Here is a 70209-nt window from a genome sequence, read left to right as displayed (position 1 = left end):
TGACGTACTGAGGTCGGTGGTCGCTTGGCGGTGTCAAAGTTTTAAGATTTGAAGTGAAGGCATCGAGGAGTTACGGACGTTTATGCAGCGTATTTTGAGACGGTGAGAAGAGACGCGCCGCGCCGCGCCGCGCCGCCTGGCCCAGTAAGTGTAGTTTGCTTTGATATAGGACCGTTTGGCGACGTAAAAAATACTAGTTTCCACAGTGGAATGAAAGGAGAGTAACGGAAAGTGTTTAATTTGCAAGTACATCAGACGAAAAAGTAGCTTTTGCGCGAGTTTGTGTAATCCGTTTTTCGGTTTGTATTTGCGTCTTTGAGTGCGTTTTTCTCAGGGACAGTAAGGTCGTATCGAGGTGAAATTTGTATGACGTACTGAGGTCGGTGGTCGCTTGGCGGTGTCAAAGTTTTAAGATTTGAAGTGAAGGCATCGAGGAGTTACGGACGTTTATGCAGCGTATTTTGAGACGGTGAGAAGAGACGCGCCGCGCCGCGCCGCGCCGCCTGGCCCAGTAAGTGTAGTTTGCTTTGATATAGGACCGTTTGGCGACGTAAAAAATACTAGTTTCCACAGTGGAATGAAAGGAGAGTAACGGAAAGTGTTTAATTTGCAAGTACATCAGACGAAAAAGTAGCTTTTGCGCGAGTTTGTGTAATCCGTTTTTCGGTTTGTATTTGCGTCTTTGAGTGCGTTTTTCTCAGGGACAGTAAGGTCGTATCGAGGTGAAATTTGTATGACGTACTGAGGTCGGTGGTCGCTTGGCGGTGTCAAAGTTTTAAGATTTGAAGTGAAGGCATCGAGGAGTTACGGACGTTTATGCAGCGTATTTTGAGACGGTGAGAAGAGACGCGCCGCGCCGCGCCGCGCCGCCTGGCCCAGTAAGTGTAGTTTGCTTTGATATAGGACCGTTTGGCGACGTAAAAAATACTAGTTTCCACAGTGGAATGAAAGGAGAGTAACGGAAAGTGTTTAATTTGCAAGTACATCAGACGAAAAAGTAGCTTTTGCGCGAGTTTGTGTAATCCGTTTTTCGGTTTGTATTTGCGTCTTTGAGTGCGTTTTTCTCAGGGACAGTAAGGTCGTATCGAGGTGAAATTTGTATGACGTACTGAGGTCGGTGGTCGCTTGGCGGTGTCAAAGTTTTAAGATTTGAAGTGAAGGCATCGAGGAGTTACGGACGTTTATGCAGCGTATTTTGAGACGGTGAGAAGAGACGCGCCGCGCCGCGCCGCGCCGCCTGGCCCAGTAAGTGTAGTTTGCTTTGATATAGGACCGTTTGGCGACGTAAAAAATACTAGTTTCCACAGTGGAATGAAAGGAGAGTAACGGAAAGTGTTTAATTTGCAAGTACATCAGACGAAAAAGTAGCTTTTGCGCGAGTTTGTGTAATCCGTTTTTTCGGTTTGTATTTGCGTCTTTGAGTGCGTTTTTCTCAGGGACAGTAAGGTCGTATCGAGGTGAAATTTGTATGACGTACTGAGGTCGGTGGTCGCTTGGCGGTGTCAAAGTTTTAAGATTTGAAGTGAAGGCATCGAGGAGTTACGGACGTTTATGCAGCGTATTTTGAGACGGTGAGAAGAGACGCGCCGCGCCGCGCCGCGCCGCCTGGCCCAGTAAGTGTAGTTTGCTTTGATATAGGACCGTTTGGCGACGTAAAAAATACTAGTTTCCACAGTGGAATGAAAGGAGAGTAACGGAAAGTGTTTAATTTGCAAGTACATCAGACGAAAAAGTAGCTTTTGCGCGAGTTTGTGTAATCCGTTTTTCGGTTTGTATTTGCGTCTTTGAGTGCGTTTTTCTCAGGGACAGTAAGGTCGTATCGAGGTGAAATTTGTATGACGTACTGAGGTCGGTGGTCGCTTGGCGGTGTCAAAGTTTTAAGATTTGAAGTGAAGGCATCGAGGAGTTACGGACGTTTATGCAGCGTATTTTGAGACGGTGAGAAGAGACGCGCCGCGCCGCGCCGCGCCGCCTGGCCCAGTAAGTGTAGTTTGCTTTGATATAGGACCGTTTGGCGACGTAAAAAATACTAGTTTCCACAGTGGAATGAAAGGAGAGTAACGGAAAGTGTTTAATTTGCAAGTACATCAGACGAAAAAGTAGCTTTTGCGCGAGTTTGTGTAATCCGTTTTTCGGTTTGTATTTGCGTCTTTGAGTGCGTTTTTCTCAGGGACAGTAAGGTCGTATCGAGGTGAAATTTGTATGACGTACTGAGGTCGGTGGTCGCTTGGCGGTGTCAAAGTTTTAAGATTTGAAGTGAAGGCATCGAGGAGTTACGGACGTTTATGCAGCGTATTTTGAGACGGTGAGAAGAGACGCGCCGCGCCGCGCCGCGCCGCCTGGCCCAGTAAGTGTAGTTTGCTTTGATATAGGACCGTTTGGCGACGTAAAAAATACTAGTTTCCACAGTGGAATGAAAGGAGAGTAACGGAAAGTGTTTAATTTGCAAGTACATCAGACGAAAAAGTAGCTTTTGCGCGAGTTTGTGTAATCCGTTTTTCGGTTTGTATTTGCGTCTTTGAGTGCGTTTTTCTCAGGGACAGTAAGGTCGTATCGAGGTGAAATTTGTATGACGTACTGAGGTCGGTGGTCGCTTGGCGGTGTCAAAGTTTTAAGATTTGAAGTGAAGGCATCGAGGAGTTACGGACGTTTATGCAGCGTATTTTGAGACGGTGAGAAGAGACGCGCCGCGCCGCGCCGCGCCGCCTGGCCCAGTAAGTGTAGTTTGCTTTGATATAGGACCGTTTGGCGACGTAAAAAATACTAGTTTCCACAGTGGAATGAAAGGAGAGTAACGGAAAGTGTTTAATTTGCAAGTACATCAGACGAAAAAGTAGCTTTTGCGCGAGTTTGTGTAATCCGTTTTTCGGTTTGTATTTGCGTCTTTGAGTGCGTTTTTCTCAGGGACAGTAAGGTCGTATCGAGGTGAAATTTGTATGACGTACTGAGGTCGGTGGTCGCTTGGCGGTGTCAAAGTTTTAAGATTTGAAGTGAAGGCATCGAGGAGTTACGGACGTTTATGCAGCGTATTTTGAGACGGTGAGAAGAGACGCGCCGCGCCGCGCCGCGCCGCCTGGCCCAGTAAGTGTAGTTTGCTTTGATATAGGACCGTTTGGCGACGTAAAAAATACTAGTTTCCACAGTGGAATGAAAGGAGAGTAACGGAAAGTGTTTAATTTGCAAGTACATCAGACGAAAAAGTAGCTTTTGCGCGAGTTTGTGTAATCCGTTTTTCGGTTTGTATTTGCGTCTTTGAGTGCGTTTTTCTCAGGGACAGTAAGGTCGTATCGAGGTGAAATTTGTATGACGTACTGAGGTCGGTGGTCGCTTGGCGGTGTCAAAGTTTTAAGATTTGAAGTGAAGGCATCGAGGAGTTACGGACGTTTATGCAGCGTATTTTGAGACGGTGAGAAGAGACGCGCCGCGCCGCGCCGCGCCGCCTGGCCCAGTAAGTGTAGTTTGCTTTGATATAGGACCGTTTGGCGACGTAAAAAATACTAGTTTCCACAGTGGAATGAAAGGAGAGTAACGGAAAGTGTTTAATTTGCAAGTACATCAGACGAAAAAGTAGCTTTTGCGCGAGTTTGTGTAATCCGTTTTTCGGTTTGTATTTGCGTCTTTGAGTGCGTTTTTCTCAGGGACAGTAAGGTCGTATCGAGGTGAAATTTGTATGACGTACTGAGGTCGGTGGTCGCTTGGCGGTGTCAAAGTTTTAAGATTTGAAGTGAAGGCATCGAGGAGTTACGGACGTTTATGCAGCGTATTTTGAGACGGTGAGAAGAGACGCGCCGCGCCGCGCCGCGCCGCCTGGCCCAGTAAGTGTAGTTTGCTTTGATATAGGACCGTTTGGCGACGTAAAAAATACTAGTTTCCACAGTGGAATGAAAGGAGAGTAACGGAAAGTGTTTAATTTGCAAGTACATCAGACGAAAAAGTAGCTTTTGCGCGAGTTTGTGTAATCCGTTTTTCGGTTTGTATTTGCGTCTTTGAGTGCGTTTTTCTCAGGGACAGTAAGGTCGTATCGAGGTGAAATTTGTATGACGTACTGAGGTCGGTGGTCGCTTGGCGGTGTCAAAGTTTTAAGATTTGAAGTGAAGGCATCGAGGAGTTACGGACGTTTATGCAGCGTATTTTGAGACGGTGAGAAGAGACGCGCCGCGCCGCGCCGCGCCGCCTGGCCCAGTAAGTGTAGTTTGCTTTGATATAGGACCGTTTGGCGACGTAAAAAATACTAGTTTCCACAGTGGAATGAAAGGAGAGTAACGGAAAGTGTTTAATTTGCAAGTACATCAGACGAAAAAGTAGCTTTTGCGCGAGTTTGTGTAATCCGTTTTTCGGTTTGTATTTGCGTCTTTGAGTGCGTTTTTCTCAGGGACAGTAAGGTCGTATCGAGGTGAAATTTGTATGACGTACTGAGGTCGGTGGTCGCTTGGCGGTGTCAAAGTTTTAAGATTTGAAGTGAAGGCATCGAGGAGTTACGGACGTTTATGCAGCGTATTTTGAGACGGTGAGAAGAGACGCGCCGCGCCGCGCCGCGCCGCCTGGCCCAGTAAGTGTAGTTTGCTTTGATATAGGACCGTTTGGCGACGTAAAAAATACTAGTTTCCACAGTGGAATGAAAGGAGAGTAACGGAAAGTGTTTAATTTGCAAGTACATCAGACGAAAAAGTAGCTTTTGCGCGAGTTTGTGTAATCCGTTTTTCGGTTTGTATTTGCGTCTTTGAGTGCGTTTTTCTCAGGGACAGTAAGGTCGTATCGAGGTGAAATTTGTATGACGTACTGAGGTCGGTGGTCGCTTGGCGGTGTCAAAGTTTTAAGATTTGAAGTGAAGGCATCGAGGAGTTACGGACGTTTATGCAGCGTATTTTGAGACGGTGAGAAGAGACGCGCCGCGCCGCGCCGCGCCGCCTGGCCCAGTAAGTGTAGTTTGCTTTGATATAGGACCGTTTGGCGACGTAAAAAATACTAGTTTCCACAGTGGAATGAAAGGAGAGTAACGGAAAGTGTTTAATTTGCAAGTACATCAGACGAAAAAGTAGCTTTTGCGCGAGTTTGTGTAATCCGTTTTTCGGTTTGTATTTGCGTCTTTGAGTGCGTTTTTCTCAGGGACAGTAAGGTCGTATCGAGGTGAAATTTGTATGACGTACTGAGGTCGGTGGTCGCTTGGCGGTGTCAAAGTTTTAAGATTTGAAGTGAAGGCATCGAGGAGTTACGGACGTTTATGCAGCGTATTTTGAGACGGTGAGAAGAGACGCGCCGCGCCGCGCCGCGCCGCCTGGCCCAGTAAGTGTAGTTTGCTTTGATATAGGACCGTTTGGCGACGTAAAAAATACTAGTTTCCACAGTGGAATGAAAGGAGAGTAACGGAAAGTGTTTAATTTGCAAGTACATCAGACGAAAAAGTAGCTTTTGCGCGAGTTTGTGTAATCCGTTTTTCGGTTTGTATTTGCGTCTTTGAGTGCGTTTTTCTCAGGGACAGTAAGGTCGTATCGAGGTGAAATTTGTATGACGTACTGAGGTCGGTGGTCGCTTGGCGGTGTCAAAGTTTTAAGATTTGAAGTGAAGGCATCGAGGAGTTACGGACGTTTATGCAGCGTATTTTGAGACGGTGAGAAGAGACGCGCCGCGCCGCGCCGCGCCGCCTGGCCCAGTAAGTGTAGTTTGCTTTGATATAGGACCGTTTGGCGACGTAAAAAATACTAGTTTCCACAGTGGAATGAAAGGAGAGTAACGGAAAGTGTTTAATTTGCAAGTACATCAGACGAAAAAGTAGCTTTTGCGCGAGTTTGTGTAATCCGTTTTTCGGTTTGTATTTGCGTCTTTGAGTGCGTTTTTCTCAGGGACAGTAAGGTCGTATCGAGGTGAAATTTGTATGACGTACTGAGGTCGGTGGTCGCTTGGCGGTGTCAAAGTTTTAAGATTTGAAGTGAAGGCATCGAGGAGTTACGGACGTTTATGCAGCGTATTTTGAGACGGTGAGAAGAGACGCGCCGCGCCGCGCCGCGCCGCCTGGCCCAGTAAGTGTAGTTTGCTTTGATATAGGACCGTTTGGCGACGTAAAAAATACTAGTTTCCACAGTGGAATGAAAGGAGAGTAACGGAAAGTGTTTAATTTGCAAGTACATCAGACGAAAAAGTAGCTTTTGCGCGAGTTTGTGTAATCCGTTTTTCGGTTTGTATTTGCGTCTTTGAGTGCGTTTTTCTCAGGGACAGTAAGGTCGTATCGAGGTGAAATTTGTATGACGTACTGAGGTCGGTGGTCGCTTGGCGGTGTCAAAGTTTTAAGATTTGAAGTGAAGGCATCGAGGAGTTACGGACGTTTATGCAGCGTATTTTGAGACGGTGAGAAGAGACGCGCCGCGCCGCGCCGCGCCGCCTGGCCCAGTAAGTGTAGTTTGCTTTGATATAGGACCGTTTGGCGACGTAAAAAATACTAGTTTCCACAGTGGAATGAAAGGAGAGTAACGGAAAGTGTTTAATTTGCAAGTACATCAGACGAAAAAGTAGCTTTTGCGCGAGTTTGTGTAATCCGTTTTTCGGTTTGTATTTGCGTCTTTGAGTGCGTTTTTCTCAGGGACAGTAAGGTCGTATCGAGGTGAAATTTGTATGACGTACTGAGGTCGGTGGTCGCTTGGCGGTGTCAAAGTTTTAAGATTTGAAGTGAAGGCATCGAGGAGTTACGGACGTTTATGCAGCGTATTTTGAGACGGTGAGAAGAGACGCGCCGCGCCGCGCCGCGCCGCCTGGCCCAGTAAGTGTAGTTTGCTTTGATATAGGACCGTTTGGCGACGTAAAAAATACTAGTTTCCACAGTGGAATGAAAGGAGAGTAACGGAAAGTGTTTAATTTGCAAGTACATCAGACGAAAAAGTAGCTTTTGCGCGAGTTTGTGTAATCCGTTTTTCGGTTTGTATTTGCGTCTTTGAGTGCGTTTTTCTCAGGGACAGTAAGGTCGTATCGAGGTGAAATTTGTATGACGTACTGAGGTCGGTGGTCGCTTGGCGGTGTCAAAGTTTTAAGATTTGAAGTGAAGGCATCGAGGAGTTACGGACGTTTATGCAGCGTATTTTGAGACGGTGAGAAGAGACGCGCCGCGCCGCGCCGCGCCGCCTGGCCCAGTAAGTGTAGTTTGCTTTGATATAGGACCGTTTGGCGACGTAAAAAATACTAGTTTCCACAGTGGAATGAAAGGAGAGTAACGGAAAGTGTTTAATTTGCAAGTACATCAGACGAAAAAGTAGCTTTTGCGCGAGTTTGTGTAATCCGTTTTTCGGTTTGTATTTGCGTCTTTGAGTGCGTTTTTCTCAGGGACAGTAAGGTCGTATCGAGGTGAAATTTGTATGACGTACTGAGGTCGGTGGTCGCTTGGCGGTGTCAAAGTTTTAAGATTTGAAGTGAAGGCATCGAGGAGTTACGGACGTTTATGCAGCGTATTTTGAGACGGTGAGAAGAGACGCGCCGCGCCGCGCCGCGCCGCCTGGCCCAGTAAGTGTAGTTTGCTTTGATATAGGACCGTTTGGCGACGTAAAAAATACTAGTTTCCACAGTGGAATGAAAGGAGAGTAACGGAAAGTGTTTAATTTGCAAGTACATCAGACGAAAAAGTAGCTTTTGCGCGAGTTTGTGTAATCCGTTTTTCGGTTTGTATTTGCGTCTTTGAGTGCGTTTTTCTCAGGGACAGTAAGGTCGTATCGAGGTGAAATTTGTATGACGTACTGAGGTCGGTGGTCGCTTGGCGGTGTCAAAGTTTTAAGATTTGAAGTGAAGGCATCGAGGAGTTACGGACGTTTATGCAGCGTATTTTGAGACGGTGAGAAGAGACGCGCCGCGCCGCGCCGCGCCGCCTGGCCCAGTAAGTGTAGTTTGCTTTGATATAGGACCGTTTGGCGACGTAAAAAATACTAGTTTCCACAGTGGAATGAAAGGAGAGTAACGGAAAGTGTTTAATTTGCAAGTACATCAGACGAAAAAGTAGCTTTTGCGCGAGTTTGTGTAATCCGTTTTTCGGTTTGTATTTGCGTCTTTGAGTGCGTTTTTCTCAGGGACAGTAAGGTCGTATCGAGGTGAAATTTGTATGACGTACTGAGGTCGGTGGTCGCTTGGCGGTGTCAAAGTTTTAAGATTTGAAGTGAAGGCATCGAGGAGTTACGGACGTTTATGCAGCGTATTTTGAGACGGTGAGAAGAGACGCGCCGCGCCGCGCCGCGCCGCCTGGCCCAGTAAGTGTAGTTTGCTTTGATATAGGACCGTTTGGCGACGTAAAAAATACTAGTTTCCACAGTGGAATGAAAGGAGAGTAACGGAAAGTGTTTAATTTGCAAGTACATCAGACGAAAAAGTAGCTTTTGCGCGAGTTTGTGTAATCCGTTTTTCGGTTTGTATTTGCGTCTTTGAGTGCGTTTTTCTCAGGGACAGTAAGGTCGTATCGAGGTGAAATTTGTATGACGTACTGAGGTCGGTGGTCGCTTGGCGGTGTCAAAGTTTTAAGATTTGAAGTGAAGGCATCGAGGAGTTACGGACGTTTATGCAGCGTATTTTGAGACGGTGAGAAGAGACGCGCCGCGCCGCGCCGCGCCGCCTGGCCCAGTAAGTGTAGTTTGCTTTGATATAGGACCGTTTGGCGACGTAAAAAATACTAGTTTCCACAGTGGAATGAAAGGAGAGTAACGGAAAGTGTTTAATTTGCAAGTACATCAGACGAAAAAGTAGCTTTTGCGCGAGTTTGTGTAATCCGTTTTTCGGTTTGTATTTGCGTCTTTGAGTGCGTTTTTCTCAGGGACAGTAAGGTCGTATCGAGGTGAAATTTGTATGACGTACTGAGGTCGGTGGTCGCTTGGCGGTGTCAAAGTTTTAAGATTTGAAGTGAAGGCATCGAGGAGTTACGGACGTTTATGCAGCGTATTTTGAGACGGTGAGAAGAGACGCGCCGCGCCGCGCCGCGCCGCCTGGCCCAGTAAGTGTAGTTTGCTTTGATATAGGACCGTTTGGCGACGTAAAAAATACTAGTTTCCACAGTGGAATGAAAGGAGAGTAACGGAAAGTGTTTAATTTGCAAGTACATCAGACGAAAAAGTAGCTTTTGCGCGAGTTTGTGTAATCCGTTTTTCGGTTTGTATTTGCGTCTTTGAGTGCGTTTTTCTCAGGGACAGTAAGGTCGTATCGAGGTGAAATTTGTATGACGTACTGAGGTCGGTGGTCGCTTGGCGGTGTCAAAGTTTTAAGATTTGAAGTGAAGGCATCGAGGAGTTACGGACGTTAATGCAGCGTATTTTGAAAGAGACGCGCCGCGCACAGCTTAGTGTACGCGGACCTCTCGCTGTCACTTGGTCGGAGTGGCCGCCTTATAACGCAACTGGGACCTAGCGGAGCGCAGCGGAGTCGCATTGCAAAGTCGGTTGCTAAGTCGGGCAGCTAGGAGGGGGACATAATGCATGCTGCCAAGCCAACAGGCTGCGCACTACACCCACCCTGCCCCCTCCCCCCCCACACACACAAACGAAAACGGCCACAAACCACACCAGCGATACAAATGTGACTGTTGCTAAGTCGGGCAGCTAGGAGCGGGACATAATGCATGCTGCGAAGCCAACAGGCTGCGCACTACACTCACCCTGCCCCCTCCCCCCCCACACACACAAACGAAAACGGCCACAAACCACACCAGCGATACAAATGTGTCTGTTGCTAAGTCGGGCAGCTAGGAGCGGGACATAATGCATGCTGCGAAGCCAACAGGCTGCGCACTACACTCACCCTCCCCCCCCCCCACACACACAATCCAAAACGGCCACAAACCACACCGGCGATACAAATGTGACTGTTGAAATAATTTGGTTGCGACATCGCTTGTTAAGTTCATCGCTTGTAACTGTGACTGTTGAAATAATTTGGTTGCGACATCGGTTGTTAAGTTCATCGCTTGTTAAGTTGGGAAGCAAGTAAGCAAGCAGTTCGTGCGCTGCCAAGCCATCAGACACACCAGCCCCCAAGCAGCAATTAACATAGTCGCCGTTAATTGTATTAGCAGGCGTGACACCCCCGCCTCTGATGGCGTGTATTACAGCGGATTTTTTTTTCCCCTGGATTTCCTTCTGGACACCCTTTCACTGCTGTCACACAGCACTGCTTGTGGTTTAATTATTATGTAATACTCCAATTATTTTAATACAGCCCAATTGCGACGATTTGTGTGTGTGTGTGATCTGTAAATTTCTGTTTTGCTTTCTCAGTCGGGAAGCTGCTGTTGCAACAATATTACATTGAAGCCTGCTAACTCAGGAAGTGCAGCCTGGAAGCAAAAAGCTGAACATGAATGTTCGCCATGTCGATATGAAAGTGCTGAGTGTGAACAGTCAAAATTTTATGGCGCCTCCAGGCGGCTGTGAGAGGCTGTGCTCATCGCTGGAATCGCACCACGGGATATCGGCCGCGAGCTGCGAATTCCGACGAATGACAGGCCGCATTTTGTGCCCCTTAACCCCCCCCCCACCACCGCTCCCCCTATCGCAATACTGGACCGCGCTTTCCTACGTATTCCGTCCTTGGCGTACAACGTATCGGCTGCCCTGTGTCCCACGCTCTTCACACTTTCCTTTCTTTTATTGTTACAGTCTATAGAAATCCCTCCGCGTTTTCGGCAGGCACTTCATTTGTAACACTACGTTATGTGAATGGGCGGCACAAGTGGCAGCGTGGATTTATGCGGCATTACGCATGTCTAGCAGTTCTGATAAGTCTGTCTCTCATCTATTGTATTACAGTGGATTTATTGCCTTTGATTCTCATCTGACAACTTGTTATTTGGCACCACACAGCACAGCTTATGGTACTGATTATTGTAATGCTCCAGTCGTTGCAGCACACACTATTACTGTTCTATTAGCGAAAACTGCTGAAAGTGAAATTCTTCCTATTCATATCAATATATCTGTACATGCAAGTGTTACTGTATACAGAAAGGTTGCTGCAAATGAAACAGTTACTGAATGTACAATAGTTATGGCACTACAAGGTTAATCACAAGGTCTACTACCCTTGCAAGTTGTGCTGTCCTCTCAAGTTGTGCTGTCCTCTTGAGCTGTCCTCTCTAGTTGAGCTATCCTCTCAAGTTGAGCTGTCCTCTCCAGTTGAGCAGTCCTCTCAAGTTGAGCTGTCCTCCCAAGTTGAGCTGTCCTCTCATGTTGAGCTGTCCTCGCAAGCTGTGCTGCCTCGCAAGCTGTGCTGTCCTCGCAAGCTGTGCTGTCCTTGCAAGCTGTGCTGTCCTCACAAGCAGTGATGTCCTCGCAAGCTGTGCTGTCCTCGCAAGCTGTGCTGTCCTCACAACCTGTGCTGTCCTCGCAACCCGTGCTGTCCTCGCAAGCCGTGCTGTCCTCGCCAGCCGACCTGTCCTCGCAAATCGTACTGTCCTCGCTAGCCGTGCTGTCCTCACAAGCTGTGCTGTCCTTGCAAGCTTTGCTATCATCGCAACTTGTGCTGTCCTCTCAAGTAGTGCTGTCCTCTCAAGTTGAGCTGTCCTCACAAGTTGAGCTCCCCTTGCTAGCTGCGCTGTCCTCGCAAGCTGTGCTGTCCTCGCAAGCTGTGCCGTCCTCGCAAGCTGTGCTGTCCTCCCAAGTTGTGCTGTTAGTGCAAGTTGTGCTGTCCTCGCAAGTTGTACTGTCCTCTCAAGTTGTGCTGCCCTCTCAAGTTGTGCTGTCCTCCCAAGTTGTGCTGTCCTCTCAAGTGTAGCTGTCCTCTCAAGTTGAGCTGACCTCTCAATATGAGCTGTCCTCTCAAGTTGAGCTGTCCTCTCAAATCGAGCTGTCCTCTCAAGTTGAGCTGTCCTCTCAAATTGAGCTGTCCTCTCAAGTTGAGGTATCTTCTCAAGTTGAGGTGTCCTTTCAAGTTGAGGTGTCCTCTCAGGTTGAGGTGTCCTCTCAAAATGAGGTGTCCTCTCAAGTTGAGCTGTCCTCTCAAGTTGAGGTGTCCTCTCAAGTTGAGCTGTCCTCTCAAGTAGAGCTGTCCTCTCAAGTAGAGCTGTCCTCTCAAGTTGAGCTATCCGCTCTAGTGGAGCTGTCCTCTCAAGTTGAGCTGTCCTCTCAAGTTGTGCTGTTGTCTCAAACTGAGCTGTCGTCTCAAGTTGAGCCGTACTCTCAAGTTGAGCTGTCTTCTCAAGTTGTGCTCTCCTCTCAAGTTGAGCTGTCCTGGCAGGTTGAGCTGTTCTCGTAAGTCTAGCTGTCCTAGCAAGTTGAGCTGTCCTCGCAAGTTGAGCTGTCCTCTCAAGTTGATCTGTCCTCTCTAGTTGATCTGTCCTCTCTAGTTGAGCACTCCTCTCAAGTTTAGCTGTCCCCGCAAGCTGTGCTGTCCCCACAAGGTGTGCTGTTCTCGCAAGCTATGCTGTCCTCGCAAGCTGTGCTGTCCTCGCAAGCTGTGCAGTTCTCGCAAGCTATGCTGTCCTCACAAGCTGTGCTGTCCTCGCAATCTGTGCTGTCCTCGCAAGCTGTGCTGTCCTCGCAAGCTGTGCTGTCCTCACAAGATGTGCTCTCCTCGCAAGCTGTGCAGTCCTTGCAAGCTGTGCTGTCTTCGCAAGCTGTGCTGTCCACGCAAGCTGTGCTGTCCTCGCAAGCTGTGCTGTCATCGGAAGCTTTGCTGTCCTCGGAAGCTGTGCTGTCCTCGGAAGCTGTGCTGTCCTTGGAAGCTTTGCTGTCCTCGCAATCTGTGCTGTCCTCACAACCTGTGCTGTCCTCGCAAGCCATGCTGTCCTCGCTTGCCGTGCTGTCCTCGAAACCCGTGCTGTCCTCGCAACCCGTGCTGTCCTCACACGCCGTGCTGTCCTCGCAAGCCGTGCTGTCCTTGCAAGCCGTGCTGTCCTGGAAGCGTGCTGTCCTCGCAAGCCGTGCTGTCATCACAAACTTTGCTGTCCTCTCAAGCTTTGCTGTCCTCGCAAGCTTTGCTGTCCTCGCAAGTTGTGCTGTCCTCGCAAGTTGTGCTGTCCTCTCAAGTTGAGCTGTCCTCTCAAGTTGAGCTGTCCTCTCTAGTTGAGCTGTTCTCTCACGTTGAGCTGTCCTCACAAGTTGAGCTGTTCTCTCAAGTTGAGCCGTCCTATCAAGCAGTGCTGTCCTCGCAAGCTGTGCTGTCCTCGCAAACTGTGCTGTCCTCGCAAGCTGTGCTGTCCTCACAAGCTGTGCTGTCCTCGCAAGCTGTGCTGTCCTCACAAGCTGTGCTGTCCTTGCAAGCTGTGCTGTCCTCGCAAGCTGTGCTGTCCTCGCAAGCTGTGCTGTCCTCGCAAGCTGTGCTGTCCTCACAAGCTGTGCTGTCCTCGCAAGCTGTGCTGTCCTCACAAGCTGTGCTGTCCTTGCAAGCTGTGCTGTCCTCGCAAGCTGTGCTGTCCTCGCAAGCTGTGCTGTCCTCACAAGCTGTGCTGTCCTCGCAAGCTGTGCTGTCCTAGAAAGCCGTGCTGTCCCGGCAAGCTGTGCTGTCCTCACAAGTTTTGCTGTCCTCGCAAGTTGTGCTTTCCTCTCAAGTAGTGCTGTCCTCTCAAGTTGAGCTGTCCTCTCAAGTTAAGCTGTCCTCTCAGGTTGAGCTGTCCTCTCAAGTTGAGCTGTCCTGTCAAGTTGAGCTGTCCTCTCAAGTTGTGCTGTCCTTTCATGTTGTGCCGTCCTCTCAAGTTGAGCTGTCTTCTCAAGTTGAGCTGTCCTCTCAAGTTGAGCTGTCCTCTCAACTTGAGCTGTCCTCTCAAGTTGAGCTGTCCTCTCAAGTTGAGCTGTCCTCTCAACTTGAGCTGTCCTCTCAACTTGAGCTGACCTCTCAAGTTGCGCTGTCTTCTCTAGTTGAGCTGTCCTCTCAACTTGAGCTGTCCTCTGAAGTTGAGCTGTCCTCTGAAGTTGAGCTGTCCTCTCAAGTTAAGCTGTCCTCTCAAGTTGAGCTGTCCTCTCAAGTTGAGATGTCCTCTTAAGTTGACCTCTCCTTCAAGTTGAGCTGTCCTCTGATGTTGAGCTGTCCTCTCTAGATGAGCTGTCCTCTCCAGATGAGCTGTCCTCTCTAGATGAGCTGTCCTCTCAAGTTGAGCTGTCCTCTCAAGTTGAGCTGTCCTCTCAAGTTAAGCTGTCCACTCAAGTTGAGCTGTCCTCTCAAGTTGAGCTGTCCTCTCAACTTGAGCTGTCCTCTCAACTTGAGCTGACCTCTCAAGTTGCGCTGTCTTCTCTAGTTGAGCTGTCCTCTCAACTTGAGCTGTCCTCTGAAGTTGAGCTGTCCTCTGAAGTTGAGCTGTCCTCTCAAGTTAAGCTGTCCTCTCAAGTTGAGCTGTCCTCTCAAGTTGAGATGTCCTCTTAAGTTGACCTCTCCTTCAAGTTGAGCTGTCCTCTGATGTTGAGCTGTCCTCTCTAGATGAGCTGTCCTCTCCAGATGAGCTGTCCTCTCTAGATGAGCTGTCCTCTCAAGTTGAGCTGTCCTCTCAAGTTGAGCTGTCCTCTCAAGTTAAGCTGTCCACTCAAGTTGAGCTGTCCTCTCAAGTTGAGCTGTCCTCTCAAGTTGAGCTGTCCTCTCAAAATGAGCTGTCCTTGCAAGCCGTGCTGTCCTCGCAAGCTGTGCTGTCCTCGCAAGCCGTGCTGTCCTCGCAAGCCGTACTGTCCTCGGAAGACGTGCTGTCCACGCAAGCGTTGCTGTCCTCGCAAGCCATGCTGTCATCACAAACTTTGCTGTCCTCTCAAGCTTTGCTGTCCTCGCAAGCTTTGCTGTCCTCGCAAGTTGTGAGGTCCTCGCAAGTTGTGCTGTCCTCTCAAGTTGAGCTGTCCTCTCAAGTTGAGCTGTCCTCTACAGTTGAGCTGTCCTCTACAGTTGGACTGTCCTCTCAAGTTGAGCTGTCCTCTCAGGTTGAGGTGTCCTCTCAGGTTGAGATTTCCTCTCAAGTTGAGCTGTAGACTCAAGTTGAGCTGCCCTCTCAAGTTGAGCTGCCCTCTCAAGTTGAGCTGCCCTCTCAAGTTGAGCTGCCCTCTCAAGTTGAGCTGCCCTCCCAAGTTGAGCTGTCCTCTCAAGTTGAGCTGTCCTCTCAAGTTGAGCTGTCCTCTCAAGATGAGCTGCCCTCTCTAGTTGAGCTGTCCTCTCAAGTTGAGCTGTCCTCTCAAGTTGAGCTGTCCTCTCAAGTTGAGATGTCCTCTCAAGTTGACCTCTCCTTCAAGTTGATCTGTCCTCTGATGTTGAGCTGTCCTCTCTAGATGAGCTGTCCTCTGTAGATGAGCTGTCCTCTCAAGTTGAGCTGTCCTCTCAAGTTGAGCTGCCTTCTCAAGTTGAGCTGTCCTCTCAAGTTAAGCTGTCCTCTCAAGTTGAGCTGTCCTCTCAGGTTGAGCTGTCCTGTCAAGTTGAGCTGTCCTCTCAAGTTGAGCTGTCCTCTCAAGTTGAGCTGTCCTCGCAAGCCGTGCTGTCCTCGCAAGTTGTGCTGCCATCGCAAGCTGTGCTGTCCTCGCAAGCTGTGCTGTCCTCGCAAGCTGTGCTGTCCTCGCAAGCTGTGCTGTCCTAGCAAGCCGTGCTGTCCTCGCAAGCCGTGCTGTCCTCGCAACCCATGCTGTCCTCACAAGCCGTGCTGTCCTCGCAAGCCGTGCTGTCCTCGGAAGCCATGCTGTCCACGCAAGCCTTGCTGTCCTCGCAAGCCGTGCTGTCCTCACAAGTTTTGCTGTCCACACAAGCTTTGCTGTCCTCGCAAGCTTTGCTGTCCTCGCAAGTTGTGCTGTCCTCGCAAGTTGTGCTGTCCTCTCAAGTTGTGCTGTCCTCTCAAGTTGAGCTGTCCTCTCAAGTTGAGCTGTCCTCTCAAGTTGAGCTGTCCTCTCAAGTTGAGCTGTCCTCTCAAGTTGAGGTGCCCTCTCAAGTTGAGCTGTCCTCTACAGTTCTGCTGTCCTCTACAGTTCTGCTGTCCTCTACAGTTGGACTGTCCTCTCAAGTTGAGCTGTCCTCTCAGGTTGAGGTGTCCTCTCAGCTTGAGATTTCCTCTCAAGTTGAGCTGTACACTCAAGTTGAGCTACCCTCTCAAGTTGAGCTGCCCTATCAAGTTGAGCTGCCCTCTCAAGTTGAGCTGCCCTCTGAAGTTGAGCTGCCCTTTTAAGTTGAGCTCTCCTCTTAAGTTGAGCTGTCCTCTCAAGTTGAGCTATCCTCTCAAGATGAGCTGTCCTCTCTAGTTGAGCTGTCCTCTCAAGTTGAGCTGTCCTCTCAAGTTGAGCTGTCCTCTCAATTTGAGCTGTCCTCTCAAGTTGAGCTGTCCTCTCAAGTTGAGCTGTCCTCTCAAGTTGAGCTGTCCTCGAAAGCCGTGCTGTCCTCGCAAGATGTGCTGTCATCGCAAGCTGTGCTGTCCTCGAAAGCTGTGCTGTCCTCCCAAGCTGTGCTGTCCTCGCAAGCTGTGCTCTCCTCGGAAGCTGTGCAGTCCTCGCAAGCTGTGCTGTCCTTGCAAGCCGTGCTGTCCCCGCAAGGTGTGCTGTCCTCATAAGCCGTGCTGTCCTCGCAAGCCGTGCTGTCCTCGGAAGCCGTGCTGTCCACGCAAGCCTTGCTGTCCTCGCAAGCCGTGCTGTCCTCACAAGCTTTGCTGTCCTCACAAGCTTTGCTGTCCTCTTAAGCTTTCCTGTCCTCGTAATTTGTGCTGTCCTCTCAAGTTGAGCTGTCCTCTCAGGTTGAGGTGTCCTCTCAGGTTGAGATTTCCTCTCAAGTAGAGCTGTACACTCAAGTTGAGCTGCCCTCTCAAGTTGAGCTACCCTCTCAAGTTGAGCTGCCCTCTCAAGTTGAGCTGCCCTCTGAAGCTGAGCAGCCTTCTCAAGTTGAGCTGTACTCTCAAGTTGAGCTGTCCTCTGAAGTTGAGCTGTCCTCTCAAGATAAGCTGTCCTCTCAATTTGAGCTGTCCTCTCAAGTTGAGCTGTCCTCGCAAGCTGTGATGTCCTTGCAAGCTGTGCCGTTCTCGCAAGCTGTGCCGTCCTCGCAAGCTGAGCCGTCCTCACAAGCTGTGCTGTCCTCGCAAGCTGTCCTGTCTTCGCAAGCTATGCTGTCCTCGCAAGCTGTGCTGTCCTCGCAAGCTGTGCTGTCCTCGCAAGCCGTGCTGTCCTCGCAAGCTGTGCTGTCCTCGCAACCTGTGCTGTCCTCACAAGCTGTGCTGTCCCCGCAACCTCTGCTGTCCTCGCAAGCTGTGCTGTCCTCGCAAGCTGTGCTGTCCTCGCTAGCTGTGCTGTATTCGCAAGCTGTGCTGTCCTCGCAAGCTGCGCTGTCCTCAAAAGCTGTACTGTCCTCGCAAGCTGTGCTGTCATCGCAAGCCTTGCTGTCCTCGCAACCCGTGCTGTTCTCGCCAGCCGTGCTGTCGTCGCAAGCTTTGCTGTCCTCGCAAGCTGTGCTGTCCTCGCAAGCTGTGCTGTCCTCGCAAGCTGTGCTGTCCTCGCTAGCTGTGCTGTATTCGCAAGCTGTGCTGACCTCGCAAGCTGCGCTGTCCTCGCAAGCTGTACTGTCCCCGCAAGCTGTGCTGTCATCGCAAGCCTTGCTGTCCTCGCAGGCCGTGCTGTTCTCGCCAGATGTGCTGTCTTCGCAAGCTTTGCTGTCCTCGCATGTTGTGCTTTCCTCTCAAGTAGTGCTGTCCTCTCAAGTTGGGCTGTCCTCTCAAGTTGAGGTGTCCTCTCAAGTTGAGCTGCCCTCTCAAGTTGAGCTGTCCTCTCAAGTTGTGCTGTCCTCTCAGGTTGTGCTGTCCTCTCAAGTTGAGCTGTCCTCTCAATTTGAGCTGTCCTCTCAAGTTGAGCTGTCCTCTCAAGTTGAGCTGTCCCCTCAAGTTGGGCTGTCCTCTCAAGTTGAGCTGACCTCTCAAGTTGAGCTTTCCTCTCTAGTTGAGCTGTCCTCTCAAGTTGAGCTGTCCTCTCAAGTTGAGCTGTCCTATCATGTTGAGCTGTCCTCTCTAGTTGAGCTGTCATCTCTAGTTGAGATGTCCTCTCAAGTTGAGCTGTCCTCTCAAGTTGAGCTGTCCTCTCAAGTTTAGCTGTCCTCGCAAGCCGTGCTCTCCTCGCAAGTTGTGCTGTCATCGCAAACTGTGCTGTCCTCGAAAGCTGTGCTGTTCTCCCAATTTGTGCTGTCCTCGCAAGCTGTGCTCTCCTCGCAAGCTGTGCTGTCCTCGCAAGCCGTGCTGTCCTTGCAAGACGTGCTGTCCTCGCGAGCTGTGCTGTCCTCGCAAGCCGTGCTGTCCTCGCAAGCCGTGCTGTCCTCGGAAGCCGTGCTGTCCACGCAAGCTTTGCTGTCCTCGCAAGCCATGCTGTCCTCACAAGCTTTGCTGTCCTCACAAGCTTTGCTGTCCTCGCAAGCTTTGCTGTCCTCGCAAGTTGTGCTGTCCTCTCAAGTTGAGCTGTCCTCTCAAGTTGAGCTGTCCTCTACAGTTGAGCTGTCCTCTACAGTTGGACTGTCCTCTCAAGTTGAGCTGTCCTCTCAGGTTGAGGTGTCCTATCAGGTTGAGATTTCCTCTCAAAGTGAGCTGTACACTCAAGTTGAGCTGCCCTCTCAAGTTGAGCTGCCATCTCAAGTTGAGCTGCCATCTCAAGTTGAGCTGCCCTCTCAAGTTGAGCTGCCCTCTCAAGTTAAGCTGTCCTCTCAAGTTGAACTGTCCTCTCAAGTTGAGATGTCCTCTCAAGTTGACCTCTCCTTCAAGTTTAGCTGTGCTCTGATGTTGAGCTGTCCTCTCTAGATGAGCTGTCCTCTCTAGATGAGCTGTCCTCTCAAGTTGAGCTGCCCTCTCAAGTTGAGCTGTCCTCTCAATTTAAGCTGTCCTGTCAAGTTGAGCTGTCGTCTCCAGTTGAGCTGTCCTCTCAAGTTGAGCTGTCCTCTCAAGTTGAGCTGTCCTCTCAAGTTGAGCTGTCCTCGAAAGCCGTGCTGTCCTCGCAAGTTGTGCTGTCCTCGCAAGCTGTGCTGTCCTCGCAAGCTGTGCTGTCCTCGCAAGCTGTGCTGACCTTGCAATCTGTGCTGTCCTCGCAAGCTGTGCTGTCCTCGCAAGCTGTGCTGTCCTCGCAAGCTGTGCTGTCCTCGCAAGCTGTGCTGTCCTCGCAAGCTGTGCTGTCCTCGCAAGCTGTGCTGTCCTCGCAAGCTGTGCTGTCCTCGCAAGCTGTGCTGTCCTCGCAAGCTGTGCTGCCCTCGCAAGCTGTGCTGTCCTCGCAAGCTGTGCTGTCCTCGCAAGCTGTGCTGTCCTCGCAAGCTGTGCTGTCCTCGCAAGCTGTGCTGTCCTCGCAAGCTGTGCTGTTCTCGCAAGCTGTGCTGTCCTTGCAAGCTGTGCTGTCCTCACAAGCTTTGCTGGCCTCACAAGCTTTGCTGTCCTCGCAAGCCTTGCTGTCCTCGCAAGTTGTGCTGCCTTCGCAAGTTGTGCTGTCCTCTCAAGTTGAGCTGTCCTCTCAAGTTGAGCAGTCCTCTACAGTTGAGCTGTCCTCTACAGATGGACTGTCCTCTCAAGTTGAGCTGTCCTCTCAAGGATGAGGTGTCCTCTCAGGTTGAGATTTCCGCGCAAGTTGAGCTGTACACTCAAGTTGAGCTGCCTTCTCAAGTTGAGCTGCCCTCTCAAGTTGAGCTGCCCTCTCAAGTTGAGCTGCCCTCTCAAGTTGAGCTGCCCTCTCAAGTAGAGCTGCCCTCTCAAGTTGAGCTGTCCTCTCAAGTTGATCTGTCCTCTCAAGTTGAGCTGTCCTCTCAAGATGAGCTGCCCTCTCTAGTTGAGCTGTCCTCTCAAGTTGAGCTGTCCTCTCAAGTTGAGTTGTCCTCTCAAGTTAAGTTGTCCTCTCAAGTTGAGCTGTCCTCTCAAGTTGAGATGTCCTCTCAAGTTGACCTCTCCTTCAAGTTGAGCTGTCCTCTGATGTTGAGCTGTCCTCTGATGTTGAGCTGTCCTCTCTAGATGAGCTGTCCACTCTAGATGAGCTGTCCTCTCAAGTTGAGCTGCCCTCTCAAGTTGAGCTGTCCTCTCAAGTTAAGCTGTCCTCTCATGTTGAGCTGTCCTCTCTCGTTGAGCTGTCCTCTCAAGTTGAGCTGTCCTCTCAAGTTGAGCTGTCCTCTCAAGTTGAACTGTCCTCGCAAGCCGTGCTGTCCTCGCAAGTTGTGCTGTTATCGCAAGCTGTGCTGTCCTCGAAAGCTGTGCTGTCCTCGCAAGCTGTGCTGTCCTCGCAAGCTGTGCTCTCCTCGCAAGCCGTGCCGTCCTCGCAAGCCGTGCTGTCCTCGGAAGCCGTGCTGTACACGCAAGCCTTGCTGTCCTCGCAAGCTGCGCTGTCCTCACAAGCTTTGCTGTCCTCACAAGCTTTGCTGTCCTCGCAAGCTTTGCTGTCCTCGCAAGTTGTGCTGTCCTCGCAAGATGTGCTGTCCTCGCAAGTTGTGCTGTCCTCTCAAGTTGAGCCGTCCTCTCAAGTTGAGCTGTCCTCTCAGGTCGAGGTGTCCTCTCAGGTTGAGATTTCCTCTCAAGTTGAGCTGTACACTCAAGTTGAGCTGCCCTCTGAAGTTGAGCTGCCCTCTCAAGTTGAGCTGCCCTCTCAAATTGAGCTGCCCTCTGAAGTTGAGCTGCCCTCTCAAGTTGAGCTGCCCTCTCAAGTTGAGCTGTCCTCTCAAGTTGAGCTGTCCTCTCAAGTTGAGCTGTCCTCTTAAGTTGAGCTGTCCTCTAAAGTTAAGCTATCCTCTCTAGTTGAGCTGTCCTCTCTAGTTGAGCTGTCCTCTCTAGTTGAGCTGTTCTCTCACGTTGAGCTGTCCTCACAAGTTGAGCTGTCCTCTCAAGTTGAGCAGTCCTCGCAAGCAGTGCTGTCCTCACAAGCTGTGCTGTCCTTGCCAGCTGTGCTGTCCTCGCAAGCTGTGCTGTCCTCGCAAGCTGTGCTGACCTCGCAAGCTGAGCTGTCCTCGCAAGCTGTGCCCTCCTCGCAAGCTTTGCTGTCCTCGCAAGCTGTGCTGTCCTCGCAAGGTGTGCTGTCCTCGCAAGCTGTGCTGACCTCGCAAGCTGTATTGTCCTCGCAAGCTGTGCTGTCCTCGCAAGCTGTGCTGTCCTCGCAAGCTGTGCTGTCCTCGCAAGCTGTGCTGTCCTCGCAAGCTGTGCTGTCCTCGCAAGCTGTGCTGTCCTCGCAAGCTGTGCTGTCCTCGTAAGCTGTGCTGTCCTCGCAAGCTGTGCTGTCCTCGCAAGCTGTGCTGAGCTCGCAAGCTGTGCTGTCCTCGCAAGCTGTGCTGTCCTCGCAAGCTGAGCTGTCCTCGCAAGCTGTGCTGTCCTCGCAAGCTGTGCTGTCCTCGCAAGCTGTGCTGTCCTCACAAGCTTTGCTGTCCTCACAAGCTTTGCTGTCCTCGCAAGCTTTGTTGTCCTCGCAAGTTGTGCTGCCTTCGCAAGTTGTGCTGTCCTCTCAAGTTGAGCTGTCCTCTCAAGTTGAGCTGTCCTCTACAGTTGAGCTGTCCTCTACAGATGGACTGTCCTCTCAAGTTGAGCTGTCCTCTCAGGTTGAGGTGTCCTCTCAGGTTGAGATTTCCGCGCAAGTTGAGCTGTACACTCAAGTTGAGCTGCCCTCTCAAGTTGAGCTGCCCTCTCAAGTTGAGCTGCCCTCTCAAGTTGAGCTGCCCTCTCAAGTTGAGCTGCCCTCTCAAGTTGAGCTGCCCTCTCAAGTTGATCTGTCCTCTCAAGTTGATCTGTCCTCTCAAGTTGAGCTGTACTCTCAAGATGAGCTGCCCTCTCTAGTTGAGCTGTCCTCTCAAGTTGAGCTGTCCTCTCAAGTTGAGTTGTCCTCTCAAGTTAAGTTGTTCTCTCAAGTAGAGCTGTCCTCTCAAGTTGAGATGTCCTCTCAAGTTGACCTCTCCTTCAAGTTGAGCTGTCCTCTGCTGTTGAGCTGTCCCCTCTAGATGAGCTGTCCTCTCTAGATGAGCTGTCCTCTCAAGTTGAGCTGCCCTCTCAAGTTGAGCTGTCCTCTCAAGTTAAGCTGTCCTCTCAAGTTGAGCTGTCCTCTCAAGTTGAGCTGTCCTCTCAAGTTGAGCTGTCCTCTCAAGTTGAGCTGTCCTCTCAAGTTGAGCTGTCCTCTCAAGTTGAGCTGTCCTCTCAAGTTGAGCTGTCCTCGAAAGCCGTGCTGTCCTCGCAAGATGTGCTGTCATCGCAAGCTGTGCTGTCCTCGAAAGCTGTGCTGTCCTCCCAAGCTGTGCTGTCCTCGCAAGCTGTGCTCTCCTCGCAAGCTGTGCAGTCCTCGCAAGCTGTGCTGTCCTTGCAAGCCGTGCTGTCCCCGCAAGGTGTGCTGTCCTCATAAGCCGTGCTGTCCTCGCAAGCCGTGCTGTCCTCGGAAGCCGTGCTGTCCACGCAAGCCTTGCTGTCCTCGCAAGCCGTGCTGTCCTCACAAGCTTTGCTGTCCTCACAAGCTTTGCTGTCCTCTTAAGCTTTCCTGTCCTCGTAAGTTGTGCTGTCCTCTCAAGTTGAGCTGTCCTCTCAGGTTGAGGTGTCCTCTCAGGTTGAGATTTCCTCTCAAGTAGAGCTGTACACTCGAGTTGAGCTGCCCTCTCAAGTTGAGCTACCCTCTCAAGTTGAGCTGCCCTCTCAAGTTGAGCTGCCCTCTGAAGCTGAGCAGCCTTCTCAAGTTGAGCTGTACTCTCAAGTTGAGCTGTCCTCTGAAGTTGAGCTGTCCTCTCAAGATAAGCTGTCCTCTCAAGTTGAGCTGTCCTCTCAAGTTGAGCTGTCCTCGCAAGCTGTGATGTCCTTGCAAGCTGTGCCGTTCTCGCAAGCTGTGCCGTCCTCGCAAGCTGAGCCGTCCTCGCAAGCTGTGCTGTCCTCGCAAGCTGTCCTGTCTTCGCAAGCTGTGCTGTCCTCGCAAGCTGTGCTGTCCTCGCAAGCTGTGCTGTCTTTGTAAACTGTGCCGTCCTCGCAAGCTGTGCCGTCCTCGCAAGCTGTGCTGTCCTCGCAAGCTGTGCTGTCCTCGCAAGCTGTGCTGTCCTCGCAAGCTGTGCTGTCCTCGCTAGCTGTGCTGTATTCGCAAGCTGTGCTGTCCTCGCAAGCTGCGCTGTCCTCGCAAGCTGTACTCTCCTCGCAAGCTGTGCTGTCATCGCAAGCCTTGCTGTCCTCGCAAGCCGTGCTGTTCTCGCCAGCCGTGCTGTCTTCGCAAGCTTTGCTGTCCTCGCATGTTGTGCTTTCCTCTCAAGTAGTGCTGTCCTCTCAAGTTTGGCTGTCCTCTCAAGTTGAGCTGTCCTCTCAAGTTGAGCTGCCCTCTCAAGTTGAGCTGTCCTCTCAAGTTGTGCTGTCCTCTCAGGTTGTGCTGTCCTCTCAAGTTGAGCTGTCCTCTCAAGTTGAGCTGTCCTCTCAAGTTGAGCTGTCCTCTCAAGTTGAGCTGTCCTCTCAAGTTGAGCTGTCCTCTCAAGTTGAGCTGTCCTCTCAAGTTGAGCTGACCTCTCAAGTTGAGCTTTCCTCTCTAGTTGAGCTGCCCTCTCAAGTTGAGCTGTCCTCTCAAGTTGAGCTGTCCTATCATGTTGAACTGTCCTCTCTAGTTGAGCTGTCATCTCTAGTTGAGCTGTCCTCTCAAGTTGAGCTGTCCTCTCAAGTTGAGCTGTTCTCTCAAGTTGAGCTGTCCTCGCAAGCCGTGCTGTCCTCGCAAGTTGTGCTGTCATCGCAAGCTGTGCTGTCCTCGAAAGCTGTGCTGTCCTCCCAATTTGTGCTGTCCTCGCAAGCTGTGCTCTCCTCGCAAGCTGTGCTGTCCTCGCAAGCCGTGCTGTCCTTGCAAGCCGTGCTGTCCTCGCAAGCTGTGCTGTCCTCGCAAGCCGTGCTGTCCTCGCAAGCCGTTCTGTCCTCGGAAGCCGTGCTGTCCACGCAAGCTTTGCTGTCCTCGCAAGCTGTGCCGTCCTCACAAGCTTTGCTGTCCTCACAAGCTTTGCTGTCCTCGCAAGCTTTGCTGTCCTCGCAAGTTGTGCTGTCCTCTCAAGTTGAGCTGCCCTCTCAAGTTGAGCTGCCATCTCAAGTTGAGCTGCCCTCTCAAGTTGAGCTGCCCTCTCAAGTTGAGCTGCCCTCTCAAGTTGAGCTGTCCCCTCAAGTTGAGCTGTCCTCTCAAGATGAGCTGTCTTCTCTAGATGAGCTGTCCTCTCAAGTTGAGCTGTCCTCTCAAGTTGAGCTGTCCTCTCAAGTTAGGCTGTCCTCTCAAGTTGAACTGTCCTCTCAAGTTGAGATGTCCTCTCAAGTTGACCTCTCCTTCAAGTTTAGCTGTCCTCTGATGTTGAGCTGTCCTCTCTAGATGAGCTGTCCTCTCTAGATGAGCTGTCCTCTCAAGTTTACCTGCCCTCTCAAGTTGAGCTTTCCTCTCAATTTAAGCTGTCCTGTCAAGTTGAGCTGTCCTCTCAAGTTGAGCTGTCCTCTCAAGTTGAGCTGTCCTCTCGAGTTGAGCTGTCCTCTCAAGTTGAGCTGTCCTCGAAAGCCGTGCTGTCCTCAAAAGTTGTGCTGTCATCGCAAGCTGTGTTGTCCTCGAAAGCTGTGCTGTCCTCCCAAGCTGTGCTGTCCTCGCAAGCTGTGCTCTCCTCGCAAGCTGTGCTGTCCTCGCAAGCCGTGCTGTCCTTGCAAGCTTTGCTGTCCTCGCAAGGTGTGCTGTCCTCACAAGCCGTGCTGTCCTTGCAAGCCGTGCTGTCCTCGGAAGCCGTGCTGTCCACGCAAGCCTTGCTGTCCTCGCTAGCCATGCTGTCGTCACAAGCTTTGCTGTCCTCACAAGCTTTGCTGTCCTCACAAGCTTTCCTGTCTTCATAAGTTGTGCTGTCCTCTCAAGTTGAGCTGTCCTCTCAGGTTGAGGTGTCCTCTCAGGTTGAGATTTCCTCTCAAGTTGAGCTGTACACTCAAGTTGAGCTGCCCTCTCAAGTTGAGCTGCCCTCTCAAGTTGAGCTGCCCTCTCAAGTTGAGCTGCCCTCTGAAGCTGAGCAGCCCTCTCAAGTTGAGCAGTCCTCTCAAGTTTTGCTGTCCTCTGAATTTGAGCTGTCCTCTCAAGTTGAGCTGTCCTCTCAAGTTGAGCTGTCCTCTCAAGTTGAGCTGTCCTCGCAAGCTGTGATGTCCTTGCAAGCTGTGCCGTCCTCGCAAGCTGTGCCGTCCTCGCAAGCTGAGCCATCCTCGCAAGCTGTGCTGTCCTCGCAAGCTGTCCTGTCCTCGCAAGTTATGCTGTCCTCGCAAGCTGTGCTGTCCTCGCAAGCTGTGCTGTCCTCGCAAGCCGTGCTGTCCTCGCAAGCTGTGCTGTCCTCGCAACCTGTGCTGTCCACGCAAGCTGTGCTGTCCCCACAACCTGTGTTGTCCTCGCAAGCTGTGCTGTCCTCGCAAGCTGTGCTGTCCTCGCAAGCTGTGCCGTCTTTGTAAGCTGTGCCGTCCTCGCAAGCTGTGCCGTCCTCGCAAGCTGTGCTGTCCTCGCAAGCTGTGCTGTCCTCGCAAGCTCTGCTGTCCTCGCAAGCTGTGCTGTCCTCGTTAGCTGTGCTGTCCTCGCAAGCAGTGCTGTCCTCGCAAGCTGCGCTGTCCTCGCAAGCTGTACTGTCCTCGCAAGCTGTGCTGTCATCGCAAGCCTTGCTGTCTTCGCAAGCCGTGCTGTCCTCGCCAGCCATGCAGTCTTCGCAAGCTTTGCTGTCCTCGCATGTTGTGCTTTCCTCTCAAGTAGTGCTGTCCTCTCAAGTTGGGCTGTCCTCTCAAGTTGAGCTGTCCTCTCAAGTTGAGCTGCCCTCTCAAGTTGAGCTGTCCTCTCAAGTTGTGCTGTCCTCTCAGGTTGTGCTGTCCTCTCAAGTTGAGCTGTCCTCTCAAGTTGAGCTGTCCTCTCAAGTTGAGCCGTCCTCTCAAGTTGAGCTGTCCTCTCAAGTTGAGCTGTCCTCTCAAGTTGAGCTGACCTCTCAAGTTCAGCTGTCCTCTCTAGTTGAGCTGTCCTGTCAAGTTGAGCTGTCCTCTCAAGTTGAGCTGTCCTATCATGTTGAGCTGTCCTCTCTAGTTGAGCTGTCATCTCTAGTTGAGCTGTCCTCTCAAGTTGAGCTGTCCTCTCAAGTTGAGCTGTCCTCTCAAGTTGAGTTGTCTTCTCTAGATGAGCTGTCCTCTCTAGATGAGCTGTCCTCTCAAGTTCAGTTGTCCTCTCAAGTTCAGCTGTCCTCTCAAGTTGAGCTGTCCTCTCAAGTTGAGCTGTCCTCTCAAGTTGAGCTGTCCTCGCAAGCTGTGCTGTCCTCGCAAGCTGTGCTGTCTTCGCAAGCTGTGCTGTCCTCGCAAGCCGTGCTGTCCTCGCAAGCCGTACTGTCCTCGCAAGCCGTGCTGTCCTCGCATACCGTGCTGTCCTCGCGAGCCGTGCTGTCCTCGCAAGCCGTGCTGTCCTCGCAAGCCGTGCTGTCCTCGCAAGCCGTGCTGTCCTTGCAAGCCGTGCTGTCCTTGCATGCCGTGCTGTCCTCGGAAGCCATGCTGTCCACGCAAGCCTTGCTGTACTAGCAAGCCGTGCTGTCCTCACAAGCTTTGCTGTCCTCACAAGCTTTGCTGTCCTCGCAAGCTTTCCTGTCCTCGTAAGTTGTGCTGTCCTCTCAAGTTCCGCTGTCCTCTCAGGTTGAGGTGTCCTCTCAGGTTGAGATTTCCTCTCAAGTTGAGCTGTACACTCAAGTTGAGCTGCCCTCTCAAGTTGAGCTGCCCTCTCAAGTTGAGCTGCCCACTCAAGTTGAGCTGCCCTCTGAAGCTGAGCAGCCCTCTGAAGTTGAGCAGTCCTCTCAAGTTTTGCTGTCCTCTGAAGTTGAGCTGTCCTCTCAAGTTGAGCTGTCCTCTCAAGTTGAGCTGTCCTCTCAAGTTGAGCTGTCCTCGAAAGCCATGCTGTCCTCAAAAGTTGTGCTGTCATCGCAAGCTGTGCTGTCCTCGAAAGCTGTGCTGTCCTCCCAAGCTGTGCATTCCTCGCAAGCTGTGCTCTCCTCGCAAGCTGTGCTGTCCTCGCAAGCCGTGCTCTCCTTGCAAGCTCTGCTGTCCTCGCAAGGTGTGCTGTCCTCACAAGCCGTGCTGTCCTTGCAAGCCGTGCTGTCCTCGGAAGCCGTGCTGTCCACGCAAGCCTTGCTGTCCTCGCTAGCTATGCTGTCCTCACAAGCTTTGCTGTCCTCACAAGCTTTGCTGTCCTCGCAAGCTTTCCTGTCCTCGTAAGTTGTGCTGTCCTCTCAAGTTGAGCTATCCTCTCAGGTTGAGGTGTCCTCTCAGGTTGAGATTTCCTCTCAAGTTGAGCTGTACACTCAAGTTGAGCTGCCCTCTCAAGTTGAGCTGCCCTCTCAAGTTGAGCTGCCCTCTCAAGTTGAGCTGCCCTCTGAAGCTGAGGAGCCCTCTCAAGTTGAGCAGTCCTCTCAAGTTTTGCTGTCCTCTGAATTTGAGCTGTCCTCTCAAGTTGAGCTGTCCTCTCAAGTTGAGCTGTCCTCTCAAGTTGAGCTGTCCTCGCAAGCTCTGATGTCCTTGCAAGCTGTGCCATCCTCGCAAGCTGTGCCGTCCTCGCAAGCTGAGCCATCCTCGCAAGCTGTGCTGTCCTCGCAAGCTGTCCTGTCCTCGCAAGTTATGCTGTCCTCGCAAGCTGTGCTGTCCTCGCAAGCTGTGCTGCCCTCGCAAGCCGTGCTGTCCTCGCAAGCTGTGCTGTCCTCGCAACCTGTGCTGTCCACGCAAGCTGTGCTGTCCCCGCAACCTGTGTTGTCCTCGCAAGCTGTGCTGTCCTCGCAAGCTGTGCTGTCCTCGCAAGCTGTGCCGTCTTTGTAAGCTGTGCCGTCCTCGCAAGCTGTGCCGTCCTCGCAAGCTGTGCTGTCCTCGCAAGCTGTGCTGTCCTCGAAAGCTGTGCTGTCCTCGCAAGCTGTGCTGTCCTCGTTAGCTGTGCTGTCCTCGCAAGCTGTGCTGTCCTCGCAAGCTGCGCTGTCCTCGCAAGCTGTACTGTCCTCGCAAGCTGTACTGTCATCGCAAGCCTTGCTGTCTTCGCAAGCCGTGCTGTCCTCGCCAGCCGTGCTGTCTTCGCAAGCTTTGCTGTCCTCGCATGTTGTGCTTTCCTCTCAAGTAGTGCTGTCCTCTCAAGTTAAGCTGTCCTCTCAAGTTGAGCTGTCCTCTCAAGTTGAGCTGCCCTCTCAAGTTGAGCTGTCCTCTCAAGTTGTGCTGTCCTCTCAGGTTGTGCTGTCCTCTCAGGTTGTGCTGTCCTCTCAAGTTGAGCTGTCCTCTCAAGTTGAGCTGTCCTCTCAAGTTGAGCTGTCCTCTCAAGTTGAGCTGTCCTCTCAAGTTGAGCTGACCTCTGAAGTTCAGCTGTCCTCTCTAGTTGAGCTGTCCTCTCAAGTTGAGCTGTCCTCTCAAGTTGAGCTGTCCTATCATGTTGAGCTGTCCTCTCTAGTTGAGCTGTCATCTCTAGTTGAGCTGTCCTCTCAAGTTGAGCTGTCCTCTCAAGTTGAGCTGTCCTCTCAAGTTGAGTTGTCTTCTCTAGATGAGCTGTCCTCTCTAGATGAGCTGTCCTCTCAAGTTCAGTTGTCCTCTCAAGTTGAGCTGTCCTCTCAAGTTGAGCTCTCCTCTCAAGTTGAGCTGTCCTCGCAAGCTGTCCTGTCCTCGCAAGCTGTGCTGTCTTCACAAGCTGTGCTGTCCTCGCAAGCCGTGCTGTCCTCGCAAGCCGTACTGTCCTTGCAAGCCGTGCTGTCCTCGTATACCGTGCTGTCCTCGCGAGCCGTGCTTTCCTTGCAAGCCGTGCTGTCCTCGCAAGCCGTGCTGTCCTCGCAAGCCGTGCTGTCCTTGCAAGCCGTGCTGTCCTTGCATGCCATGCTGTCCTCGGAAGCCGTGCTGTCCACGCAAGACTTGCTGTCCTCGCAAGCCGTGCTGTCCTCACAAGCTTTGCTGTCCTCACAAGCTTTGCTGTCCTCGCAAGCTTTCCTGTCCTCGTAAGTTGTGCTGTCCTCTCAAGTTCAGCTGTCCTCTCAGGTTGAGGTGTCCTCTCAGGTTGAGATTTCCTCTCAAGTTGAGCTGTACACACAAGTTGAGCTGCCCTCTCAAGTTGAGCTGCCTTCTCAAGTTGAGCTGCCCTCTCAAGTTGAGCTGCCCTCTGAAGCTGAGCAGCCCTCTCGAGTTGAGCAGTCCTCTCAAGTTTTGCTGTCCTCTGAAGTTGAGCTGTCCTCTCAAGTTGAGCTGTCCTCTCAAGTTGAGCTGTCCTCTCAAGTTGAGCTGTCCTCGCAAGCTGTGATGTCCTTGCAAGCTGTGCCGTCCTCGCAAGCTGTGCCGTCCTCGCAAGCTGAGCCATCCTCGCAAGCTGTGCTGTCCTCGCAAGCTGTCCTGTCCTCGCAAGCTATGCTGTCCTCGCAAGCTGTGCTGTCCTCGCAAGCTGTGCTGTCCTCGCAAGCCGTGCTGTCCTCGCAAGCTGTGCTGTCCACGCAACCTGTGCTGTCCACGCAAGCAGTGCTGTCCCCACAACCTGTGTTGTCCTCGCAAGCTGTGCTGTCCTCGCAAGCTGTGCTGTCGTCGCAAGCTGTGCCGTCTTTGTAAGCTGTGCGGTCCTCGCAAGCTGTGCCGTCCTCGCAAGCTGTGCTGTCCTCGCAAGCTGTGCTGTCCTCGCAAGCTGTGCTGTCCTCGCAAGCTGTGCTGTCCTCGCTAGCTGTGCTGTCCTCGCAAGCTGTGCTGTCTTCGCAAGCTTTGCTGTCCTCGCATGTTGTGCTTTCCTCTGAAGTAGTGCTGTCCTCTCAAGTTGGGCTGTCCTCTCAAGTTGAGCTGTCGTCTCAAGTTGAGCTGCCCTCTGAAGTTGAGCTGTCCTCTCAAGTTGTGCTGTCCTCTCAGGTTGTGCTGTCCTCTCAAGTTGAGCTGTCCTCTCAAGTTGAGCTGTCCTCTCAAGTTGAGCTGTCCTCTCAAGTTGAGCTGTCCTCTCTAGTTGAGCTGTCCATTCAAGTTGAGCTGACCTCTCAAGTTGAGCTGTCCTCTCTAGTTGAGGTGTCCTCTCAAGTTGAGCTGTCCTCTCAAGTTGAGCTGTCCTATCATGTTGAGCTGTCCTCTCAAGTTGAGCTGTCCTCGCAAGCTGTGCTGTCCTCGCAAGCTGTGCTGTTCTCGCAAGCCGTGCTGTCCTCTCAAGTTGAGCTGCCCTCTCTAGTAGAGCTGTCCTCTCAACTTGAGCTGTCCTTTGAAGTTGAGGTGTCCTCTAAAGTTGAGCTGTCCTCTCAAGTTGAGCTGACCTCTGAAATTGAGATGTCCTCTAAAGTTGAGCTCTCCTTCAAGTTGAGCTGTCCTCTGAAGTTGAGCTGTCCTCTCTAGATGAGCTGTCCTCTCTAGATGAGCTGTCCTCTCAAGTTGAGCTGTCCTCTCAAGTTGAGCTGTCCTCTCAAGTTGAGCTGTCCTCTCAAGTTGAGCTGTCCTCTCAAGTTGAGCTGTCCTCTCAAGTTGAGCTGTCCTCTCCAGTTGAGCTGTCCTCTCAAGTTGAGCTGTCCTCGCAAGCCGTGCTGTCCTCGCAAGCCGTGCTGTCCTCGCAAGCTGTGCTGTCCTTGCAAGCTGTGCTGTCCCCTGCAAGCTGTGCTGTCCTCGCAAGCTGTGCTGTCTTCGCAAGCTGTGCTCTCCTCGCAAGCTGTGCTGTCCTCGCAACCTGTGCTGTCCTCGCAAGCCGTGCTGTCCTCGCAAGCCGTGCTGTCCTCGCAAGCCGTGCTGTCCTCGCAAGCCGTGCTGTCCTCGCAAGCCGTGCTGTCGTCGGAAGCCGTGCTGTCCACGCAAGCCGTGCTGTCCTCGCAAGCCGTACTGTCATCGCAAGCTTTGCTGTCCTCGCAAGTTGTGCTGTCCTCGCAAGTTGTGCTGTCCTTTAAAGTTGAGCTGTCCTCTTCAGTTGGACTGTCCTCTCAAGTTGAGCTGTCCTCTCAAGTTGAGCTGTCCTCTCAAGTTGAGTTGTTCTCTCATATTGAGCTGTCCTCGCAAGCTGTGCTGTCCTCGCAAGCTTTGCTGTCCTCGAAAGTTGTGCTTCCCTCTCAAGTAGTGGTGTCCTCTCAAGTTGAGCAGTCCTGTTAAGCTAAGCTGCCCTCTCAAGTTGAATTGCCCTCTCAAGTTGAGCTGTCCTTTCAAGTTGAGCTGTCCTCTCAAGTTGAGCTGTCCTCACAAGTTGTGCTGTCCTCTCAAGTTGTGCTGTCCTCTCAAGTTGAGCTGTCCTCTCAAGTGTAGCTGTCCTCTCAAGTTGAGCTGTCCTCTCAAGTTGAGCTGTCCACTCAAGTTGAGCTGTCGTCTCAAGTTGAGCTGTCCATTCAAGCTGAGCTGTCCTCTAAAGTTGAGCTGTCCTCTCAAGTTGAGCTGTCCTCTCAAGTTGAGCTGTCCTCTCAAGTAGAGGTGTCCTCGTAAGCTGTGCTGTCCTCGCAAGCCTTGCTGGCCTCGCAAGCTGTGCTGTCCTTGCAAGCTGTGCTGTCCTCGCAAGCTGTGCTGTCCTCGCAAGCCGTGCTGTCCTCGCAAGCTGTGCTGTCCTCGCAAGTCGTGCTGTCCTCGCAAGCTTTGCTGTCCTCGCAAGCTGTGCTGTCCTCGCAAGCTGTGCTGTCCGCGCAAGCTGTGCTGTCCTCGCAAGCTGTGCTGTCGTCTCAAGTTGAGCTGTCCTCTCAAGTTGAGCTGTCCTCTCAAGTTGAGCTGTCCTCGCAAGCTGTGCTGTCCTCGCAAGCCGTGCTGTCCTCGCAAGCCGTGCTTACCTCAGAAGCCATTCTGTCCTCAGAAGCCGTGCTGTCCTTGCAAGCCGTGCTGTCCTCGCAAGTTGTGCTGTCCTCCCAAGTTGTGCTGTCCTCACAAGTTGTGCTGTCCTCCCAAGTTGAGCTGTCCTCTCAAGTTGAGCTGTCCCCTCAAGTTGAGCTGTCCCCTCAAGGTCAGCCGATTTTGTAAGTCATACTGCTTTTACAAGGTGTGCTGCGTATGCAAGTCGTGCTGTCTTGCCATGACATGCTGTCTTGGCAAGACATGCTGTCTTCGCAAGGTGTGCCATCTTTGCAAGTCGAGCTGTCTACACAAGGTGTGCTATCTTCACACGGTGTACTGCCTTTGGAAATCGTACTGTCTTTGCTGTCTTGGAAAGGCGGCAGGCAGCACACACTGTAAAGGCAATATGCACTATAAAACAAGCACACAATGGAATGGCAGCACAAGCTGCAAAGGCAGCACATGCTACAATGGCTGCATATGCTACAAAGGCTGCATATGCTACAAAGACTGCACACCATGTAAAGGGTGCAAACGCTGCAACAGCAGCACATGCTGCAATGGCAGCACACACTACAAAGGCAGCACATGCTACAAAGGCGGCACACAATACTAGGCAGCACACACTGCAAAGGCAGCCCATGCTGAAAAAGGCAGCACAAACTGAAAATTCAGCACATATCGGAAAGGCGTCACACAATGGCAAGGTACTGCACACTGAAACCCAGCATGCACTGGGAAGCAAGCATACAATGAAATAACAACACACTGTAAAGTGTCACAATGTGGATAGGCAGCACACACTGAAAGGCCGGAAACACTAGAAAAGCAGAAGACAAAGGAAAGGCACCATGCATGTCAAAGGCAGCCTGCACTTTAAATGCAGCACACGCTGCAAAGGTAGTAGGCACTGCAAAGAAAACATGCACTGCAAAGGCAGGACACACTGCAAAGGCAGCAGGCCCTGCAAACACTGCACATGCTGTGAAGCACATGATCATAAGGCAGCACCTGGTGCAATGGCAGTACACACTGCATAGCCAGCACTCGCTGAAAAGGCAGCATACATTGGGAATTCAGCAAATGCTGCAAAGGCAGCATGCACCTCCCTCTATAACAGCACATGCCTCTATAGCCACACTCGCTGCTATGGCAGCATGTGGTCCTACGGCAGCACATGTGGTAATGTCAGCATGCGCTACATTGGCAGGATATGCAGGAAAGGTAGCACATGCTGGAAAGGTAATACACACTGCAAAGGCAGCACATGCTTGCACATACATCGGAAAGCAATACACACTTGAAAGGCCGCACACACAGCAAATCACACACACTGGGAAGGCAGCTCACCATGGAAAGGCAGCATACTCTGGAAAGCCAGCATACCCCAGAAAGGCAGCACACCCTGGAAAGGCAGCACAACCTGGAAAGGCAGCACACCCTGGAAGGGCAACACACCCTAGAAAGGCAGCACACCCTGGATATGCATCACAACCTGGATATGCAACACACACACTATAAAGGCAGCACACTTTGGATATGCAACACACACTATAAAGGCAGCAGACACTGGAATGCATCACAAACTGGACAGGCAGCACTCACTGGAGATGCAGCACACACTGGAAAGGCAGCACTCAATGGAAATGCATCACAAACTGGATAGGCAGCAGTCACTAGAAAAGCGGTGCACACTAGAAATCCACACACAATGGTAGGCAGCACAAATTGGAAAGGAGCACATGCTGCAACGGCAGAACACGCTGCAATAGCAGCACACACTGCTGTGGCAGCAGCACGCTGCAATGGCAGAACATACTGCCATGACAGCACATGTTGCAAAGGTAGCACATATTAGAAAGGCAACACACATTGGAAAGTCACCTCATATTTTAAAGACAGCACACATTGGGAAGGCAGCACATATTGGGAAGGCAGCACACATCGGAAAGGAAGCACACATTTAATATGCAGCAACACTGGAGAAGCACACATAGTGGAAAGCACCACGCTGGAGTCCGCAGCTCGTGGTCGTGTGGTAGCGTTCTCATTTCCCACGCTCGGGTTCGATTCCTGGCGGGGTCAGGGATTTTCTCTGCCTCGTGATGACTGGGTGTTGTGTGCTGTCCTTAGGTTAGTTAGGTTTAAGTAGTTCAAAGTTCTAGGGGCTGATGACCATAGATGTTAAGTCCCATAGTGCTCAGAGCCATTTTGAACCACATTGGAAAGGCACCACACACTAGAAAGGCACCACATACTGAAAAGGCATCACACACTGGTAAGGCTGCAGTCGCAGCGTGTGCTGCCTCACATTGTGTGTGGTTTTCAAGTGATGTGGCTCCGCAGTGTGTTCTGTGTTTCCAGTGAGTGTTGCCTATCCAGTTTGTGATGCCTTACCAATGTCTGCGCCTTTCCACTGTGTTCTTCCTTTCCAGTATATGCTGCTTTTCCAGTTTGTGCTGCCTTTCCAGTGTGTTTCAGGCTTCTCAATGTGTGCTGCCTTTGCAGCATGTGCTGCCTTTGCAGCATGTGCTTCCTTTGCTGCATGTGCCTCTTTGCAGTCTGTGCTGCATTTGAACATGTGTTGCATTTTCATTGTGTGCCGCCTTTGCAGCATGTGCTGCTTTTGCAGGGTATGCAGCCTTTACAAGGTGTGCATCCTTCATAAAATTTGTAGTATTTGCAATGCTTGCAGTGATTTCAAGGTGTGCAGCATTCGCAATCTGTGCAGCTTTCACAAGGTATGCTGCCTTAGCAAAGTGTGCTATGTTCACAATGTGTGCTGCCTTTGCAATGTTTGCAGCCTTCACAAGTGATTCTGTCTTCGCAATGTGGTTCAAATGGCTCTGAGCACTATGGGACTTAACATCTGAGGTCATCAGTCACCTAGAACTTCGAACTACTGAAACCTAACCAACCTAAGGACATCACACACATCCATGCCCGAGGCAGGATTCGAACCAGCGACCATAGCAGTTGTGCAGGTCCTGACTGAAGCGCCTAGAACCTGTCGGCCACCGCGGCCGGCTTATTCACAATGTGTGCTGCCTTCATACGGTATGCTGCATTTATACAGTGTACTGGCTTCACAAGGTGTGCTGCCTTCACAAGTTGGCCCTCCTTCACAATATGTACTGCCTTTGCAGTGTTTTATTTCTTCACATGGTCTTCTTCCTTTGCATGCTGTGCTACCTTCGCAAGGTTTGCTACTTTCGAGAGGTTGACTGCCTTCACCAGATATGCAGCTTCCGCAAGGTAACCTTGCAAAGGCAGCACATATTGTGAAGGCAACACACCTAGCTAATGCAGCATTTCTTGTGAAGCAGCACTCCTTGAGAAGCCAGCACATTTTGTGAAGGTAGCACAACTTCTGATAGTAGAGGCAGAAAACCTTGCGAAGGTTACACACTGTGTCAAGGCAGAACAGCTTGCAAAGGCAGCACACCTCACGAAAGTAGCACACCTTGCGAAGACAGGACAGAATGCAATGGCACAAAATCTTGCAAAGGAGAACACCTTGCAAAGAACAACTGCCTTGCAAAGGCAGCACACCTTGTGGAGGCTGCACACATTGCAAATGCAGGACACCTTGCAAAGACAGCACATTTCCTAAATACAGCCCTCCTCCAAAGGACAGCACATATCCCAAAGGCAGCACACCTTCTGGAGACAGTTTACTTTCGTGCATATTGTCCACAAACTGAGGAAAGAAATATAGGATGTGAAGTTACCTTCCCAGTCCTGCATATTTTTGCGGGAACGGTCGCAGCATTCGGCATCTGGCAGTAGGTGTGCAGGGTTGAGGTTCTGTCCGTCATGACTTCTGGTGTGGTGGGCGCCCTGTCGCTCCACATCAGCTGTGCACGCGAGTGCAGCGTGCTCAGTGCAGCTGCTGCGCCACACTTCTGTGTGCAGCACGTTGGTCTCTGTTCCACAGGTGTAGCCTGTACGAGCGACCTTCCAAGCAGTTAATAATTAATGTAAACCCAGCCATGTCGCTGTTTTATGCTCTACGTGTTAATTTAATGGTACTCTTGTCTTACGTTTTATAATTCAATAGAAGAGTTCCTATTAGGAGATTGACCTCTTGGACGTAGAATGCCTTTCATATCTTCTGCCAAAATGATATTACCTTAATGAAATCTGAAGAGAGGGACAATTTTGTAATTAAAGGAACTCTGCTCGTTTACGTAGTTTACTGCTACCAGGTTGAACATATATATTAAATAGCCAGATGTTGTAAACAGTACAAGCTACAACTGTATTACATGTGAGTTTTCAACGTGATCCACTATTATGCCCTCTTTCGCGAGTATCACGGTCTCTAATTCATCTCCAGTTCCAGCATTAATTACAGCGCTATATCCCAATACAACGTGTAGTGCAGTATCCTTTACTTCTGTAACTAGAATAATATCAATGTTTGGCTCATACATAAAGTCTTTCAAGGTACTTGCTTTTAGGGAGCTCCCTATGCTGTTTATGGATTCATAATGTATCACATTTCATAAATTCAACTCTTTCATCGCATGCAGTCAGTATGAAAGCTATGGATAAGTGTCACATACGTATCTACCTCTGTCGCTTGGTTTGGATGAGGTAACCATTCCCGTCCCCCCTTGCAATCTTAGTAAGCATGCAGCGAAAATCGTGCACAGACACACATGTGAAACTCTTAAATTGACCGAATCAGTTCGATAGCTGTGATTCAGGGCCTAGTGTAATGCCACCATGTGTTTGAAACCTCCGCAAAGAATTCTGTTGCATGGTTCATACTAATGTCTCGATATCGCCATTGTGTAACTTACAGCAAGTATTTTATTCTTGTCGCTCACCTACATTAAGGAAAATGGGAAACATTTACCACCTTCCGATATTGTTGTCACTGTTAGTAAGTAGAATGAAAGTAGTCTCTGGTCAGGAGAAACTAAAAGCGATTATGTGTTTCCACAGACAGAGCTTAACAATTCGTATCAGTACACTGTCCCATCCAAGGGGCAGATTCGTTACTCTGTCGTATGCATATAACGAGATAACATAAAGACTTTACGTCACAGCTACTCAGTTTATGGGGCTAGGTAACCTACACACATCGACATCATTCACTTCTTCTTCGCTGAGATAGTATAAATTTCCTAAGTAAAATGACATTGCAAGTTGTTGTTGTAGTGAACATCTTCTAAATGCTTGATGCAAAGACACTATTTACACACGGTCATCCTGACTGACGATGCGAGGAAGTAAATTGACTGGCTCGGTTAAGAGGTGTATATAATTTTGATTCGTTTCACAATAGATTCACGTAGAATGGTCATTTTTGAAAGTTTCGGCGAACAATACAGTTAAGACTTTGATTACGATACATGCATCACATTCTTGTAAAGCTATTGTATTAAACGTGTGCTACTTTCGATATTAATCACAATTGCAGAAAGCAGCAATGAATATGTCTCGTCTCGTTTCTCCGACCGTTTCCCGTACTGTGCGACCCACAGAGCTCTATCGCTGCATCAGCGGTCGATTGTTGCTGTTGCCGCCACGGAATGGTGGCAGTTAAATTCAAATAGCCTCCAAGTATAAGGGATTCTACGATATAAATGAAAATGGAAAGAAGTAACGAAAGCGGCAACTAGTAGTCAAACTCAACGATCCTGGTGGTTTAATGCTATGACAATTTTAAACAATAAACTACGCAGTGGAACTGAGAGCTATCACAGGAATCTGCAATATACCCTCGATGGACAAACTGAGTAAAGTTTTCGTCCTTGCCACTTCTCATTTTACAGACATCTGATTCTGACTACTTCTTATGAGCTGAACTGAGGCCATAACTCATGTCGAAGTTGTCTGTTTGTATTACTACTATCGTATCTTTCTTAGGTAAAGAACGAGCAAAATAGCAGTTTTGCGTTTAGCATGCAATCATCCAGGATACAATTTCTACAGTCAGAGCATTTTCTGTTGCGGCGTAGGAATGATTATGTGATTACTTCTGTATGGAATTCATCTGTAACTTTATGAACTCAATATTTAGTAAGAGGGCCAACCGAATTACATACTGCACAGTGTGAATAATTGCTCCAATTTTGGTGGCAACAACAACAAACAACCAGTCAGTGCCGAGATTTGGCTGTAGAATAGTGGCAACACAGAGCTACCGTTGCAGCCGAGTGGTTCATGAAGCCTTGGCCGTGACCACAGCGGCTGAGGCGCGTCTACAGCCGTAGCAACCGCACAGCAGCCCACACTGAGGTGTGACGTCACACGGCACCCGTGTCTCGGTTGACCACCCACAACGTGTTTCGCTACATTTGATCAATTCACTATTTGCTCATACCTGAAACGTTAGTAAGGTTTTTTTTGTGATCGGTATAAACAAATGAAACGTGTTGTATAATACTCCCCTACGAGGGGCATTACTATTAACAATTTTACATTCAATTTTTATCAATAGCTTATTTGCTAGTTGCCCCATTTCCTCTTTCTACGCTCAGTTAGCGTCAAGCAAATCACGCGTACCTTCGAAACTTGGACCTTTTTACCAGGTACATCTCTAGAAGTATTAGGTACATAACATGTCTTTGTAATTTACACGCAGAACTTAATTTTCTACGAAAAAGACAGACGTCAATCCTTATCTCTGTTTAAGATACGCGTCGGAATCTCTCCCTACTTGAAGCGGCGAACGCATGTCCGAAACTCCGCCCATAGCTCATCCCCGCATATACTGCCGATTGCAACGTGCGCGCCCAGTAGTCTCTGATCAGTTACGCCATTGTAATCTGTCCAGAGTGAGCTGTTTCGCCGTCCACAGATTATTACAGAACGTGCACGGCCTTTATACCCAGTTTATGTATTTTAGACTTTCCGTTTCAAGGTTTGCCAAATGACAGTCGCTCCCAGTCCGTGTTTCACGACCGCTTTCTTTGCAGTCTGCCGCCGATTGTGAACTTAGCTCCTTTTCCAGTCACATAACCTTTCTTCCAACGTTGGTTGTAATGACTGATGCCTCTTGTTACTCCATGCCATGAATGGTTATCTGCATTCCGAAGAGCTAATGAAAATTAATGCAACGTAGACTATTATTTTAAACTGATGGAAGTAACAGTTCTTAGCGAGTAGCCTCGAACCCGATATTCAATTCAGAGTTTACCTCGGACGAGAAAAAACGTTCTGTGTAGTGTTGAAAGCTGTGACGAAAAAAGGAATCTATTTATTTCCATTCTCTACAAAGGAAGTACAAAAAAATCAACTTATCCCATATCTGTAATACAAATTTATTTGAAAGCGCTGGCCATCGCTACGGTCGTACGAAGGCAATCCAAAGTTTATTCCACACCGCCAGACTGCGTTATGCGATACTCTCTGGCGCTGTGTGCTGACGGATTTGAAATCGCAGCCGCCTGTCTCTGTGACGTGGCAGTCTTGTTCGCTCACAGTTATTTCATATTTCGTGTTACCTCCTTTCATGCTAAAAGACCGCAGCCTTCTCTCGACGCACACAAAAACAGATTTCTATTTTTTTTTTATTCATTTCACGAAAATGCGTGATTCGCGCCGAACCAGCGATATGGAAAGACGTTCTATTGGCGCCTCGCGTGGCAGAAGACGTTGACTGCGAAAGGAGTTTCGGAGGACGCAGTGCAGCCGTTGGTCGACAGATGGCAGTAGGCGACTTGCAGTGTCCGGCAGTGATATAAACAATAAGACGCTAAAAAGAAATAAACAGCGCGGAAAAGAGTAACATGTCTACTGGGCATCTTGTGACACGCGGCGATCACCGACATTGTATATAATAGTGCACACGAAAATTCTGATAGCCTTTTGTTGAGAATTGTAAATATCGAAAGCGGGAGAAATGTTAAGCGTAAAAATAAAATCTTTGCTTCCCTGTGTTTCCGTTTTGTAACAGGAAAGGTATGTTAATATTTACTTTCATTGCGTGAAACAAAAAGTAAAACATTCCTTAGCAGTTCTACGTATGCCTACCGAGTGTGTTTTTCACAAACCGATCTTTCACCACCGCTTGTGGTTCGTCATGTAAACACTATCATATCGGTTTTCGAAATGCGGTTACCGGTTCCGGGTTTTTTTACTGTATTTTAAAGGTAAAGCACACTACCACCACATTCCATCATTTTACCTTTTGTAGCACAATCATTTTATCAGAGACTAAGTAAGTATTGAACTCCTGGGAAAGCGGTCAGCGCTCAAGTCGGCTCATCTCTGGCATGAATGACGGTGCACGATGACAAAATCTCGCTTAAACAGCACTGCTTAAGTTACGCCTTTTTTCACAAACGTGGCACATACGTCTCTGGATGACTTCCAAATGGGTCGACCCCCCATGTTCCGCCACGTCACTCGAATACCAGCACTGGTTACACGAAATCGCCAAATAATGACATTGTATTGACTTTGAACGTATTTAATTATGCTTGCAGATCTTAGTAACGTAGAAGCCGAATGTATTTTTCTGTTGATTCTCCCTCTTCTGCAGCCCACAGAGCTTTGTCAGTGCCCCAGCCATTGATTGTTGGTGCTAGCCTTCCGCAACGTCGGCAGTTGAACTTTCTAGCTAGTAATGTCGATTTTATTAAGTAAGTGAAAACGGAGGAAAATGATAATAATTGCACAACCACCAGTCAAACGTAACGTTTAGCGAAGTTATAGGCGAGCAAAGCCTTAAGCCAAAAATTACGACAATGGGGCACACATAACCGTTATTGCATAAATCCACATTCAGAGTTGGGCCTTCCACGCACAATGTCGCAAAAGTTACCGTTATGTCCAAACGAAATTACGCATCGTATTCTTCGATGAAAAATGCCACTGACTTCCACTAATCACTTGTGGCGTAATGTTTTCATAACACTTCCACCTCACTACAATAAACGGCTGTGAGCTCTATTACACATTCTGTCCGATGTAGAAGCACTTCAATATTTCCGCAATAGTAATTTAGGAGATACTCAAAGCTGTCACCTTTGGTCCTCTTAATTATCACGTCAGTATTCACATATGTTATGTGAGCGTCGACCACCGGTTTGCTCACACGGAGAGATGATGATTTGTTGTCATCAAACAGCACATGTGGAAACCGAATCACCAAACTCGTCGTTCATCCGAACATGAGTTAACTATCGTATTCGTCTCTAGAAAACAGTACTTATTGATAAAAGCGACAGTAATTTCTGTAACCGTTCTCTTTCGTCAACTGTTAATTGCATTCTTCTTAGTTCAAGGGTTTTCAGTTCTTCAGCAATACATAAAGTAACAGTTTCAAAGACGAGATATTTATGAAATGCCACTAAAACAGCACTGCGCCGAAAATTCCGTTACGACTGTGGACGGAGTGTGTCGCAACGACATTCTTCTGACACACACTTCCGGCGTTCTTGGCCGGCTTAGACGTGAGTAACAAATCGAGGTTCGGATGAATGTCTCCACCGCCTCTTCCTGGACCAGCTGACACCAGCCGTGCTGCCAAACGAGGTGTCGACGTCTGCGACGCTGCTTCCCCCGTGCTTAAAACGTAAACGAGTCTTGAGACTCCTCTGTCATCTGTCGATGCTACGGCAACAGCCGCCGTGCGGCTACAAGTTGCTGCTGTACATTCTCCTCTCTGCGGTCTGTCTTTCCACACAAGTGATGGGGCTCGGTTTTACGTGAATATAAGTAACGTAACTATTATTGCGTACAACACCACAGCCAATATTTACAGTTACTAGTAACTGCTTTTTCGCATTACTCATCTTAAATGTATTCAGGTTTTGTAATACCTTAACTGTTTTCGTATGTGCTTGTGGTCGTCGGCAAGCAAATGCATCATTACCAGCGCAGAAAACTCATCGTCGTCAAACCGGCATCGGAGACGAATTTGCGTACCTGCAAAGGTAGCTACTTACGAGAGTTTACATGTATTCTGGAACCTACACAGCTTACTCTGTTATTGGCCACACTAAGAAAATAAAATTAGCACTCGAAAAATACCGTCTGTTTAGGAACTTAGGGAATGTCAAGGGCGCACTTTTTGTTTGGCTCTAGCTTTAAAGCGCCATAAAAACATTTAGTCGTGTATATGTAACCTTTTGCAACTCTGCACCTTACAAATTATTTTTCTCGCCTTACCCGTGTTTCTACTAGCTGACTAGTGACATGTTTTCCTTATTACAGCATTTTCCATTGCGAAGTGGGGCTGTGGCCCTTTACATATTCCGGCCACATATTAAGAGAGTGTTATGATTGTCCTGATGACAATGATGATGGAAAAGAGAAAGTTGTTCATATTGTGTCTCGTACTATCAAGAGCTTAGTGAGTATCTATGCAGTTTCTTTGCGACAGTACTTTATTATCTAAAGATCAGGGCAGGCGTCTCTTGCTGATACACTATGGTGACGTCATAACATCCACACTCGCGACTCATTCATTACGAATGGCTCTGCACTGCCACATATGCTAGCTCTGTAATGGAGTGTGGCTGGCCTCACATTCTCCTCACTAAAATAATACAGTGAGTGCTCTGACACATTATGGTTTTTTGAAAAAATTAAATTCTTCGCTATTTCAAAGCGTCTCAATTTTGTTCTACTGTAAGTGTAAAACAGTTTTAAAACGTGGAAATGGCGGATATCTGTTCGACTGTGTTTTACTCTCTGGGCGATAAGCGCAAAAATACTTTTTTAAGGCATTGTCTTCGCCTCGACAAACGGATCTCCTGTCCTCTGTTGACAACATGCTGACATTGTTCCCGTCACGTCTTCCTCCTCGAAATTCTACAGTAGTCTGTTTCACATTTTTGCTATACGTTAAAAAAAATACCGCAATTTTTTTTTTTTACTACGAGAAACGAGATTATCATTTTTATTTCTTCTTGTGAAGTGTGCTATCCGTCGCGTTTAAATGACCGACATTGCACAGTTGTACCACAGATTGGCACGATTTGTGTATCTACATACTCTTCAGAAATCATTGCCCATTCTAATGAGAAAACGTATTTAAATCTTGCTTCGTAACAATTTGGTTAAATGTATCACATGTGCTTTTACGTAGTCACTGTGTACTGAACTTCAAAGTTATAAATCGCTCGTAACGCATTCCGTCATTTTGCCGTATTTAGCACTTTCTACCATAGACGAAGTGTATTGTATGACTTGAGAATTCGACCATTACTGTCGCGTCACGTCTAGAACAAACAGGGTGGGGAAAAACAATTTGACCGAAAGTGCAGAGCAGGAAGGCAGCATCAAATGAAGGAATTTCGGTATTGCAAGTGTCAGTTGAATATTTCGGGCGCTATGCCAACATGGCAACTGTGGTCACTTTGAAGATTCGCTATGACATACTTATAGCAATAAGTGGCGGCTCCCTTCTTACTCATTTTCACCTTTTTAAGACATACTGAAACATGAGACATGGACATCTGATTCTCTTCATCTCTAAAAACGTGCAGTGTCCTAAGTCAGCTAAGTGCGATACACGTGTAAGTGGCGCTTTAAATTTATCTTGTTCTCATGGTGGCGGTTGGTTAGTTCACATAGCCTGTGTTTACGTATACATTTTCTGTAAACTACCAGTCATTTGGAGCCAAGACGGTCGTGTGTGGGATTTTAATTACGTTCCGGTGCCGCCGAAAATATTCAGTCGCGAAGCCTAGTTGCTATACTCAAATTTTTGTGTTTCATACTGCGTTTCCACGATACACTTTTGGTCAGATTGTTTCTATGCACCCTGTATGACGACGCCGGATGGCAAACTTCGCTGAATCACAACAGCTTAAATTTTTCTTTTCTTACGAACGCTGGGTGACTGCCACCCATTTTCTGCCACGTCACTGGAACGCCAGCACGCGACATATAAAATCACGAAACCAGGATCAGATCCACGTAATTACACTGTACCGATTATGTGCATATTTGAACGTTAATCACAAATGTAGATTGCAGTAATGTGTAAGATGAATTTCTTTCTCCATTAGTCTTCCGCGTCCTGCAACCGACAGAGCTTTGTCGCTGCCTCAGCGACTGATTGTTGCTGCTACTACGCAGAACGATGTCAATTTTAAAGTCTGCCGCGAGTAATGGCGGTTTTCTGAAGCAAACGAAAGCGGGAGAAAAATGTATATGCATCATCTGATCGAGAGTGAATCCCTAATTGGCACAGCGACTTAATTTTTAATATTTACGAGCAGCAGAGCCTGGCGTAGCCGTCCAGTTGCGAGATGCGTGTCCATTCCGACACGTGAATCGCACCCCTAGTCGCCGGCAGTTGTAACATTGTAATGCATTCGAAGTGTGCTCTTTCGCACACCGCACCTACAGTACATGGATGGTCTTGTGTCTCAGCTGCCTCCACCTGATTGTATCCTACACTCCTAAGAAGTAGACGATTCTGTGAGAAAATCTTCTGGAAAACACGTATAGAAATCGCCAAAAAATACCTTCAGAACCTTTCTATCCAAGCCAGTTAACGCTTGTGCTTCTTATATTATGCTCACTTTAATGACACACGTGGTGCAGAATATGCGTAGCGGTAAGGGATGGAACTTATTTACACCCCACGGCTTTGAAAACGTATCATGGCTAGAAAAATTCCTGTCGAGTCGAGGCGGAACCTTAAACAAGTACACAGGATTAGCAGATATGTTGTCACCACCCATCGATTGTGAAGGTTTAATAAACAAGTTGACAGCGTCGTCTGTTTCGCATCGAGGCGGAATATAATCGCAGTGTGAGAACCTGTCTTACTTCGTGGCAATGTGTCCAGCTATTGTCCTTCTGTGTTTCTACAGACTGCATTCGTATCTGGTAACGGATAAGGAAAAAGATACTTCATCGGCCCTAACACACTGCGCATGTGAAGAGGAGTACCGTATGGAAACTAACAAGTAATTTACTGGAAACGTGATAAAAATCGAAAAAAAATCTTGCGTCAGCGATATTATTCTGTCGTGTCTGGGCAGCGCCGAACGCGAGAACGAACGCCACCAAAGCTTTATTTTAATTTACGGCGGCTTTTTGCGTTGTACGGCGCTCGTTGGCGCACGTGAAACTTTGGACACACACCACGTTTCATACCTTAGGCCATAGTCACACACATGTAGACGGCAAATGCATCTATCCTTGCCGTGCCGAGGTTCGAAACCAGGTGGATAAGACAGTTGCAGTATTAAGCACTCATATCAACGACGGATCTCCGTGTCGTATTAGCGTCACACGTGTAGCAATTCTGTTAAGCTAATTTCCCCAAGACTCGCAGTGCTAATCCGGTATCTATCCCAGTTGCGTTTGGTCAGGTGGGACGACAGCAAACGTTTCACACACTGTCCTGACAATTCTTTATTTTCACGAACGACAGAATTCCTGTTCTTGTTAGACTGTGGCTCATTTAGCTGGCCGCTTCTACAGGAGAGCAAATATCGGCCTGGCGGGAAGCAAACAGTTTTCTGGCCGTTTCCTCAGGAGTACGTATGGTGTGCGTCGTTATGCCTTAAGAACTAACATCTGTGATGTCCGAATTTACACAGAATAAGAGGCTATGGTCCCTGCATACTCCAGTACAGATAGCGACACAGTATCGAGAGATGAAGCTTGAAGAACCGAATACGTTACTGATGGAGGACGCCCGTATACCGAGTTAGAGATTAACATCCCGTCGTCTCAAAATCTTCGCCATTCGTAGCGTTTTACACCTGACGACCGACACGCATCCCTGCTTTCAACCCATGGAAGGACACACTCGCCCTGTTTATTACGGCCGACTCTGCAGCGCCACACGTGCAGCCCCTGCCTTCGACAGAACTCGGCCTTACAGTATTCCCACTAAGACGATGCGTTTAGTACTGCGAAAGATTTGTCCTATAATTAAGTTTTAGCGTTTAAATGGTGTACTGTTTGTTCTGCTACTGCTTTAATATGTTATCTAAACATATAAATGGCGTACATCTAATCGATCGTTAGGAAAACGGGGATTACATGTTCCAAACGCACAAATGTCCATCGCTTTATTTTCTGCATCGACATTCGAATTGCACAGCCTTTGTTGCCAAAGAGTTTTCGTTGTGGTTTGCTTCCTCCTCTGCGAAGTAGTGCTGTGATTTCTTACGCATTCCATCCACGTATCAAATCAGCATGAAAGTTGCCCTAATGAGAATAGAGAAGAAATTTAACATTACTAGGTGCTCGTACGAAGTGTGGTGTCCGCTCTCCGACGTGTGCGAAAAGTCCATACCAGGAAACCGCACTACAAAATGGCACGCATTGTGTATGTTGATAATCTTTGAAAACCGTGTCCCAATTACGGCAAGCACAGTTGCTAAGCTAAAACTAATGTGTACTAATAAAATGTTTAATATGTCTCCAATACACTGACTTTACATAGGAAAGCGTCTCACGTTGAATTGCTAGAACAATAATTATAAAAGGTGACAATGTTATTTACGCACTATCTTTTAAATAGATATGATGGTATCTGATACTCAGCGACTAATGCAAAGAAACGTACTGATGCTAAAATGCTTTAAATTCTTGCTATGATTTAATATTTAAAATTTAATAATTCTCTTCCTGTTAATATTTAATTAACTTACGTCGTTCAGATTTCGTAACGATGACGGCCTTAAAATTTAAAGTTGTGCAGTCCCTGTTTTGTTTTCTTTCAATTGTTGCGAGCCAGCGATGGTGCAATATTGTTCGCTTTCAAGTCTACACATTTATAAAAATCAGGTCCAGGAAACACTTTTGTGATCACGGTTGCGATTCAGACGGTATTCGCGTCATTGTACTGATTAAGTGTTATCGTTTCCGAAAGATGCAGGTTCGATCAAAGCTGTGTGCGCTTTTGCGCGTATAATGAAAATATTCCTAACGCGTCGCGTAACAAAAAGTAACATGCGAATCACAACCGTGGTCAAACGAAGAAAATATATGATGACATAAATGTTCTTCGCTGTTATTCAGGACAGGTTTAGATTAAACACCGCAATTTTCAGTCTTTTTAAATCACAGTACGATACGCTTTAGAGATATTTGTTTTGAATAACTTGTATTTACCTTGTCTTATACAATATGGTAATTGTCCGCGAGAATTATCTCCCTCTCTCTCTCTGCCTCTCTCTCCTTTTTATAGCCTTTATACATTCACATTACATACATCGATTAAGAAACTTTTCTTTCTCTACCGACCAGTACGAGCACAAAACCCGCCCAGACAAAATGTCTTACATAGAATTAGTTCTCACTTAAGAATCATATATATAGTTTCGTAGTACAAACAATGCTAGTTCATTCCGTGCAATAGAAAGTCTTTGATTCACTGAGCACAAAAATTAAAATAATAAAATTATAATTACAATTTTAATATCGTCAGTTATTGTTTATTTTATGAAAATAAGGTTTGACATTGTCGTAATATTATTTTTCATCGTTGTAGCACTATAACGTACTCTGAATATTTCTGTGAATGACGCATACTACTTTTCTTTCGTTCCGACCGACGCTTCGAAGTAAATATCGAAACTGCTTTGGAGTTTATCCACGTACGGTTCCAGAAGCTACGTATAGCAGCTTTCAGTCTAATCAGGATTGGTGACAAATGAAGCTGTTTTGTCTTCTGGTCTTAAGAAACTGATAGCACCTCTTTGTTCCGACAGACTATGCTTGACCGTTCCTACACGTGGACCACAACGTCACACGCGTTTTGCTCAGGTTGTGCCGCAGGTGTATATTGAGACCAGAAAGGAAAACAACGATTAAATCATTATATATGAGTTCCTCTCATTCACTTCTGTGCCTGTTATTCAGTTCTCGCCGTATGCGATGCTTTATTTGGGAAGTAAGGAGCGTCTCTAGTTAGTTTCGGTAGCAAACTTTTGCCCACAGCTGAAACTCAGTTTCCAAACCACATCTGCCATGAAATGAGGTCGTCTTTACTAGTGAGGCGATGAAGCAATTTCCCAACTCTGGGTAAATCATCTGGTTTTTTTTTTACTTTCATTGACTAGGGGAATTCACTGAAAGAGCATAGTGTTGTCTCCCTTAACCAATAGAAAAGACGACAAGAAATATTACGGTCTTCCGATTAAACTACAGTTGAGAAAAGCCTTCACTTCATCATCGTAATTGGATTTCCTTCTCGGTCACCGCTCTATAGCTGTTCGGTATGAGATAAACGGACAATTAAAATGACGCGGTGTTTATAAATTGCCGCGAAACCTGCTGTGGGCCGAAAATTCCGTTACAACTGGGAACGGAGTTGCTCGCGACGCCATTCTTGCGTCAGACGCTGTCGGTGCTCTTGACGAGTTAAACTTGAGTAGCGATTCAGGATTATCTTATGAAGTTCCATGGCTCTTTTTTTGGTGACCGTATCATTGTCGTCGGGCTGCCAGGGAAGATGTCGATGTCTGCGACGCTGTTTCCCCACGTCGGGACGTCAATGATTCGACGAATTACTCTGGAGTACAGCCGCTGTCCAGGTTGAAACTACAGTTGCGAAATCTGATCTGTGCGGCCTCTCTGATGACAGAAGACGTAAAGCCTTTGTATGAGATAAAAAAGTCTGTTTACCTCGGTTTTGCGTCGATAACAGTACTGTCAATATAGCTGGCAAAACACACGTGCGAATTATTACACATAGTTAAGCCGAACATATTTCTCCATCCCCTGCGGCCTACAGTGCTTGGCCACTGATGGCGCTCCGAAAGGACAGCAGTTCGACTCTCTCGCGAGTGACGGCTGTTATCTGACCTTTCTTAAAATCCACCCACAGCAGGACGTCGCGCCGCCCGCCATTCACGAGATGCGTGTCCGTTCCAACATGTGAATCACACGCCTAGTCGATGGCCAGTTGCACCATTTTAATGCATCCCGACAGTGCTGTTTCGCAGTCCGCACATTCATGGCCGGCCTTCTGTCACAGCTGCCTCCAGCTGATGGTATCCTAAATTTCTGAGGAGGAGGTGGAGGTTGTGTGAGAAAATCTTCCAGAAAACACGTACAAAAATCGTCAAAAAACACCGTCAAAACGTTTTTATCCGGGTCAGTTAATGCATGAGATTCTGTTTTATTATGCCCACCCGGATCACACGCTTTGTGTGGTAATAGTTGTTACGTATTTACGCCTCAAGGTTATGAAGACTTGTAGCGGCTAGAAACATTCGTCTTGAGTGACGGCCAAGTCTTAATCATATACGCATTGTCAGCGTCTATTTTGTCAACAGACATCGATTGTGAAGATGTATTAAAAGTAGTCGACAATATCACCTGCTTTGTGCCGATGCGGAATTTAAACGCGGTGTGTATCGACAGATTCCATTCGTAACTGGAAACAGATTAAAATATATCTATCCAGAACCTTTACACGCTGCACCTGTGAGGACAAAGAACACGTTCAACTCAAACAGTAATTCACTGACAAGGCGGTAGAAAATTAAAACAAAAAACTTGTCTCATCCATATTCTTCTGTCCTGTTGCTGGGCAGAGCAGGTCGCGAGAACCAATACCGCAAGAGCTTTGTTCACGGTGCCTGAATGCGTTACACGCTGCACGCCGGCCTGTGCAAAATTTTGGACACAAACTGTGTTCCGTACCTTCCGCCAATCTCGAAAGTCTGCCGTAGTGTCCTTCATATTCTTGCCATATATTGAAACAATCTTGCAATTTTTTTTTATTATCACGTAAAACAAAAGTTAGTATTTTGATTGTCTCTTATTAAACGTGCTATCACTCGTGTTTCAATAGTCGACATCGCAAAGTTGTCCCACGAGCCAGTGCGATTTGTATGTCTACGTACTCTTTCTAAATGATTGCCCAGTGTGGGACAAGCACATCTGCGGGAAATTCGTTATGATACAATTATTATCTACTATTCGAATCTCTGATTTGTCGGTTATATACATATTTACGGAGCTGTATGCGACCCTCAAATCGTTTTGTGACAGTAAAATAGTAGGACTGCTACTGCATTCCACATCTGCGATATCGATGCTGGATGTGTCCCTACAACCACAGCCGCCTCTCGCTTAGTGGCACAGCCTCCGGCTCACAACAGTCGCTGGTGACAAAAACATCCCCTAACCCTGCGTACAGCGGTGGGAATGTGAATTTACTTCAAGTCTTCTGCCCACATCTAAATGCCTAATCTTTTCAGGTGCAAAACGCTTCCACCAGTGCCCGCCTCGTATTTCTTTCGACAACGAGCGTAATTCCGGTCTATTAATAAAGCAGCCACGAACGCTTTAATGTGCCTGGATAAGACTTCTGAACAGTCCTTTACGTGTGATCTGCTCCTCACACTTCTCCATCTTATATTTTCACTGACCTCCGTAAGAAATTCGTACTCTACATTACATGTTGACGTCTTCCTTTCACAATACGGAAACACCGCCAAGTTTGTTTCATCGTCGATAGTTTGCTCAGCGGAGACCATGGGTCTGATACATAAGAATCTTGGGAAGTACCGCAGACGTTCGTTCCGGCTAGTAGAATCGGTTAAGGTTTAACATGTAAACATGACTACAGAAAAGTGGTTTCCGACATTTTGGGTATCCCTATGTTGTGTCCCGCGTCGTCGCCGTCTCTGTCGCGCCTTTCATCTTGACTGCTCAGTACAAACATGGAAACTCGCGGCAGGTATCCGATTCTGTTAGCCCACTTTGATGGAGGGCTAGGAGCAATATTCACCACATTTCAGTATTGTCAAAACAGTTAATAAGTAGAATAGTGTTTGCCTCTGGTCAGGAGAAGGAATAGTGGCTACTTGGTTCCATAGTGTCGTAGATATTTATCGAACAAAAAAAAAATATAGAGGAATTAAATTCACCGTATTCATCAGTCTCTGAATCCACACTTCCACATCATAGACACTATAAATTTATTTCGTCTTCATTCACGATGCTAGTTCCAATGTCATAGACCCAGTTTGGTGTTTTGTTTGATTATGAACGCTTTGGCAACTGACCAACGGTGCATGCTTTCACTAATACCGATTCTGTGGGATCTCATACGTTGCTCCATAATAGCTCTACTAGAGAACTTTTTTTAAACAGAAAACATATTACACGTCTAATTCCGTAGTGCCTCGTTATATGAGTCACATTTCCTTTAACATAGTTACTGTCTACTGAGCTTTAAAGTTACAAATCGCTACCAACGCATTCTGACATTTTGCCATTGTTTGACCAAAAGCGTAGGGCACAAAGAGAGTGTCAAACGAAGGAATCTGAGTATAGAAATACAGGTTGCAGTTAAATATTTAAGGCGCTACGGCAGCATGGAAACGGTGGTCAGTTAAAACGTTTTCTATACATACTCCTGTTAATTAAGTGGTCGCTCATTTTTCACTCATTTTCACTTTTTTTAAATATACTCAAACAAGAAACATGGGCATGTGATTGTCCTCATTTCTGAAGAAGTACTGTCTCGTTCGTCAGCTGAATGCGATACACGTGTTTGTGACGCTTGAAATTTATCTTGTTCTCGTCGTGACCACTGGCTAGTGCAAACATTCTGTTTATGTATACGTTTTCTGTAAAATACCTATCATTTTGAACAAGGGCCTCTGTATGGCAGATTTCAATTACGTTCCCGTAGCGCTGAAAATATGGATTTACGACCCTTAGTTGCCAAACACACATTCCTATGATTCATGCTGTACTTCCGCCCTGCATTTTTGGTCAAACTGTTTCTGCACGCCTTGTATATCGGTGCTGGATGGCAAACCTCGCTCAAACAGCACTGTTTAAATAAGTCGCTTCATACGTTCGTTACACATACGTCACTGAATGACACCCAGCCAGGTTGTCCGCCTATATTCCGCCACGTCACTGGAAAGCCAGCACGCGATCCACAAAATCACCAAACCAGCACCAGATTCGCACGGTGACACCGTACTGGTTGTAAGCACATTCGGACATTAATCGCAATTGCAGATCATAGTAATGTAGAAGCCGACTAAATCTTTCCGTTAATTCTCCGTCTCCCGCAGACCACAGAGCTCTGTCGCTGCATCAGCGGTCGATTGTTGCTGTTGGCGCCACGGAATGATGGCAGTTAACATTCAGACTTTCTTCGGAGTAACTGGGATTCTGTTAAAGGAATGAAAACAGAAAGAAGTAATGAATGAGCCAACTCGGAATCAAAAAGTACGTTTCTGGTAGTTTAATGCGATGACAATTTTTAATGATAACTTTCGTGATGCGATTGAGTTACCTGCAATTACAGAAACCCAGGTTTTAAGTTGGGCCCTCCACAGACAAACTCACTGTAGTTATCGTCCGTGCCAAGTTTCATTTTACACACAACTAAATTACACTATTTATTATGACCTACACATAACCTAGCCTGTAATTCATGACGAAGTTGACTATTTCTACTCCCACTCTCGTATTTTTTTTAGGTAAGGAATTAGCAAAATGCTCAGACGAGAAAGCAGTCTTGCGTCTGTCACGCAATCATCCTGGAAACAATTCCTCTATCCAGAGCATTTCTTTCTCCGACAGAGGAATGATTTTACAGTTACCTTTGCATGTAATTCATACTTTACTGTATAAACTGAATATTTAGTACAAGGGCGAACCGAGTTCAGTACTGCATAGTGTGAATGAATGCTGCGATTTTCCAACAAAGAACAACTGGCACAAAATACTGAGACTCGGCTACAGATATCTGCCGTCACCGAGCTGCAGTGGCAGCTGAGTCATTCCTGAAATCTTAATGGCGGCCACGGCTGCCGAGGCTCGTCCACAGATGCAGCAGCAGCCCACAGTGTGGGGTGACGTCACAAGGCACCCGCATCTCCAACACAACGCACGACGTGTGTTACTATATCTTATCACTTATTTCTCTTTATCGGGCATTTCCATATTTACTCACCTCTGAACTCCAGTATATTTTGTCGGTATCAATACAATCAATTTAAACGCTCTGTACAATACTTTTGTACGAGCGGCACGATTATTAACAATTTTTGTCGGGAACTTGTTCGTTATTTACTGTATTTCCTCATTCTAAACCCAGCGTCAAACAAGTTGCGTGCACCTCTGAAACTTGGTCCGCCTTTACAAGGTACATCTCTAGTAGTATTAGGTGCTTAACACGTCTGTATGATTTGCGTGCAAAACTTGATCTTCTACGCAAAAGGCAGACGTCATTTCGCGTCTGCTGCCAGTTGTAAGATGCATTCAAGTAACGTGTCCCACTCACTGACCAGTTACGCCGATTTTAATCTGTCCACCCGGTGCCATATCGCCGCCCACAGATTTCTGGGTAGTCCTCCTACGTAACAGAACTTTTCCGCTCTTTGCCTCCCGCTACTGTTGATGTTCAGATTTTCCGTTTCAAGATCCGCCAGACAGTCGATCGCTCGTAACACGCGGTCCGCGACCGCATTCTCTGAAGACTGCCGCCGGTTGTTACTTTAGCTCTTTCTCCATTCTGATGATGTATCTTCCAGCGCCGCTCCTAACTGCTTATGTCTCTTGTTCTCCATGCCAGGAATTGTACCCTTTTACTGAACAACTAAAGAAAAATTAATGCCACGTATTATTTTGAGTAGTTGAAAAGTACACTTCGTAGGCAATATACTTGCACCTCACATTCAAATCAATTTTTTTTCCTCTCAGGAAAAAAGAAAAGATTTTCCGGGGAGTGTTGGAATGTGACGAAAAAAACAGTATTTATTTCCATTCTTTTCAAAAGAAATATGAAATATAAACTTATTTTATGTTTTAATATGCTACTACTTATTTGAAAGCGCTGAGCAACGTTTCGCTCGAGAACGAAAACAGTCTGAAATTTATTCTACGACTCCTGACTGCGTTATACGATATTCTCTGGTGCTGTGTGGAGGCGAATTTGGAACCGCAGCCGCGTGTTTCTCTGGTGTGGCGGTCTTGTCCGCTCACAGTTATCTCATTTTATCTTCTGTCATACATATAGGCTACAGCCCTCCCTCGTTGCCCACTACAAGAGATTTCGATATACGGATGTTCTGTTTTTATTCGCACCCGAATCAGCGGTATACGCTGCGATGGCGCCCCGTGTTGCAGAAGAAGGTAACTGCGAAAGGAGTTACAGAGGACGCAGTGTCGTCGATGGCCGACAGATGGCAGCATGCGACTTCCCGTGTTGAGCTTTGATGTAGGGAATATGCCGGTGAAACGGAATACACAGCGCGAAAAAGATGTATACGGGCTCCATTGTGTATAATATGGACACTGAAATTCTGATACCTTTTTATAGTAAATTATAAATGTCGAACGGAGGAGAATGTTTAGCGTAAAAATAAAATTTTTGAATCTCTTATGTTTCCGTTTCGAGAAAGTAAGGGTATGTTAATAATCGCTTCCATTCTGTCAAACAAAATATAAACGTTATTTAACAGTTCCGCACACGGCTAACGAATGTGCTTTCCATAAACCGAATTGCCGCTACCGCTTCTGGTTCGTCATGTAAACGCTATCATATCGACTCCCGAAACCTGGTCACCGATGCCGGATTTCTTGCTGTATTTCGAAGGAAAAAAAACACTACCACAGCATTCCATCATTTTACGGTTTTAAGCACTTTCATTTTATCGAAGAATTGAGCCTGCGGTCATGTCTGATAATGTGTAACAGTGCAGGATGACAAAATCCCGCCCAACCGCCACTGCTTACGTTTGCGTTTTTTCACACACGTCGCTGACCGACTACCAAAAGGGACGCCACTCGAACGCCAGCACGGGTTACACAAAATCGTAAAACCGGCGTCGCATTCGCATAATGACACGGTACTGACGTTGGGCACTTTTAATCGCGCTTGCACGTCGTAGAAAGATAAAGCTGAGTTTATTTTTCCGTTAATTCTGCGTCTGCTGCAGCCCACAGTGCTTTGTCGCTGCCCCAGCGACCTATTGTTGCTGCTGGCGCTCCACAATGTCGGCAGTTTATCACTTGCTCGCTGACAATGGCGGTTTTATGGAGAAAATGAAAACGGAGATATTATAGTAAATGCACAACCACCAATCAAACTTTACATGTAAACGATAAACCTTTACACGATAAACAACGTCGGTGGGGCACACATAACTGTATGTTGTCCATTTAAACCCACATGTAGAGATAGGCCTTCCACACACAAACTCGCAAAACTTATCATTCTGTCCAATCGAAATTACGCATCGCATTCCTCAATGAAAAATACTACTCACTTCCACTAATCACTTGTGGCGTCGTGCTTGCGTGACAGTTCCACCTCCCTGTAGCAAACGATTGTCTGCTATATTAAACACTGTCCGCATATAAAAGCATTTCAATATTTTCGCAATAGTAATTGACGAGCTAAAAAGGTTTTTCGTCTTGTTACTGCTTAATTATCATGTCGGCATTCACAAACGTTGTGTGAGCTCCCTGTTAACAGGGATTGATAATGTTTTATCGCTCTGAAACAGCGGCTGAACCTCGTATGCAGACGTAGAAACCGAATCGCAAAAGTCGACGTTCGTTCCAAGAGAAACTACCCATGATACTGGTCGCTAGAAAATGATATTAACTTATATAAGCGAGAGTAATTTCCATAGCCGTTGTCTTCGTAAAGCTGAATGTTTTGTAAACTCACTACCGTAATTAGTTCAGAGGCTTTCGTTTCTTCAGCAGTACGTAAACGAACAATTACAGAGACTTGGAACCGTGCCGAAACTTTCGTTACAAATGAGAACGGAGTGTACCGCAGCTACATTGCTCAGACACTCGCTTTCGGCGTTCTTCGCCGGATTAGCCGCGAATAACAAACCGAAGTTCGGACGAATCTCTCCGTCGCCTCATTGTGGACCAACCGACTACAGCCGTGCTGGCAAACAAGGTGTCGATGTCTGCGACGCTGCTTCCACCACGGTTTAAAAGTTATCAAGTCTAGGAGAGCCTCTGCAGCTTCCCAACGCTAAGGCAGCAGCCGCCGTGACGGTACAAGTTACTGCTGCACACTCTCGTCTCTGCGGCCTGTCTTCTCACGGAGCAGATGTTCCTTGGTTTTACCTGAATATAAATAACGTAAGTAATGTTGCCAAAACACTACGGCGAATATTTACATTTATTACTAACTGTTTTCTCGCATTATCGTCCTAAGCATATTCAGGTTTCCTAATACCCTCACTGTTTTCACATGTGTTTGTGGCCGCCGGCAATCAAATGCGCCATTAGCAGTGCAGGAAACACCGTCGTCAAACCAGCATCGGAGACAAATTTGCTTACCGAGAAAGCAACTTGTGAAGGTTTACATCTATTATACAGCCGACACAGCTTGGCCTGTTGTTGGCCACACTAAGAGAAGACATGTAGCACTCGAAAAAGACCGTCGCTTTAGGAAGTTAAGGAATTTCAAGGGTATACTTTTTGTTTGGCTCTAGCTTCAATACACTCTAAAATCGTCTCAGAGGTGTTTATGTTACCGTCTGCAACTCTGTCGCTTACGTATAATTAATCTGGCCTAAACTTTTGTTTTAGGAGCTGACGGCTTGAGATGTTTTGCTTAATTTGGCACTTTCCATTGCGACGTGGTACTGTGGCCCTTTACATATTCGGCCACTCACTAAAAGAGTGTTACAATTGTCGTGATGATAATGGATAGAGAATGAGTTGTTGTTATTACTGTATCTCGTATTATCGAGAGCTTAGTGCGTAGCTGTGCAGTCTCTTTGCGACAGTACTCCATTAACTAGAGACCACAGCCGGAGTTACTTGCTCGTACACCACAGTGACGTCATAACATCCACACTCGCGTCTCATTCATTATGAACGGCTGCGCACTGCCACATATGCTAGCCCTGAAATCGGGTGAGCCCGGCCTTTTTGCTTCTCACTAGAATAACACGGTAACTACTCTCAAAAGAGCCATGCATTTCTGGACAGACGATTTTTTCCATTTAATACAACTTTTCTTTCTACAGGTATTAACACACTCGGAAAGCGAGTAATCGGCGGATATCTGTCCGATCGTGTTTACTCACTGGGCTACAAGCGCAAAACTTGTACTCCTCACGGCTTTGTGTTCGCCTCGACCAACGGATTACGTGACGTCTGTTGCCAACATGCTGATTTTATTCCTGCAGCGTCTTATATCTCGAAATTCTACCGTAGTCGGTTCCACATTCTTGGTATATATTAAAACAATCCCGCGATTTATTTGAATGACCACGAAAACAAATGTTGTCATTTTTGTGAATTTTATCTCTCCCCCATCGACCGCTTCAATTCCGCACGTACGTATACCGTGACTCGCTTATGGCAGTGCTCACGAAGAAGGAAATAGAACAGATAAATTCACACCCCATATTCACCCCCTCTCAATGGGATGCCTTAAGCTACTTTATAGACGAACTCGTGGAGGAAAAGTCCCGGTCTGGTCGGCGGAGGATGGACAGCGAAACTATGGAAGCCATGGAAGACATTGCACGTAAACAACGCCAGATTCAGTAACGAACACCACGCGCGGCCATTGCCCCAGTAGCGGAGCCTTAGCTTAAACCATCGGCCAGTCACTTCGGCCCTTCGTTTTCCATTTCTCTCACTGTCTCTCTATCCTTTCATCTTTCTTTATCACAAAAAAAAAAAAAAAAAAAAAAATCCAGCACAACAGTCAAGGACAATACCACCCGTCATGTCACACCCACATTTTCACCTCACCAATGAAGAAGGAGAAGCGCATTAAAAAAGCGCTAGAACTTCGTTCCCGGCTGAGGGTTCAACCCTCCATCATGTGCGTCGTCGTCGTCGTTTATCGCCAGTCTGCGACGGCTCACCTGAAGATGACTGGCAGGTGCCCAGTTGAAATATCGTGCGAAGTATTGAACGACGACCGGCTGCAAGCCCGACATTTGTTTGAACAAGTTGTCATTTTTATTTCCTCTTCTTAAACGTACCATTCGGCGCGGTTCAACAGTCGACATCGCAAAGCTGTACCACAGATCGGCGCGATTTGTATGTCTACACACTCTCTCGAAGCGATTGCCCAATATGGGACAAACACAACTGCCACGACATTTACGATGATACAATTGCTCCCTACTATTCGAATCTCCGATTTCTCAGTAACATACTTGCGTAGGGAAGCGTATCTGGTACTCAGTCCGTTTCTGTGAACGTCAAATAGTAGGACAGCTACTATTAATTACATAGAGCAGTCTCTGCAAACGGATCTGCTATTAGCAGTTCCGTCTCATCACGCGACCTCTGCGATATCGATCCTGGAAATGTGCTTATAACCACAGCCAGCCTCTCGCTTAGTGGCGAGGGCTACGGCAAACAGTGGCCGGAGACAAGACACCCGCTAACTCTTTGCACAGCCGTGTGGATGGGTCTGTAGTCTTTGACAAGTTTTGTCGCCGTGCCTAAACGCCCAAAGCTTTTTGGTGAAATGTGTTTGCAGCAGTGCCCATCTCGCATTTCTTTCCACAACGAGCGTAATCCTGATCGCTCAAGAAATCAGCTGTGAACGCTTCAATGGCCGAGCACGAGACTTTTGAACGTTCCTCTACTTCCAATCTCCTCTTCACCCTCCACCACATCACGACTCCACTGGCGTCTGCCAGGAATCCGTACTCTAAACCATCTGTTAATGTCTCCACCTCGTATTACGCAAAGACTGATAAGTCTGCTTCGTCGAGGACAGCTGCATTGCAGAGACCACGCGTGTAAAAATTATGAAGCTCGGGACATGGACGTTTGCTCACTCTAGCAAAACCGATTACTGTTTAACATGTAACCACGTGATTAAAACGGTTTCCGAAATTTTCCTTATTTGAATGTTGTTTCCCGTGCAGTCGTCGTCTCTGTCGTATCGTTCATCCCGACTGCTCAGTACAAACATGGAAACTTGCTGCAGGTGTCAGATACCTACATGGAGGACTTGAGGCAAATTTCACGACGTTTCAGTACAGTGAAAACCGTAAATAGAATATAGTTCGCCTCTGCCAGGAGAACAAATCAGGGAAACTTGGTCTCGTAGGTTACTGTGTCACAGGGATATATCGAAATACGGAGAGCAGCTGATATCAGACTATTCATCGGTCTCTGAGTCATCACTTCCACATCACAGAAACTATAAAATTAATTCGTCTCTATGATAGGAGCAATGCTACCAACGCCATTAAAAGTTGCGTTTCATTTTCAGTCCATAGGGAACTGACCAATGGTGCATTGTCTCTCTCGTTCCATTAATACCGACGCTGTAGGGGCTCATAATATGTTGCCCCATAATAATGTGCCAGACGCTTTTCTCACCACATTTATAGATTTACTACTTGCTTAAACGTTTCGCATTTTCTTCCACGTACTTTCCGTCTACTAAATTTTATAGTTGTATATCGCTACCAACGCATTCCGTCATTTTGTCGTTTCCAGCACTTTCTATGGAGTCGTGAGAGTTCGACTATCATTATGTCACTTGCTACGACAGGCTTACTTAATTAAGTGGTGACTCATTTTTCATTTACTTTGACCTTTTTAAGACATCTTCAAGTATTACATATGGACATGCGATTGTGTTCAGTTCTAAGGAAATATTGTGTGGTACGTCGCCTAAGTATGATGAACGTGTATGTGATGTTTTAAAGTTTTCTTGTTCTCATCCTGAAGACTGGTTAGTCCAAAGGCTGTGTTCACCCGTACATTTTCTATAAATTACCTTTCATTTTGGGTAAAGAGGTCTCCATGTCAGATTTTAATTACACTCCTGTAGCGCCGACATTACGCATTTGCGGCTCTTACTTGCGGCACTCAAATTCCTACGATTCGTACTGTCTTTCCGCCCTGCACTTTTGGTCAAATTGATTTTCCGCACCCTGTATAACATTCCTGGATGGCAAACGTCGCTCAGCCAGCACCGCTTAAATTATTCAGTTTTTACAGACGCTACACATATCTCACTGAATGACACCCAGCCAGGTTGACCGCCTACATTCCGCCACGTCACTGGAAAGCCAGCACGCGATCCACAACATCACCAAACCAGCACCAGATTCGCACGGTGACACCGTACTGATTGCAAGCACACTCAGACATTAATCGCAAACGCAGATCGTAGTATGCAGAAGCCGAGTTTATCTTTCCGTTAATTCTGCGTCTCCTGCAGACCACAGAGCCCTGTCGGTTCATCAGCGGTCGATTGTTGGTGTTGGCGCCACGGAATGATGGCAGTTAGATTCAGGGTTTGCCCCGGAGGAACTGGGATTCTATTAAAGAAATCAAAACAGGAAGGAGTAACGAAAGCGGCAACTGGCAGTCAAACAGTACGTTTCTGTTCATTTAATGCGATGACAATTTTGAACGATAATGTTCGCGATGCGATTGAGTTACCAGCAATTACAGAAACCCAGGTTTTATGTTGCGTCCACCACAGACAAACTCACTAAAGATATCGTCCCTGCCACGTTCCTACGAACTACGCACAACTGAGCCTGTAATTCATGACGAAGTTGACTATGAATTTTACTAGTCTCGTATTTTTCTTAGGTAAAGAATGAGGAAAATGCTCACACGTGATAGAAGTGTTACGTCTATCATGCAATCGTGGAGGAGACAATTGCTCCAGCCAGAGCAGAAATGCCCTTCATGTAATTTATATCTTTCTTTATAAACTGAACATTTAGTAACAGGGCGAGCCGAATTACATACTGCATAGTGTGAATAAATGTTTCAATTTTTTGAGCAGCCGTGATAAACAAGAACAAAATACTAAGACTTGGCCACAGATGTCCGCCATCATAGGGCTGCAGTGGCAGCTGAGTCGTTCCTCAAGTCTTAATGGCGGCCACAGCGGCTGAGGCCGCCACGTCGCGCCCCTGTCTCCGTAGAGCACGCGCCACGTGTCTCGCTGTATCCAATCATTTATTTATCTTTATCGAGCATTTCGATAGCTTCTCACCCTTGAACACCTGTGCATTTTCTCGGTATCTGTATAATCAATTAAATGCACTGTATAATACTTTTTTACGAGCGGCATGATTATTAACAATTTTACATTCAATTTTTGTCTGGTTATTCGTTTGTTGCCGACTTTCCTCATTCTACACTCAGTAAACGTCATGGATTTTTGCTTGTACATTTCAAAGTTGCCCCACTATTACCGGGTACATCTTTAGTAGTATTCGGCGCATAACATATCTTTATAATTCATAAGCAAATTCCGATCTTTCACGAAAAAGACACATGTCAATCCGTGTACCTGGTTAAGAGAAACATTGGAGTCTCTCTCTACTCAAGCCAGCGAACCAATGTCCAAAACTGTGAGCACAGCGTAATGCTGCGTCTGCCGCCAGTTGTCAGACGCATTCCAGTATCCTGTCCCACTCACTGACCAGTTACGCCGGTTTTAATCTGTCACACGGTGCCATATCGCCGCCCACAGATTGCTAGATACTCTTCCTATCTATCAGAACTTGCCCGGCCTTTGCCTCCCGCTACTGTTGATGTTCAGATTTTCCGTTTCAAGATCCGCCAGGTAGTCCGTCGCACTCAACACCTGATTCGCGACCGCTTTCTCTGAAGACTGCCGCCGGTTGTTACTTTAGCTCTTTCTCCATTCTGATGATGTATCTTCCAGCGCCCCACCTAACTGCTTATGTCTCCTGTTCTGCATGCCACGAATTGTGCCCTGTCACTGAAGAACTAAAGAGAAATTAAGGCCACGTATTATATTAAGTAGTTGAAAAGTACGCTTCGCAGGGAATATACTTGCACCTGACATTGAAATCAATTTTTTTCCTCTCAGGAAAAAAGAAAATATGTTTCTGTTAGTGTTGGAACGTGACGAAAAAAAAAACCTTTATTTATTTCCATTTTTTTCCTAGGACATAGAAAATATAAACTTATTTTATGTTTTAATATGCTACCACTTATTTGAAAGCGCTGACCAACGCCTCGCTCGAGAACGAAAACCATCTAGAATTTATTCTACACCGCCTGACTGCGTTATACGATATTCTCTGGGGCTGTGTGGAGGCGGATTTGGAATCGCTGCCGCCTGTTTTTCTGATGTGGCAGTCTCGTCCGCTCACAGTCATCACATTTTACTTTCTGTCATACAAACACGCTACAGCCTTCCCTCGTTGCCCAGAAGAGATTTCTGTTTTTATTTCTTGAAAGTGCGTGAATCGCACCCCAACCAGCGGTATCGAAAGACACGTTCTGATGGCGACCCGTTTTGCAGAATAAGTCAACTGCGAAAGGAGTTACAGAGGACGCAGTGTAGTCGATGGCCGACAGATGGCAGCATGCGACTTGCCGTGTTTAGCTTTGATATACCGAATAAGAAGTTGGAAAGGAATAAACAGAGTGAAAAAGAGTATGTTTACGGGCGGCATTGTGTCACTCAACGATCAAGGACCTTGTATATAGTAATGGACACGGAAATTCTGATATCTTGTTGCACAAAATTATAAATGTCGAACGAAGGAGAAATGTTAGGCGTAAAAATAAAATCTTTGTTTTTCTGTGTTTCCGCTTCGAAAAAGAAACTGTTTGTTAATGATCGCTTTCATTGTGTCCAACAAAATATAAAACGTTATTTAACAGTGCTAGAGACGGCTACCGAATGTGCTTTTCATAAACCGAATCTGCCACTACCGCTGCTGGTCCGACATGTAAACGCTATCACATCAATTCGCGAAACATGGTCACCGATGCCGGATTTCGTACTGTATTTGGAAGCGAGAAAAAAATACCACAGCATTCCATCATTTTACGGTTTTAAGCACTTTAATTTTATCGAAAATTGAGACTGCGGTCAGCACCCTTGTCATGTCATGTCTGATTATGTGTAACGGTGCACGATGTCAAAACCCCGCCCAACCGCCACTGCTTACGTTTGCATTTTTTCACACACGTCACTGACTACCAAAAGGGACGCAACCCGAACGCCAGCACGGGTTACACAAAATCGTAAAACCAGCGTCGCATTCGCATAATGACACGGTAATGACGTTGGGCAATTTTAATCGCGCGTGCAGATCGTAGAAAGTCAGAGGCTGAGTTTATTTTTCCGTTAATTCTGCGTCTCCCGCGGCCCACACAGCATTGTCGCTGTCTCTGCGACTGATTGTTGCTGCTGGCGCTCCACAATGTCGGCAGTTTTAACTTTCGCGCGCATAATGGAGAAAAGGAAAACGGAAAAGGGATAGTAAGTGCACAAGCGCCGGTCAAACTTTACATTCATCGGACTAAGAAGCGAGTAAACCTTTAAGCGATAAATAACGTCAATGGAACCCACATGACTGTATTTAATCTATATAAACCCACATTTAGAGTGAGGCCCTTCAGACATAAACTCTCAAAAGTTATCGTTGTGTCCAATCGAAATTATGCATCGTATTCTTCAATGAAAAATACCACTGACTTCCAGTAATCACTTGTGGCGTCATGCTTGCATAACACTTCCACCTCCCTACAGCAAACTATTGTGTGCTATATTACACACTCTGTTCGCATTTGAAAGCATTTCAATGTTTTCGCAATAGTAATGGACGAGCTATAAAAATTCAACGTCCTCTTCCTTCTTACTTATCTTGTTGGCATTCACATACATAATGTGAGTGCCGAGCACCGATTTGTTCACATGGAGACACAATGATTTATTGCTCTGAAACAGCGGCTAAAACTCGTATGCAGACGTGGAGAGTAACAATCTATCGTAATCGTCAGCAGGAAATGATACGAACTGATATAATCGACAATAATTTCCATAATCGTTCTCTTTCCAAAGCTAAATGTTTCGTAGACTCATCATCGTAATTAGTTCAGAGGTTTCCGTTTCTTCAGCAGTACATAAACGAACAATTACAAAGAGGTGAATTTTTGAAATGTCGCGAAAGCAGTACTGCGCCGAAAATTTCGTTACAACTGCGAACGGACTGTCTCGCAGCGGCATTCTGGATACAAATGCTTTCGGCGTGTTTGGCGCGTTAGATTTGAATAAGAAATCAAGATTCGGACCAATCTCTCCATCGCCTCTCTCTGCACCAGCCGGCTGCAGCCGTGCTGCCAAAGAAGGCGTCGATGTCTGCGGCGCTGCTTCCCCCCCATGCTCGAATCGCAACCAAGTCGGGGAAATCCTCTGCAGCCCCTCAAGGAAAGACTGTAGTCGCGGTGCCGGTGCAAGTTTCTGCTCTACGTTCCCATCTCTTGCGGCCTGCCTTTCCACGGAACTGATGAACCTTGGTTTTACCTCAGTATAAATAACGCAACTAATTTTACCTAAAATACTACAGCGAATATTTACATTTATTGCTAACTGTTTTATCGCATTATCGTCCAAAGCATATTCAGGTTTCGTAATATCCTCTCTGTTTTCACACGTGTTTTTGGCCGTGGGCAAGCAAATTGCACCATTAGCAGAGCAGGAAACTCACCACCGTAAAACCAGAGACGAATTTGCTTACCTGGAAAGCTGCCTATTACATTATGTATTCTGGAACCGACACAGCTTGGTGTGTTATTGGCCACGCTAAGAAAATACATTTGGCACTCGAAAAGTTCCGTCGTTTTAGGAAGTTAAGGAATTTCAAGAGCATACTTTTTGTTTGTCTCAGCTTTAGTACACTCTAGAAACATCTCAGTGGTGTGTACGTAACCGTTTGCAACTCTGTCGCTTACATGTGTTTATTCAGGCCTTACTTGTGTTGTAAGGGCTGACTGCTTGACATGTTTTCCTTGATGCATGATTTTCTCAAGAGGTGATTGTTTCCGTTTAACCCTCTTTGAAAGCGTGCAAATGGCGGATGTCTGGCCAATCGTTTTTAAGTCACCGGGCTACAAGCAAACCTTATACTCCTTATGGTTTCAAAATTGTAACGTAGTCTGTTTCACATTCTTGGTATATATTAAAACAATTCCGCAATGTTTTTTGAAAAACCACGAAAATAAAAGTTGTCATTATGTATACCCTCTTGTTAAACGTGCCATTCGTCGTGTTTCAACAGACGGCGTCGCAAAGCTGTACCACACATCTGTGCGATTTGTATTCCTAGATACTCTCTCGAAGTCATTGCCCAATATGGGACAAACACGTCTGCGGGACATCTGCGATGATAGAATCGTTCTCTACTATTCGAATCTTCGATTTCTCCGTAATATACTTACATTAGGAAGCGTATCTGGCACCCAGTCCGTTTCTGTGAACGTCAAATAGCAGACATCTTCAACTTTTGTAATCCTGTCTTCCTCAGTTGCGTGTAATATTACGGTATATTGATAATTTTTACTTATGGACCGTCTGACAGTCGGCAGCAGAAACCAAAACATTGCATTGAAACAAGCGTTCAGTTCATAGTGCTGTGGAATGTGGGAAAAAAACAGCAAATTCGCATTCGTAAGAAGAAGAACACCGAAAATGCAACAGGAGCGTAATATGTAAGAAATTGTCCACGGAACCTGCCACTGATGATATCTTGCAGAAAATAAAGGCGAAACGCGTATGGCACTAAAATTGTGTTTTATTCAGTTGCTGTCAGACGGTCGATAAGTAAAAATTATCAATATACCGTCAAATAGTAGGACTGCTACTACATAGTACGTAGGGCAGTATTTGCAAACGGATCTGCCAATAGCAGTTCTGTCTTATCACGCAAACACTGCGATATGGATCCTGGAAATGTGCTAATAGCCACAGCCAGCCTCTCGCTTAGTGGCGAGGGCTACGGCAAACAGTGGCCGGAGACAAGACACCCCCTGACTCTGTGCACAGCGGTCTGAATGGGTCCTCAGTCTTTGAGCAGTTTTGTCGCCGTGCGTAAACGCCAAACGCTTTTTGGTGAAATGTGTTTGCAGCAGTGCCCATCTCGCGCTGCTTTCCGCAACGAGCGTAATCCTGATTGTTCAATAAATCAGCTACGTACGCTTCAGTGGCCGTGCACGAGGCTTTTGGACCCGTTTACGTGCAATCTGCTCCTCACCTTCCCCCATATCACGACTCCACTGGCGTCTGCCAGGACTCCGTACTCTCCACTACTTGTTAATGTCTCCTCTTCATATTACACAAAATGACAAGTTCGCTTCGTCAAGGGCAGCTCCATTGCAGAGAGATGTGTGTAAAAATTATGAAGCTCTGGACATCGACGTTTGTTCATCCTATCAAAGCCGATTAATGTTCAACATGCAACCTCATCATTAGAGAAAAATGGTTCCGAAATTTTCCTCACCTGAATGTTGTTTCCCGTGTAGTCGTCGTCTCTGTCGTACCGTTCATCTTAACAGCTGAATACAAACATGGAAAATCGCAGCAGGTGTCAGATACTTTCACGGAGGACTAGAGGCAAAATTCACCACGTTTGAGTACAGTCAAAAACGTAAATAAATTGAATGTGGTTTGCCTCTGATCAGAAGAAGAAATGAGGGCTACTTGGTTCCATAGGTTAACGTGTGGGGGAGTTGATATGACGGTATTCATCGGTCTCTGCCATCACTTCCACGTCACAGAAGCTGTAAAAATACTTCACTTACGATGATAGGAGCAATGGGACCAACACAGTTAAAAATCGTGTTTTATTTTCAGTGCTTTGGGAACTGACCACCGGTGCACTGTCTCTCGTTTCATGAATACCGATGCTGCAGGGGCTCCTATGTTGCTCCATAGTAACGTCACGGAGGCTATTGTCACGACATTTGTACATTCACCACTTCAGTTGAGGATTTTTTATGATCAAGAAACGTATTTTACATCTTACATTCTAGCTACATGGTTAAACGTATCGCATTTTTTTATAAAATTTTAAGGTTATACATCGGTACCAGCGCATTCCGTCATTTTGCCGTTTCCAGCACTTTCTATGGACTCTTGAGAAGTTGACCATCATTCTGCCATGTCTTGTCTCACATATACAGTGTGTGAGAAAACAGTCTGACCCAAAGTGTAGGGCAGAAAGACAGCATTAAAAAAACCAATCCGAGTATAGGAACTAGAAATGGCTGTTGAATATTTATAGCGCTATGCCAGCATGAAAACGGTGGGCAGTTTGAACATTTGCTGCGACATACTTAACGCTAAGTAAGTGGTGGATCACGTTTCATTTACTTTGTCCTCTTGAAGACATGTTGAAATATAAAACATGGACATGTGATTGTCTTTATTTCTAAAGAAATGTTGTCTAGAACGTCGGCTAAGTATTACACAGGTGTATGTGATGCTTTGAGTTTTTCTTGTTATCGTCCCGAGACTGGTTAGTCCATAGACTGTGATTACACTTACATTTTGTGTGAATTATCTTTCATTTTGAGTAAAGACGTCCACATGTCAGATTTTAATTACGTTCCTGTAGCTCCCAAAATACGAATTTTCGACCCCGAGTTGTTGTACTCAAACTACTAAGTTTCACACTGTCTTTCCGCCCTACACCTTTGGTCAAATCGTTTCTCCGGACCCTGTATAACGATGCTGGATGGCGAAACCCTGCTCAACCAGCATTGCTTAAATTGTTCACTTTTAACGTACGCCCATATTGCGTCGCGTCACTGGAAAGCCAGCACGCGACACACAAAATCACGAAACCAGCATCAGATCTGCATAATTACTCTGTACTGATTGTCAGCGCATTTAGACGTTAGTCACAAATACATATAGTAGTAATGTAGAAGCTGGATTTATTTTTCTGTTAATTTTCCGTCTCCTGCAACCGACAGAGCTTTGTCGCTGCGTCAGAGACCGATTGTTGCTGCCAGCACCGCGGAATGTTGGCAGTTTTAACTCTCCCGCGAGTAATGGCGGTTTTGTGAAATAAGCGAAAAAGGGAGAAAAATTCAGATGCAAGGGTTCATCATCGAAATGAGAGTGAATCCCTACTTGACGCATGTCTACCCACAGCAAGAACTCGCGTAGGTGTGTGTCGTTCCCCACATGTGAATCACACTCCCAGTCGCTGGCCAGTTGTATCACTGTAACGCATCCGGACTGTGCTGTTTCGTACTCGGCACATTCATGGATGGCCTTCTGTCACAGCTGCCTCCAGCTGATGTTACGCTACACCCCCGAGAAGGAGGCGATTGAGTGAAAAAATCTCCCGGTAAACATGTAAGGAAATCGTAAAGAAGTACCGTCAAAACCTTTTTAGCGAAGCCAAATAACTCACTGCTGCTGTTTTATTACGCTCGCGTGGATCACACGCGTCGTGCGGAATATGTGGAACGGTAACAGCTGGAACGTATTTACACTCCATGGTTTTGAAGACGTATAATGGACAGAAAAATTGCTCTAGAGCCAAGGAGAAATCTTAGTCGTGTACGTAGAACTAGCGAATATGTTGTCACCAGGCATCGCTTATGATCACGTAATTAAAAAGTTGACAGCATCATTTCTTTGTATCGATGTGTTAAATGGTAACATATAAGAAAGGATTCCTCGAATGCCTTTACACACTGCTCATGATAGGAGGACGACTGCATTCAAGTCAACGATTAATTCACTGAGAAGGAAAAGAAATGGAAAAAGCTTGCGTCAGCGTTATTATTCTGTCGTGTTGCTGGGTGGCGCCTATCGCGAGAATGAATTCCGTCAAAACTTTGGTTTACGATGCCTGACTTCGTTATGTGCTCCTCGCTGGCGTATGTGAATCTGTGAACACACACCGGGCTTCATGTGTTGGACCGTAGAGATAAACGTATACACGGCGCCTGCATCTATCCTTCCCGTGTTGTGGTTCGAAACCAAATGGATTAGACGGTTGCACTATCTGCAACTGGAATCAAGTACTGACTTCAACAACTGATCTTGTTGCATTAGTATCACTTATTTGGTAATTCAATTAATCTACTTTCTGCAAGATTCGCGACGTTAATGCGATAACTGTCCCTGTTACGTTTGGCCATGTGGAACGACAGCAAACGTTTCTAACACTGTCCTGCCAACTCTTTATTTTCACAAATGGCAGAATTACAGGAATGCGACCAATTTCTCTTCTTGTTGGACTGTGGCTCATTCAGCTGGCCTCTTCCACAGAATCGGTTGGCGGGAATCATATAGTTTTCTGGCCATTTCCTCACGACTACGTCTCATGTGTGGCATTATGCTTTAAGAAGTGACATCCGTAACGTCCTATTTTTACACGGAATAAAAACCTACGACTTGTGCTTTATCTAGTACAAATGACGAACCAATATCGAGATAAGAAGAAAACGTTGCTTGTAGAGTAAATTCATAATAGTGGGTTAGAGATTAACTCTCTGTCGTGTCAAAAATTTTCGCCATTCGTAGAGTTTCAGAAATGACGACCGACTACAGCCAACATCCCTGCTTTCATCCAACCCAAGGATTTTGGTAAATGTTTGCCGCGTAGCGTGTGCTGTTGTCATTTGGGTTGAAATTCTCCCTTTTGAAAGAGTGTCCAAACATTCCTGAGTGATCCGTCAGTGGGCAAACTGTAACGACTTTTGTTTCACGTGTCTTTGTGATGGTCGGCAAGCGCGGGAGCTCACCGGTCAGCCCAGCCCTAGAAACGCATATGCAGATGTGTAGTCATACTGTGGAAAATTTACATATGTTCCATACGCATGGCGTTCCATGATACACAACCGTGACGTTATAACATCTACACTCCCGTCCTGTTTATTACGAGAGATTGTCACAACCCACATATGCAGCCCTACCTTATCCTCTGTTCACCAAGATGATACGTTCAGTGTTCCAAAAGATTCCTCCGTGTTAACGTTGTAGTTGCATCTTCCTCCGCAAAGTAGTTCTGCGACATCTCACACATTCCGGCCACGTATCAAATCAATATCAGAGTTGCCTTGATGACGACACAGAGTAAATTACTCATTAATATCTGCTTCTACAAAACGCGTTGTGCACTCTCCGTAGTGTTTAAATGGTCCTTACTAGAAGACTGTTGTAGAAACTGGCGCCAGTCATACATGTACGTAATCTTTGAAAACTGTGACCCAATTACGGGAAACACAGTTGCCGTACTAGAACCACTGTCTACTACTAGAAGTTTTAATTTGTCATTGATACACTGACTTTGGCGTAACAAAGCGTCTGTTGTACTCAGGAGATTTGCACGAATAATGCATACTACGGCACTTCTGTTTCTTTCAGACCGATGCCTCGACGTAAACATCGAAACTTCCAGTTGCTATTACAGTTTTGGAGCCAGTGAAGATGTGGTTCTGGAGGAAGTATTTTGCTGCTTTCAGTTTAGTCAGTATTGGTAACATTTGAAGCTACTTTGTCTTCTGGTCAGAAGAAACTGATAGCACCTCTCGGTTCCGGCAGATTATACTTTACCGTTCCTGCACGTACAACCACCACGTCACACAGTGTGTGTTACTCTTGTGCCGTAGCTTTATAGTGAGAGCAGAAAGGAGAAAAAAAGACAGCTGATATCAGTACATTTAACGAAGTCATTCATTTCTCTGTACGTTATTCACCTCTCGCTGTGTGTCCTGCTCTGTTTAGGAAAGGAGGAAGCGCCAGTAGCAAACTTTTGTCAACGGCTGAATCTGGAGGTCGTTCGTACTAGCGAGGCGATGAAGGCATCTGCGAACTAAGGGTAAATCTGTTTAATTTATTTTATTTCATCGCATAGGTGAACGGACTGAAACAGCATAGTGTGGTCTCCCCTAATCCACAGAAGATACGATAAGAAATGTTACGTTCTTCCGATTAATCTACAGCTAAGAAAAACCTTCAACTTCTCATCGTAATCGCAGTT

General features: G+C 47.3%; 2 protein-coding genes across 2 annotated transcripts; one reads left to right on the top strand and one right to left on the bottom strand.

Annotated features, from left to right (window-relative positions):
- Positions 1 to 24936: 24936 nt before the first annotated feature.
- On the bottom strand, positions 24937 to 25503 carry LOC124741168 (prestalk protein-like). Its single transcript, XM_047248677.1, has one exon. It carries the CDS (start codon positions 25501 to 25503, stop codon positions 24937 to 24939), a length of 567 nt encoding a protein of 188 aa, XP_047104633.1.
- On the top strand, positions 25502 to 27640 carry LOC124741166. Its single transcript, XM_047248676.1, has 3 exons — positions 25502 to 26311; positions 26471 to 26941; positions 27101 to 27640. Exons 1-3 carry the CDS (start codon positions 25502 to 25504, stop codon positions 27638 to 27640), a joined length of 1821 nt encoding a protein of 606 aa, XP_047104632.1.
- The last annotated feature ends 42569 nt before the right edge of the window (positions 27641 to 70209 follow it).

This window comes from Schistocerca piceifrons, unplaced genomic scaffold (assembly GCF_021461385.2).
Source record: "Schistocerca piceifrons isolate TAMUIC-IGC-003096 unplaced genomic scaffold, iqSchPice1.1 HiC_scaffold_1878, whole genome shotgun sequence".
NCBI lineage: Eukaryota > Metazoa > Arthropoda > Insecta > Orthoptera > Acrididae > Schistocerca > Schistocerca piceifrons.
This window is presented reverse-complemented; position numbering and strand designations above follow the sequence as displayed.

Excerpts from the sequence above, each read along its gene's own strand:
- LOC124741166 (XM_047248676.1), top strand. The coding sequence starts at position 25,502 with ATGCAGTCTTCGCAAGCTTTGCTGTCCTCGCATGTTGTGCTTTCCTCT. Across the intron at positions 26,312-26,470 it reads CCGTGCTGTCCTTGCATGCC|GTTGAGGTGTCCTCTCAGGT; the intron begins GTGCTGTCCTCG and ends CTGTCCTCTCAG. Across the intron at positions 26,942-27,100 it reads CCGTGCTGTCCTCGGAAGCC|GTTGAGATTTCCTCTCAAGT; the intron begins GTGCTGTCCACG and ends GTGTCCTCTCAG.
- LOC124741168 (XM_047248677.1), bottom strand. The coding sequence starts at position 25,503 with ATGGCTGGCGAGGACAGCACGGCTTGCGAAGACAGCAAGGCTTGCGAT.